This window comes from Sceloporus occidentalis, unplaced genomic scaffold (assembly GCF_023333645.1).
Source record: "Sceloporus occidentalis isolate IW3139 unplaced genomic scaffold, rSceOcc1.0.p SCAF_143, whole genome shotgun sequence".
NCBI lineage: Eukaryota > Metazoa > Chordata > Lepidosauria > Squamata > Phrynosomatidae > Sceloporus > Sceloporus occidentalis.
This window is the reverse complement of record NW_028317123.1, coordinates 2,337,404-2,408,393: the sequence shown is the minus strand read 5'-3', so window position 1 is coordinate 2,408,393 and position 70,990 is coordinate 2,337,404. Positions and strand designations below refer to the sequence as shown.

The 70,990-nt window shown below is 42.3% G+C and overlaps 5 protein-coding genes across 5 annotated transcripts in view; 2 read left to right on the top strand and 3 right to left on the bottom strand.

The window, feature by feature from the left end:
- The window catches only part of LOC149280977 (mitogen-activated protein kinase kinase kinase 3-like), a 6,489-nt gene extending 1,058 nt beyond the window's left edge, over nt 1–5,431 (bottom strand). The window contains exons 1-13 of the mRNA XM_089499931.1: nt 5,413–5,431; nt 5,031–5,152; nt 4,571–4,611; nt 3,252–3,351; nt 2,776–2,889; nt 2,570–2,687; nt 1,755–1,888; nt 1,419–1,492; nt 1,167–1,234; nt 978–1,070; nt 686–877; nt 269–417; nt 2–133 (exon numbers count right to left, since the gene is read on the bottom strand). Of these exons, the coding sequence (XP_089356057.1) occupies nt 2–133; nt 269–417; nt 686–877; nt 978–1,070; nt 1,167–1,234; nt 1,419–1,492; nt 1,755–1,888; nt 2,570–2,687; nt 2,776–2,889; nt 3,252–3,351; nt 4,571–4,611; nt 5,031–5,152; nt 5,413–5,431 (1,356 nt within the window). The remainder of the gene's footprint in view (nt 1; nt 134–268; nt 418–685; nt 878–977; nt 1,071–1,166; nt 1,235–1,418; nt 1,493–1,754; nt 1,889–2,569; nt 2,688–2,775; nt 2,890–3,251; nt 3,352–4,570; nt 4,612–5,030; nt 5,153–5,412) is intronic.
- An 11,386-nt stretch (nt 5,432–16,817) lies between these two features.
- LOC149280976 (translational activator of cytochrome c oxidase 1-like) lies at nt 16,818–19,469 on the bottom strand. Its single transcript, XM_089499930.1, has 5 exons — nt 19,220–19,469; nt 18,415–18,521; nt 18,093–18,226; nt 17,670–17,847; nt 16,818–17,018 (listed from the first exon to the last, which is right to left on the bottom strand). The coding sequence occupies exons 1-5, from the start codon at nt 19,467–19,469 to the stop codon at nt 16,818–16,820; spliced, it is 870 nt and encodes a 289-aa protein (XP_089356056.1).
- Nucleotides 19,470–29,264: 9,795 nt separating this feature from the next.
- On the bottom strand, nt 29,265–30,651 carry LOC149280975 (proline-rich protein 29-like). The gene is made up of 4 exons (XM_089499929.1): nt 30,463–30,651; nt 29,896–30,098; nt 29,665–29,735; nt 29,265–29,296 (listed from the first exon to the last, which is right to left on the bottom strand). The coding sequence occupies exons 1-4, from the start codon at nt 30,649–30,651 to the stop codon at nt 29,265–29,267; spliced, it is 495 nt and encodes a 164-aa protein (XP_089356055.1).
- Nucleotides 30,652–47,302: 16,651 nt separating this feature from the next.
- Nucleotides 47,303–50,346, top strand: LOC149280974 (protein Wnt-8). The gene is made up of 6 exons (XM_089499957.1): nt 47,303–47,373; nt 47,478–47,511; nt 47,621–47,759; nt 48,230–48,355; nt 48,933–49,075; nt 49,783–50,346. Exons 1-6 carry the CDS (start codon nt 47,303–47,305, stop codon nt 50,344–50,346), a joined length of 1,077 nt encoding a protein of 358 aa, XP_089356083.1.
- Nucleotides 50,347–58,385: 8,039 nt separating this feature from the next.
- LOC149280973 (Na(+)/dicarboxylate cotransporter 3-like) lies at nt 58,386–69,888 on the top strand. Its single transcript, XM_089499928.1, has 13 exons — nt 58,386–58,496; nt 62,244–62,509; nt 63,080–63,243; nt 64,465–64,531; nt 64,716–64,901; nt 65,269–65,394; nt 65,633–65,728; nt 66,377–66,481; nt 67,036–67,133; nt 67,993–68,105; nt 68,531–68,692; nt 69,052–69,189; nt 69,715–69,888. Exons 1-13 carry the CDS (start codon nt 58,386–58,388, stop codon nt 69,886–69,888), a joined length of 1,806 nt encoding a protein of 601 aa, XP_089356054.1.
- The last annotated feature ends 1,102 nt before the right edge of the window (nt 69,889–70,990 follow it).

Below are 70,990 nucleotides of genomic sequence, written 5' to 3'. Positions count from 1 at the left end.
CCCCTGGCATGTACTCCATGAAGATGGTCAGCGTCTTCTCCCCTTTGTCTCGTAGACATCCGTAGTATTGCACGATCCTTTCGTGATGCAAGTTCTTTAGGAGCTGGATCTCACACTCCAAAGCACTCACCTCCTGTAGGGGCAGACAAGCGGCATTGAGAATCTTGGTCCAAAATAGGACACCCCACGCAGAACCCAGAAATTCACATTACCCCCCCTTATCTCACATAGAGGGAAATAAGGGGTCATTCTGAGGAGTGCAAATAACCTTGCTCGTTTCCGGGCTGTCTGGATCATACTGGACCTGCTTCGCTGCCAGCTCCCGTCCCACATCCACGTCGTAACACAGATAAACGCGCCCGAACGCCCCCTGACCCAGCAGCTTTCCCCGACGCCAATTAATCGGGGCGCTGGGAGCTGAAGAGAAAGAAGGGAGAAGAGTCAGAGGCGAGACCGAGCTCATCAAAATCAAAATGATTTGTTTTAAATAAATGTCAGGTTTTTCCGTTTTCGAAAGCAGTATTTTTGCCACTTCGGTAAATCTGCTTCCTTAAAAAAACCTCATTTTATAGGGAGGGGGGAGTATAGGGAGGCATCCGCTAAGCACCTTTTTAGGAGACTCCCCCTTTAAACACAACACAGAGCAAAGGGGTCCCGTAACACGCCCTGCCCACCAATGTCTTACACTTTGTGGGTACGTTCCTCTCCTGGACGCTCAGCGTGTTCTCGCTGTCGGCGCTGCGCAGGCGGGTTCGGGTTTCCAGATACTGCACGGTTAACCCCATGTTCTCCCCGTTGCTACTCAGGGAACGGCTGGAGGGCACAAGAGTGAAGAGATTCCCTTGAGGGCGACGGATCCGCGGAAAGGTTCTGCGGCCTGCCATAGGGGACAGTTATATATTATTATTATATTAATTATACAGATCACGGTCAGTAGCACGGACTATTATGAGGCAATACCATCGGATAGAACATACCGTCGTTATAATCCTTGTGGTGAACAGACACGTGGTATCTTCGAGGGTAAGTACCCCCTTTCCCCGCTCTGTCGTAGAACTGATTCTCACAGTCTGGGTAGGAGAGAACAGGACGATTGTGAGAGGGGGTAGGTTCTGGATCAAGAACTACTAAGCACATAAACCAAAATGAATAGTGTTCCCACGTACCCAAGTAGTCCTGTCTATTGTCTGGATAACTCTGTGCTCTTGACATGCGCGACTTCCTGAAGCACGGGCTGATAGGAAATGTAAAAAGGATAGATTTACTACACATACCACGGAAAGAATAACGGTTTATATATACTTGAAAACCATAACCTCATATAACTTCATAATAGTAATATTAATAATACTACTTATTATACTATTGCTGTAACCATGGCAATACAGATCACAAAATTACCAAGGATACGTATTTACCTGTCTTCTGATCGGTCCAGTGATTGACAGCTGCCGGACACAGAATTCTCTGTACTACTCAGGGGGTCTAGCATCTGAGTGGAGAAGACACCAGAAAAAACAAACAAACAAACAAACAAAAAAAATAAAATGAACAGGAGAGAGAAACAGAAAAAACAATAAAAAAGTAGGAAAGAAAAAAAAAAAAGGAGCACTGTGGAAAAAACCACCATCCCCAGTACAGATTCTACTCAATATGGAACGGACTCTGTCAATGGACAAGTTTCCCATAATGCACCAGAGCCCCCAAGTAAGTTCTCCGCAGGGCGAGTACACCCTCGGCGTAGTGACACTCACGCACTGCTCGCTGGTTTCCGGTATGAACTCGCCCTCACTGTTGATGCTGGTGTAGGAGCCCTGCCGCGGCATCCTCTGCATCCTCTCAGGCACGTAGCCAGGGGGCGGCGAGCTGCGGCCGGTGTTCTGGCAACCTGCGAATTGAGCAACAAAGAGCATCCTTTATCAGCAGTCACGTAGGCGGCCATTGCAGGCAGTCGTGAGAAATACGGGTGACGTCTCCTCCCCAGACACCCCACCGAACCAATGATATTTCACTTGCAGCACAGCCAACAAAACGCTTACCCGATAAATAAATGATGTGGAAAGAGCAATTCTTTAGAAAAAGACAATATTCCTAAACGGACAATATATATGTATCCTTAATGATGGTGAGAATGCCCCTTGGAATCAAGAAATGATCTACAAATGTAATTAAACTGTACAAAACTATCCAAGGCAGTCGTTCTGAGCTGCAGGCAGACGAAGCTCATAGAGTCGCCTCTTCCTGCGAGAAGCGCCCCTCGCTCGCGGCACACACCCCGTCTACAAACCACAGAACACATCCTTTCCTTGGTAGCAGGTGAACCACCTTCCTCCGACACAACCTCCACTATGACCCAGGGTGCGCACAGGTCTGGAATGGAACTTAGGTGGAACCCAACAAAAAAAACGTCCTTTAAGCCGTAAGCCCAACTTGCCTCGTGCTGTCGTTTTGGGTGGACAAACAGCTCGTGGAGAAGGCAGTTACAGCACGTGGCGACGGTGTCTATGCACTCGGTCAATAGATTCGCGTTTCTGGTTTCTAGAGCAGAAGATGCGCCCTTATTACTTACTGACTGAGAGGTGGCGGCTGCGTGACTCGGCAGGGTGATACGCCGTGTTGACGTCTCCCACAGACTGCGAGGCCTTGATCCGCACTTGTTTCTGGATGCCCGAATGGGGCGCCGGAGTCTAAACGGGAGGAGAGACGTGACTGGAAAACTCCCTCGTGTGTCACAGATCCAGAAATCTACTCCAAGCATCCCTGGAATATACTCACGTGGTTGCGGTCGTGAGAAAGCAACAAGATGCGAAGGCTTTTCATGCTAGAACTCCGGTCCAAGAGGTCCACGGCTTTGTCAATGTCATCTTGACTTCGGAGAGGGATGGAGAGCTGCAAGAAAAAAACCAAGGGAGAAAAATGAAAATTTGCTGATTTGGAGGCATCATCCCTTCCTAAATTACCTTAAACTTTACCATCTGTGCTATACAAATAAAAGATAATAATAATAATAATAATAATAATAATATAAGATATCCGTAACATCTTCTCCAACGTAAACATCTTAAGATGGAGCTTTAAGCTTGACTTTTATTGACTGGGGTAGTTGTGGTCAATCTTTCCCACCCCAGCTATTGTAAACAGCTATCCTTTTGTTTGTTTGTTGGGGGGGGTGGCATTTATGTTTAAGACACAATTTGATTCCCACGATGGCACGGAGGATACGAGGCTGTGTGGCAAGACGTGTGACCCACCTCGTTGTTCATGTAATGGAGGTCAAGCGGCTGTCCAAACACGCTCTTCACTTTCTGCTCGACATCTTCATACTTCACAGGTCGGGTAAACTGGAGAATCCTGCGAGAAAATAAAAATATAAAAATTATAAATCCGAATAAAAAAAGCTAACACACTGCAACCACAAACGGACCTTTATAATCCAGATGATTAATGAGACCTTAATTAGCAGAAACCGGGTGGCCCCAACGAAAAACATCCACTCAACCCCGCGAGACATTAGGAGGTTTAATTTTCATGAGATCATAATTTTAGCAATAAAATATTTATGACAACCCCAAAAAACGTTACAATAGCAGCCAGTGTAAAGATGTGAAAAGTTGGCGTATCGTTCAAAATGCAAGATTTAATTTTAAAAAAACTGTGGATGAATGTGATGAATGCGAATGAATTCGTTTACTGTAACATTTGCCTGTGAATAGAGGGAACCTCTGATGAAACTCCTGGCACGTTCGGCACCATCCGAGGTGGACCAAGAGCTATCATCAACTTTTAGCTGCACCTTGTTGCCCACGGAAAGGAGAGCTCTGGAAGCGGAAACCGGGCCTGAAGGAATCCATGAAAGCTTCCCAATCTCTACAAATCCTCCCAGCTCGGTTGCCGGCCGAATGACATATTTGTGGCGAGAGCTGGCAGCCTCTGAGTAACCGCCAGGCCACTTCTCGGCTCCTGTCTGCAAGCCCAATATCCGTAAGAACAGGGGGGGAAACTCGGGTCATAGACGGGAGGGAGAGGTGGGGCAGTTCACAATCAGGCCATTCATTAGAAGGCGATATAGGTTCGCTCCTTCGATACTCCATAATAACGTAACATGCAGCAGCGAAGTATAAAATACAATCCATGCTGATAGCTCCATAACAGTATAGTAAGCAGGGAGGGCGGTAGCCCAAGTTCAAGGACCTGAAACATTAGGCAATATTACAAAGAACGGGAAGTTACAGGGCCTTTTTACTGAATATTTAGGTGTATGCGGACTCTCTCGTGGGTAATCACTTTAAACATGGCGGCAGCCGCATGGTAGAAATTGGCAGCGAAGCTCCCGCACATACATGCTGCCAAGGCCACCTTGGCCATTGGTGAATTCACAAAGAGTTCTATAGAGCTCCATGGCGGACAGTCATGTCGGTGGAGTTTGTTTCATCTCCGGGAATAGATAAAACTGCTGACCTGAAGCAGCAGCCAGGAAAGCCGACCCGGCAGCCAATGCAGCATTTAGAGAACAAGCCCCTAAATTGTGACGCCAACGAATGCTTAAGCGATCAGGTGCACCTCTACTCACCTCCTCTCCCCATTGTGTTCAAACTTTATCCTGACATCGTTCTGGGGAAACACGAGAAAAAAAAAACAACGATTAGTTATATGTTGAACCGGCGTTTTATTATAACGGTCCCGTAAAGTCTGGGTAGAACCTAGAAGTATAAGTCAGAGGGTTTAGGTTTCCGAATTCCTTTCCGTTCTTCCTACCAAATGATTGAAGCAGTGGAGAGAAGGAGTCATTGAAGGAGTCATCGTACATTTAACAACCTCCGACTCTTAAGGTCTAAAAGCTGCCAGAGGCTGTCTGCTTCCGGCTGCTCGAGGTCTATCGAGGACCGGCTTTTATCCAGCCAGATCTAGATGTTTTCAGCAGCTGTTCCATAAATACATGAACCAGGCAGCTGATGAAGAGACACGAAGGACCTTCTGACTCAGTAATGAGGATTGGATTAGGTACACGGACCAGGACAGGACCCCCCCACCTGTTTATTGGGCAGGTTGCTGGCCTTCGTCTTCACCCCGTCGATCCCCGGCGTCCGATGTCGTCTCCCCATCTGGAGGGCCACCAGGTCCTTCATAATGGACTTCAAGGCTTCCTGTTCATCTGAGGAGACCAAAGATCAGAGGATATCAGTTTAGGATAAGAAAAGTAAGAAAAGCACACAACTAACCCTTAACTAAGATCCTGGAACCCAGACAGCCTCCATATCCAGCAAACACTTCTGGAGCCGGTGGCTTGTGTTTCCATAACCATTCCAGACCTAGCCAGGAACAACAGAGGAGGCCTCTGAGCCAAGCAAAATATTTACTGGCCAAAAAGAAACGGACCACCAAAAAAAACCCAGAAAGTGCCCAAAACCAAACTTGCTCCTTTGCCTGCCATCCCGTAGTTGGTTCTGGAATACGCACCAGCGTCCGGATTACTTGCTATTTGAACTAAGTTGGTGAGATGGCTTCTGAGAAATCTTTGCACATTAACTATACATTAGGCAGGGCCAAGTCAAGCCTTCATACCACAGAAGCTCAACGGAGTTGGCCAGTCGTGACGAAGTCAACGGGTGAAAGTTTCCAAAATGTCCTTAAAACCCCAAGATTTAGCTCATACCCCTCATAACATCACACTTATGTCACGCTTTATTACTTTCAATATTGAATTATTATTATTATATTATGTTTTTATTTTATATAATATTACTATTTATATATTTTTACCACATGCACATACGCTACCGTTTGGAAGTTTGGTGTCACTTTCTGGCTGTAACATAATTACATACGGGTTTCTAACCATCAATTATCCTTTTAAACTTAAACTTGGATCAGCGAACACAACGTGCCACTGGAACACAGGAGTGATGGGAGTGATAAAGGGCCACTGGAACACAGGAGTGATGGGAGTGATAAAGGGCCATTGGAACACAGGAGTGATGGGAGTGATAAAGGGCCATTGGAACACAGGAGTGATGGGAGTGATAAAGATGAAGATACTCCACTAAAATCCTGCCTTTCCAGCTACAAAATGAACTTACATTAACCCCGTCTGTGCTGGATTTCTAATCCATTTCTTTTTTTGTAAATATAATTTTTATTAGTTTTCAAGGAACAACAGAAAAACAGGGAAAAAGGGAGAGGGCAAAAAGGACAATAGGGAGGAGGAGTACAGGTGGATAGGACGGACGGGAGGAGGGCACAAGGAGATAAAACTGGGCACAAATACCCGACGCAGCGGGCAAAAGCAATACAAAATCCAATGAAACACCGGCACCTGGACAGCCATGCAGACACAGCGGTCTGTACAGCGTGGGAATATCGGAACATGAGCAAACAAGAAACGGCGGCGCCCAGGTAAATAAAGGCGGTGTGATAAGGCAAATTACACAGGACAAGTAGACCTCCCCACCACCCACCCAGGAGGGAGAAAGGAATCAGGGTAAGAAACCAGAGGGAAGAGCAAGAGGGAAAAAAGGAGACAAACACACAGACAAGACACCAGGAAGAGAGAGAGAGAAAGGGAAAAAAAAAAAAAAAAAAAAAAATACACACACACACAGAGACGAGGTCCCACCCGGCACCCAGCAGCTCACAACACAAAAAGGCAGCATCACTCCCGCAGGAGAGATTTAGTAAGAGGGTCCGCCAAAAACGAGAGCCAGTGAAACCACGTCCGGAGATATTGTGCATGTCGGTCCTCGGATTGCAACACCAGCTCTTCAAACACCCTGATTGACTCGACCCGTTCGATCCATTCGCGAAAGGAGGGCGGAGAAGCGTCCTTCCAGTGGAGCGGTATAAGCGACCGTGCAGCAGCTAGTAAATGACGGATCACCGACTTCTTGAAGCCAGCCACGGACTGAGTGGTATGACTGAGCAAATAAAAACTAGGCAGGAACAGTGGAGGGTCGTCGGAAAGGCGTTGAACCGTCTCATGGACACTCGACCAGAACGGAGCAATCTTAGGACAGTCCCACCAGATATGGAGCAGAGTACCAGGAGCAACACCACAGCGCCAGCACTTGTCGGAGGAGTCGGGAAAAGCTTTATGGAGAGCCACAGGCGTCATGTACCAGTGGGTAAGGAGTTTGTAGGAAGTCTCCTGCGCCTTCGTTTGTCTGGAGCACTTGTGCGTCAGAAGAAAGATCTTGTCCCAATCAGACTGGTCCAGCGTAATGCGCAACATCCGTTCCCAGAGACTTTGAAAACGTAATGGCTCGGCTCTCGGGTGCTGAAGAATGAGTTGGTAAAGTAGGGAAACACCATGCGCCGGGAGCTCAGATGTGGTGCACAGTGATTTGAAACGAGTAGGAGCCCTAGCGGGCGAGCCGGATCCCAGGAGGGACGAGAAATAACTGGACAGCTGACAGTACTGAAAGCGTTCCAGGAGGGAAGGCCCCGAGTCGCCGCATATGTCTGCCAGGGAGCGCAGACGATGCCCATCAAGGAACTGAGAGAGCGGGACGTAATCCGACGAGGCCGTCCGCAAGTAAGGGCCCGGCGCCTGTCCCGGGGGAAAATCAGGGTTGTTCCGCAGCGGCAGCAGTGGCGATGGGTATGACGTCAGACTCAAATTAACATGGAGAGAGTGCAGGACTCGTAACGACGCGGATACCAAGGGGTGAGCCCGAGCCAGGTCCCGGGAGTGATGCCGCTGCAGCCACGGGAGGTGACCAACAGGGATGCCCAGGAGCGACGACTCCATAGCTATCCACAATTTGTGCAAGGGACCATGTGCCCACTCCAGGACCCTCAAAAGATGGCAGGCGTGATAGTAAGTACGGGGACACGGCAGGCCCATCCCCCCACAGGACCTGGGGAGGACTAACGTAGAGAAGCGATTCCTGGGCCTCCTGTTAGCCCACACAAAGCGAAGGAACATGGTCTTGAGAGAAGCAAAAAAGGACGGGGGTAGCTGAATGGGAATCGTCTGCAACAGGTAAAGAATCCTAGGCATCACATTCATCTTCAGGGCACCAATCCGCCCAAACCAGGACAAATACTGCAGGGACCAGCGGGACAGATCGCGTTGCAGGGCAACCAATAGTGGAGGAAAGTTGCTGGCGTACATACGAGACAAGTCACTTGTGAGCCAGATGCCCAGATACTTCAGTTGACCGGCAGCCCACTTGAAGGGAAAAGTAGACATCAACCAGCTGCCCTCAGACTGTGGCAGAGAAACATTGAGTATCTCCGACTTGGTAGAATTAATCTTAAAGTTCGAGAGCCTCCCATAGAGCCGAAACTCCTCAATGATGTTAGGAAGAGAAACCCTCGGAGCAGTCACGGCAAAAAGCAAGTCATCCGCATAACCAAGCACCTTATGATGCGTACCCCCCAGCAACAGACCCCTGATATCCGGATTCTGCCTAATGGCCTCCAAAAATGGTTCAAGGGACAAGATAAACAGGAGAGGGGAGAGGGGGCAACCCTGTCTAGTGCCATTAGTGATAGGGAAAGGATCCGTCAGGGCCCCATTAACCCTAATTCTAGCCGAGGGGGCAGTATACAGGGAGAGAACCCACCGAAGCATACGAGGACCAAAATTTAAGTGCTGCAAGACAGCGGACAGGAAAGACCAATCCAGCCTGTCGAACGCCTTCTCGGCATCCGTCGACAGGAGCAGGAGAGGGGACCGAAGGTGCCCAGCTGCATGTATGAGGGTCATATCACGCATCGTATTGTCCCGGGATTCCCGCCCCCTAACAAACCCGGATTGGTCAGGGTGTACCAGGCGTGGAACCAAGGGTTGCAACCTGGTGGCTAAGATCTTGGAAAATAACTTAATATCCGCATTAAGCAGAGAAATGGGCCTATAACTACTACAAAGTTCGGGATCTTTCCCGTCCTTTGGGATCAAAGAGATGTTGGCCATCAGGGTAGAGGGGTGGAAATCGAAGCCATCAACAAGGGCATTAAAGGACTTCACTAACTGAGGGCCCAGGATATCTATCAATTTTTTATAATAAAGTAGTGGGAGGCCATCTGGACCGGGGCATTTACCGGACTTGGAATGTTTCATAGCCGCCACGAGCTCCGGCAGGGAGATGGGGGCCTCCAGCTGGTCAGAAACGTCGGAGGTAAGACGCCGTCGCAGGAACTTTTGGAGGTAAGCCTTGATTTGCTCCATTTTGCGGAACTTGGCATCCGGGGAAAGGGCCGGAGACAAGTTGTAAAGTCCCGTGTAGTACGACACAAATTCTTTCATAATGTCCTGAGGGAGACGATGAGGCGTGCCCAGAGAGGACTTGATGCGAGGAATATAAGAGAGCGTGCGTCTCTGACGTAGTGCCCTTGCCAGGTACTTTCCAGGCTTATCACCATGTTCGTAAAACAGGGCTTTCATATGCAGAAACGATTTACGGGCACGAGCGTTGAGGATGGAAGAAAGTTCTCTCCGGCATTGCAACAATAACTGGTAGTCCTCAGCTGAAGCGTCGTCCATGTGGCGCCGCTCGAGTTCAGCAATCCTCTCATATAGGGAACGGAGCGCAAGCGAGTTGGCCTTTTTCCGTTCAGCACCCAGAGCAATGAAATGGCCACGAATCACGCACTTGTGCGTCTCCCAAACAGTCAATGGCGACATCCCAGGGGTCAAATTATCCTTAAAAAAGTCAGTTAAAGTCCCTTTAATTTTGGAGAAGTTCACAGCATCGGACAAAAGCGACTCATTGAGCCTCCACGTCGTAAAAGCAGGGCGAGTCAAGGAGGAAGAGACGGACACCACCGGAGGAGCATGATCCGACAATGTAATCGAGCCATAGCGAGCGCCAGTCAGGCGAGAAAGATGATAATAGGGCAAAAAAATATAATCAATTCGCGTGTATAACTGCCGGGGAGAGGAGTAGAAACTGTAATCCCTGTCAGACGGATGAAGGGCCCTCCAGCAGTCCACCAACTGAAAGTCCCTGAGCAGCAACTTTATCCTATTCAGAACAGACGGAGCAACACTGGAACGGCCCACGGAAACGTCCAACCTGGGGTCCACGGCAACGTTGAAGTCCCCACCCAGGATCAGGACCCCCTCCTGGAAAGGGCGCAAGGAGCGGAGAATCCTGGAAAGGCAGTTATGTTGCAGTCTGTTAGGTAAGTATATATTAGCGAATGTGTAGAGCGCCTCCCCAATAGTGCCTTTGACAAAGATGTAGCGCCCCTCCTGGTCGGAAAGCTGAGCCGTCGGCACAAAAGGTGTGAACTTGTCAAACAATATAGCAGTACCCTTGGCCTTCGCTACAGGGTTATGACTAAAAAAGCCCATCGGGTAGTCGGAAGTGAGCAGGTTAGGAGCCGAATTCGACCGGAAGTGGGTCTCTTGTACAAAGGCCACTGAGACCTTGTTGAACTTTAATTCACGCATAAGAGTAGACCGCTTTTCCGGAATATTAAGGCCCTTCACATTATATGACATAACTATAAGGTCCCGCCGTAGAAGTGAGCGGGAGGGAGCAGAGCGGGACATCACGAAAATAAATTAACAAACAAAAAAAAAATAAAATAAAATAAAATAAAAAAAAAAAAAAAGGGGGGGGGGAGAAGGAAAACAGAGAAGGAAACAAGGGGAAAAGAACACAGACAAAGATACACCAGACACAACACAAATAGGGTAAACCTGACCAGCCTCTAGGGCAACACTTGGACGTCCAGCCAGACAACCCGTAATAGGCGCCGTAGACCACGCCAAGGCAGAGATATGCCCAAGGCAAGGGGTCGGCGGTAGCCACCGAGAAGAACAAAACCACCCTACTAAAACGTAAGCAGGGTGAAACAATAAAAAGAAAACCAAAAACTCTGTGGGAGAGACCGTCGCCCCCCCCCGACAGATACGTGGAACAAGTAGCGTCTGTAGACAGACAGCAGTAGAACCCGAGACCGAAGCAAACGGAAACGCAGATTGTGCGGAAACTAGACCGAGCCCCCCCCAGAGAGAAGGCAGCGACCCCCCTCTGCAAAGAAATATGTGTGAGTTGGCGGGAACGCGGCGGGAGCGCGTGGTGTGAATGCGGTGCGAGTGCCGCAGGTGACAGCGGAAAAAGAAAAAGAAAAACGGACAATAAAGCAAAGCCCGAGGTAATGTGTGGTATATGGGCAACAAGGCCACAGTGGCGGGAGTGTGTGGTGGGAGTGTGGTGAGAGTACCCCAGGCGGCACCGGCAAAAAAAAAAAAAAAAAAAAAAGGGGAAAACAAAATAAAATGAGAAGTGTGGGCACCGGACCACAGAGCTCCAGCAGCATAGCCCGTGTCAACGTGTGGCACGGGAAGCGCGCAGCAGCGACAACGACCCTGCCAAAAAGGGCAACAGGGCCACAGCGGTGTGAACGTGTGGTGAGAATGTGGTGCGAGTGCCGCCGTCAGCAGCGGAAAAACAAAGAAGAGAAAGGAAAAGAAATTAAAACAATAAGTGTGTACCCCGAGCCATATAGCTCCAGTAGCATAGCCTACGGCAATGTGTGATACAGAAAGCGCGTAGCGGCGCAAACAACCGCGCAGATGTGTGTATATTAAAAAAAAAAAAAAAAAAAAAAAAAAGAAAAGGGGGGGGAGGGGGGATCAACAGCCCCCGAAGGAAGATGCGGTGCATGAGAGCATGTGAGAGGAGACGCACGAGACGGCAGGGCCACAGTGTATAGGGGACAAGGGCCCCAGCGGAGGAAGAGCCAAGGCCAGCCCAATCCGAAAAACATATACCCGAGATAGAATGGGGCGAGAGAGCATGTAACGTAATGCACCCATACATACACATGGCCATAAACAGAATCCCAAATATATAACCTGGGCCCGGCAAATCCGGCAGACGGAGCACCGCAGTCCGAGAGCGGAGCAAAAGTCAACCGAACAGCACGGAACCTGCCAGCGAAGGGAGGAGCAGGCGGAGGAGGTCCACTCGGGCCCAAATCCCCACCCAAACAACCGGAACCCCCCCAAGTCGCCAATGGCCGATAGATGAGACAGGCAGCCCGAACACCTCCAGCAGCGCGGGACGCAGGCCAAGTGATGACGACAGAGTCCCAGGCCCAGCCATCCAGCACCCCCACCCAAACAACAGGAGCCCTCCCTCAAAAAATAAATAAGTAAATAAACAAAACAAAAAAATAATAAAAAAAATAAAAAAAAATAAAAATATTAAGGCGAGCCACCGGGGACTCACAACAGACAGTAAACGGTGGCATGAGGGGAGGGCCAGCCAAGAACCGCGGAGGACACCGTGCAGCCGCTACTCCTCACTCTCCCTCACCCGAACAGCTGGACCGGCCCAGTCAGGATGCGCGGAAGCAGGATCAGGCCGTCGAAGACGAGAGGTGTGCGGGGGGCCTCGAGCCCTCTGGCGCAGGGGACCCCCGGTCGGGCCATCCCCAGCATGCAGAGCAGGTAAGGACCAATCGACGATGTCGAGCTCGGGTAGGCGCAATTCCTCCAGAAAGGCAGGCAATTCGTGCGGGAAACGAAGCACTTTGACGGCGTTATCAACCCGTACCTTGAGGCAAAAGGGGAAACCCCAACTGTAGCGGAGGCCTCGGCGTCGAAGTTCAGCCGTTAAAGGCCGCAGGCAACGGCGCGTCTGGAGTGTGATGTCCGAGAGGTCCGGAAAAAAGGAGATCTCACGGCCTCGGTAACTCCAGGTACCTACTTCCCTGGCCTTGCGCAGGATGTCCTCTTTAAGCTGGAAGGGCACTATCCGGCAAATGATATCCCTCGGAGGAGCAGAAGCGGGGCCCCGCGGTCGCAAAGCCCTATGAGCCCTATCCATCTCTATCGGAGATCCATCAGGCCGATTCAGCAGGCCATTGAAAATGCAGGTTGGCAAACACGTCTTCAGGCTCCGGTGAGGGGGACTCCGGGACACCTCTGATCCGCACGTTGTGCCTACGGCCCCGATTATCTAGGTCCTCTAGGCGTCGCCTGTAATCCGCCAAAAGTCCCGTGTGGTGCGCAGTGACCTGGGTCACCCGAGAAATACGCGTGGTCTGCTGGGCAAGGTCTCGTTCCTGCTGAGCAACCCGCTGGTCAAGGCCCGCCAAATCCGCGCGCAGCGTGGCAACCTCCTCCTTCACAGCCTGTCGCAGCTCCACAATCAGCTGGCCAAAGTCAGCCTTCCACGGAGCAGAGGAAAAAAGCTGCCGGACCGCTTCGCTCTCCACGGGAGTAGCAGGTGGGTCATGCGGGGAGGGCACATCGCGGGCCCGATCTCCTACCTCCACAGAACTCGAGGGAGAGGAGGCCCCAGAGGCCTCAGGATCTTGCGAAGCCAGGTCTCTCGGCGTCTGGAAATAGTCTCTCAGGGACGAGGATGTTCCCCTCCCTCGATCCCCCGGGGTCTTAGGGTCGCGTTCCGCCTTCTTATTCCTACCCATGGCGCAGGATGGTCTCGGATTGTGCAAATAATGTCGGAGGGAAGACGGAGCTCAGCTCTCACACAGCCATCTTCCCTGGCGGTCAGCCACGCCCCCTCTTCTAATCCATTTCATATTATTTTAATGGGGAAAATCTGCTTTTCTTTCAAAAACAATGAAATTTCTACATGACCCCAAACAGTGGTGTGTATATAAAGCACCAACAGTTCCCGCAACACTTCTTACAGTCCCTACACGCAAAGGATCTGACAAAACTATAACTGACAGACTAAGACCACCCAATACATAAAGTATAGAGGATATAATAAAAAAAATAGATTTTTAATGCCATGTTTTATACCAAAAAAAACCCAATATATAAATAAAAAAATATGATGCTCAGTAGCTCAAAGAATCAAAGAAGTTTCTAAAAGTATTATGGGGCCAAGGAGGCGGTTTTTGTGTATTTTTACTCCAGATAAAAGTGGGGTCTTCTTAAACGTAGACGCTGTAACTTCACGAGCTCGGGGTTAAAAGTTAGAAGGCACTTAAATCGCACAACTTCCCAGCAGCTGCGACATAATGTATTGTAAAAGTCACTGCGAACAGGGGAAGGAAATGACACCAGCAAATCACAGAGACAACGGCCCCAGCACGGACGGCCCGAATAATCCCGCCGTGGAATAATCACACGGACGGCCCGTATAATCACAAAATAATACAATTATTTTGATACACTTTTTTTTCTATTTAATTGGCTAGTGACCTATTAAATGGCCCAATCAGTAGGACCCTTCCATCAGTTGCTATGACAACAACACCACTTTCCAAACGTTCCAAGCCTCCAGACAATAACACATACATGACGTCACACACATGACGTCACACACATCCAACCACCTGTACAGCTCTGCCTAGTGTTAAGAGGCAGGTCGTCCCGCCAGTGGGACCGCAGCCCCGGAAAGATGGGACTCGGCACCAAGAAATCTCTAATGAGATGGTTGGGGGGCGAGCGGTGTGACTGCCGACCAGAAAGGGGTCTATTCACTAAAAGGAGCAGTGTGTTTCGGCTTGTTGAGTTCTCTATGCCTTACCGGGGGCCGACTCAAGTGAGATACCGCGGCAGGAAGCGCTTGGCTGGCCCTGTATGATGTATAGTTAAATCAAGGTGATGTCTCTAAAGTCTCCTCACCCATTGAATTATACATGGTACAGGGCCAGCTGAGCTGCCAGTGTTGGCCCTTCATAATGGATATTGAGTTCAGGGAGATGCTTCACTTACCAAGTCCCCCTTTGGTGAACAAACCCAAAAGACACGAAGGGTACAAGTGACAGCGCAGACGGTGCGACGAGCGCAGACGGTGCGACGAGCGCAGACGGTGCGACGAGCGCAGACGGTGCGACGAGCGCAGACAGCAGAGCATCACAAGAGACTTCAAAGGACAGCAGCTATAAGACCCATCAGTGGGATAACACACAGATGTCGGCTATACAGGGGACAGGAGACACACTGCAGAGCATCGCAGCAGGTCAAGAGGCCACTGCAACAGCCCCCCCCGGCAGAGGCACTGCCACAATAACAGCCCCCCGGTAGAGGTACTGCCACGCCACAGTCACACATTAGGGGCCTGAAATGCCAGCCCGCACCTACCACACTCACCCATCTCGATGCAGGGGTCTGCGCCTAGGGCTTTATCCATGAAGCGGCCCCTGAGGCCTCCTCTGGGAGGTCCCAGGGCTCCAGCTATACTGCCCCTTCCGGCAATGTCTCCAGCCAGCTGGCCCTTAATGTTTACTGCCGCCTTGTATTCACGGGATGTCCCCTCACAAGCCCGCGGGCGGCTCCGGGTCACCTCATATCCGGGTGTCCTCGGTCTCCGGGCTCCCAGGCCTCACGCAAGCGCAGGTCACTAAGTTTGACAAGACCACCGAACTGCCAATCACTGTGGGGAGGGATCAGCATTAACCAATTGGGCGAGGCGGAGCGTAGTGGAACGCATATAGAACGCTACCATGGCTGTGGGCGGGATTTCCGATGACAGCTGTCATTGACACTGGGCGGACACCGGCGGTTTCTATGGTGATCGTGAAGCTTTCCGGGGAAAACAAGGCACCGTATAGCGGCAAGGCAAGGCCACTTTCTGCCCGGTGCCAATCTTGGCGAAAACTTTTAAATGTGGCCTTATCACCATAGTAACCACAGGATAAGTCCAATTAACAAAATGCCCTAAGACCACCTTTTAAACTGGTCTGCCAAGAATTGTTATACCCTCAGCGGCCAGAAATAAAACAAACACAAAATCAATTCAAAATTCTATATCTTTATTTGGCATGAATTTGTTTCTAATTTTCATTAGTGTAATTAGAGAACACTGTTTATATGATGAGTCAGTGTTTAAAAATAATAAATAAATCCTGTGTATTTTTGCTTCTTGAATCTGGCTCATTGATTTAACACACTGTTACCACATTTTGTATCCAATAAAATAAAGTTTGGCTTTGAAACAAACAAAAATCTGTCCCCAAAACACGTATCCTTATAGAAAATGGGCTTATTGAGCTTTGGTTAAAGAGCTTTGGATGCATTAATCAGCCTCCCGCCGTACATGTACCGCCACACGCTTCTTTATTGTTAATGCAGGCATTTATGGCGTTCTCGGCTATGGCGATCAATGTAACAATGCAGGTGATAACTCCAGTGTCCCAGACACTTAAAATATTAATGCACGTTGGAGTATTTTAATATTCATTATTATTAATCTCAATGTGAGCAATTCCCTGTCATTGATTCGCTGCTTCAAGCAGCCAATCAGGAACTAGAACAGCCTGATCGTGGAGGATGAGGACAGCTGATGCAGCAGGGCAGCCTCTTGTGCGTCAGGTAATCGTAGTTTTTGTTAGAAGCATGTATATTATGTATATTAAAGTACTCATAAAGGGTTAGGGATACTCACAGAGTATTTAAACATGCCTTGTTCTTTAGAAGGGGCGTCAGGGACATTAGACGTCCGTTTAAGGAGAAACAGGATCCCCCACAAATCCACCCCAAGATTCCTGGAATTAAAAGATACACCAGTTGCAAGCGGCAGGAGAGGCGATTGTACAAACACGGCATGATAACAAGGAAACCAGCGGTAAGCTTTACCCACCAGTTTACGTTTACAGATGTTAGCGAATAAATACTGGGGCAGCGCAATCCTTTTACACACAAGAAAAATGTCTTCACAATGGACGCCGCCATTATGCTTTTAGAAATGGATTGAGCTGGTGTCTATGACTGGTGTATTCCTGTCCGCTTGGTGTCACTGATCGCTGTCAGATACCGCAAGGGCTCCAGTACTTCAGATGGCTCCATGTGTGAAGGTCCGCACACTCACTCCACCAGACGTTACAGTCCTTCCAGAAAGTGGCATCATGAAGGCATTCACATCACTCTGGGTTCTGCTGCTCTACTCAATGTTGTCATAGACCCTCATCACGTCTGTTTGATTGTGGATTAACTCTAGGAGTTGCGATGCCAGCTCCATGTCAGCGTCTGAGAGTCTCACAGTGAGGTTCGGGAGGAACTCTGGTCCCGAGGTGAGCGGCACCAGACCCAAAGAGACTAAACTGGAGCGAATGTCACGCAAAGACGACACATCACAGATATACTGGGGGGGGGGAAAGAGAATAGAAGAAGAAACGAAGGAATGAATGGTCCGATGAAAAACGTTAATCAGGAACTGCTCGTTTCATTAAACAGGAACTTCTCCTGCTTTCCCCTGTGTATGGAACACGTTTATACTGTTAGTTGGGTAACTAGAAATCTGCGATAAGTAGATTTTTGGTTGGTGAAGCAGAGCATCTCCTTTGGTCCCTGCTCCCCCAGTGTGACGTACAAGCAGTAAATCCTGTGTAACTTTTTCTGGCCTGACAGAACGCTGCCACAAACAAACGCGATGCCATTCGCAGCATAGATACTTACGCGATTCTGCTGCACAATGCACGGCACATGACAACATTGGTACCAATTTTCCTATCTCCAAGAGAGGATGACTATCCTCACAACTAGCAGAGGATTAGAGGGAGGTGACCACTCACGTCAAACAGGGGAATACATAATAAAGACTCAGACAGAATAGAGACTTTTGTGACAAGTATATTTTCCCATTAAAACCATAGGATATTAACCAAATGATGAACAAGGGGCGTTCCCCTTTAAAACAATCGGAGACGGCATTATAGGTCTGGGTTTGATGCAAATCCAACCTCGCTCGCTCCTTTCACACCAAGTACATTTCTCCCGTCCTAATATCTCTCACCTTGTACACGTCCCTCTCTTCTTCATCTTGTGTTTCCTGCACATCCTCAGCTCCTGCTTCTATAGCCAGTTCGAGCGCCCGTTCCAGCTGCACGGCGTTCCCCTCGCCGTCATTAGTTTGCACCGTCACAACCCCCTTCTTATCAAAACAGTGCCGGGCTCCGTCGCACATTGATCCCCTGAAATGGCAGAAAACAAACGTATAATTCTGTTAACCTGCTCCTCACCAGCGAACATGAATTAAAGCAAAAATAGAAACTTTCTGAACATGACCCTAGAAAGAAGGGACAGCGAAACATTACCCACCAGTGTATGGAGTCGACTTGTGATTTTGTTTTCAATCAGAGTCATATAAATAGTCCACAGCTTGGAGAGACTAATAATATATCCTAATAATAGTAGGAATAACCCTAAGGTCACTTACCCATTCCTTGCCATGATAAGTTTGAGTTCTGCGTATGACCGCTTGTTGTTGTCTGTAAGAGCCTCAATGAGCAGCGAGGAGCCACCAGGTCCTCTCCCCTCATACAGTGCGTACGACGTGGGCTTCGACTTATCCTAGAAGAGAAAACTCATAATCACACGACAAGCGCCATACATCAAACCCTAGCAGCTCTTCACCGAGAACACAGAACAAATCCAATGTATCTATTCCATTGGTGTCTCTTTTATAGTCCAACATCAAGCTTAACATGTTTACGGTGAATTGTAGAAGCAGAAGTGTAGGGTCGACGGCAAAAACTCACCGCCCCTTTGACGGCATTGTCGATGGAACTCTTTGGCATGTTTCGTTGCCGACATTGCTCGATCAGCTGCGCCAAATTGACATTCAGGTCCGGGCTCGGTCCTCCTTCTGCAAGAAAAGAACTATGTTAGCCATAAGTGAACTAAGCAAATACATTCAGAAGGTACATATACTATCTTGGTTTATAAAAAGCTGGACTCCTCAAGCATCGGTATAAGAAATCAGCTCAGTGCTAGAAGAGAGAGGGTCCTCAACTCACGCTGTATATGTGAACTACCCCATCTTTAGATTGTACAGCACCGTGTAGTATGTTAGCACTTCATAAAGGATAATAATAATAATTGTTAAAATCAATCATGTTTGTAACTAAAACATATCGCACTGTTCAATACCAAACCCCTCCTAGAAAGAATTTTCTCTTTAATAACGTCAAATTTTGTATTATTTATATACATATATTTGCAAGGCTCTATAATTGTCGCATGACAAACAGACTCTTATAGGTAGTTGTTGCCATGGATGCTTCTTATGATGCTTAAACCCTCAGATGAAACAAAAACAACTGTTAAGGTTTATTTGCTTGTAATATTTGATAGAGCGATTCATGTTTGTGGAACAGCACCTCAAAACGGTGGCCCTAGCTTGGCACTTGCCACCAGCTGGCTCGCCCACCTTCACTCAGGGGTCATCCTATGACTTGGACTAATATGACTATTATACTTGGAAACGTCATGTGTTTTACATGTATGTGTTTTACATGCATTTATGCAGCTGCTGGTTTAAGTCACGCAACCACCTGCTCTTACCTTTGACGGCCACTTTGATCATCACGGCCAGTTTGGCAAATAGCCGCCCCCGCGCCTCATCCTTGGGACCTTTTATATGCTTCACCTTGGACCACTTATTGTGCCCAGCAGAGGAAACCGGGGAACTGTGGAAATCTGAGCCTGGGGAGTATAAACCCAGGTGGGCCCAGATCTCCAGGGGTTCCTGACATCCAACTGAAGCCCTCCAGAGATGTTTTCTGGATAGGCAGAACATCCTGTTTAAAGCCATTGTCACCCTTTCAGCATGGCAGAATCCACACCTATGGGTAAAGGGTTAAAGGGTGTTAAAGGGCATAACGTGTGTGTCTCCCCCTGTAGGGTGTCAGTAAGACTATTCACTGAGTATTGGCTGCCACATACCCCTATAGGCTTCGTATAGTAAACTATACCGGCACTTTAACTCATGCACACGTACTTCCCTACATACCACACGAGCTTCCTCACCAAGGTGGCCCTTTACTTCCGGTACACGGGGCACGCCCACTTCACCATGAGCCCCTGTGTCGTTTCTAATAGAGGTGAAGGAGATAAAGGCGGAGCCTGTTTGCTCGCTCCTTTTTCCCCCAGCGCGCGCCAGGGATACACAGTAGTGATGTCCGGATCATGAACGAATCGTTCATTTGATCCGGTTCTTTTTAGTGATCCGGATGAGTCGGTTCACTAGACTGAACGATTCGTTTGTAGCGGTTCAGTCTGTGAATCATCATGCAGCTGTAACCTGATCCTAGAGCTGTGAGTCATCTGCAGAGCACTCTGGGGTCAGGTTACAGCTCATTAATTCTCACAGGAACGATGACTCATAGAGTCAGAGATTCGTTCAAAGAGTCGAATGATCCGAAGAGTCGAATGAACCGAAGAGTCGAATGAACCGAAGAGTCGAATGATTCGAATCTTACAGGGATCCGGATCTTACAAGGATCCGAATCTTACAGAGATTCGAATCATTCAGAGAAAATCACTGATACCATACTTTTATAAATAAATACATTAATAATGTTCACACTGCCCCCAGGATTTAGCTTCCCCTGAGTTTGCCCCCCTTTACCTATAACTGCACCTACAGTTAACTTTATTAAATTAATTAAATTAACCCTCAATCATCAGCATAAAATTAACCCTTATACCCCATCAACCATAACTGCCCCTGAAATTAACCGTAAAGATCCCATTAACCATAACGGCCCCTGAAATTAACCCTAAAGACCCCATTAACCACAACGGCCCCTGAAATTAACCCTAAATACTCCATTAACCATAACTGCCCCTAAATTAATTGCATGTACTCCAGATAAATTACCTAATAAATTGGTATGGTTGATGGGGTCTTTAGTGTTAATTTGGGGGCAGTTATGCTTAATGGGGTGTTTAAGGATAATTTAGGGGCAGTTATGCTTAATGGGGTCTTTAGTGTTAATTTAGGGGCATTTATGCTTAATGAGGTGTTTAGGGTTAATTTGGGGGCAGTTATGCTTAATGGGTCTTTAGTGTTAATTTAGGGGCAGTTATGCTTAATGAGGTGTTTAGGGTTAATTTGGGGGCAGTTATGCTTAATGGGGTTTTTAGTGTTAATTTAGGGGCATTTATGCTTAATGAGGTGTTTAGGGTTAATTTGGGGGCAGTTATGGTTAATGGGGTGTTAAGGGTTAATTTTAGGGGCAGTCATGGTTGATGGGGTGTTAAGGGTTAATTTTAGGGCAGTCATGGTTGATGGGGTGTTTAGGGTTAATTTAATGGTGAGGGTTAATTTAATTAATTTAATAAAGTTAGCTTAAGGTGCAGTTGCAGGTAAAGGGGAATGTAAATCCTGGGGGCAGTGATTATGAATGTATTATTTATAACAGTATGGTGACATTCTCTGAATGATTACAATGCCAATGAAGGCAGAGAGTCGTTCAAAGATCCGGATCTTACAATGATCCGGATCTTACAATGATCCGGATCTTACAGTGATCCGGATCACTGTAAGATTCGGATCCCTGTAAGATCCGAATCTTTGAACGACTCTCTGCCTTCATTGACATCACTGGAGGCAGGGGGGAGGATTCATAATGAAAGGGGCGGGGCCAATCGTTAGTGTGCCTGCACGGAGTTACTGGAAAACAGTAACTCCGTGCAGACACACTGAGTGATCCGAAGATCCGGATCATGAATCGGATCATTTCAGTGAACGAATCGAAATGATCCGATTCACTTTAATGATCCGAACTTCCCATCACTAATACACAGAAGGCACGCGGGAGGGGGCGTGTCCTGGCGGCGGCCAGACTGTTAAAGGGACAGCGCGATGTCCGTGCAACACAATTAACGGGCAGAGCGTATTAGAGTATGCCGGTAAGGAAACGGTTATTAAGCGCTTTATCTTAACCCTCTGTGGCTGGATTTTATTGGCAGCCTTAGCTGCTTGAAGCGGCAAATCATATGAAAGAAAGCACTTCCACCGCAATCAATGGATTGCACACCTCCAAACACACCCGTTTTTTTGCGGTAGTTCCCTAGTAGCTGCCTCATTGCACCAGGAGGTTGAGCCTGTTGAGGATATTATCTGATCTCTATAATTTGTATTATCCGTGTCATAGTTGTACTATTGACGCCGCAAATAACTGCCTGTACTGAAGAGAGGCCCCTGAGGTTGTGTCACTTTTATTGAATAAACTTAGAACATGATTGAAACTATCAACTTTGACTACAGACTCCGTTTTCTCTTGGGCTAATACGGCGACGTGTATTTGTTATTAATGGTAGGGGTATGAGAGGTAAATATTGTTAAAGACCCATTTTATAATTTTTACGTTAAAGTTCTGTTTTGGCATTATACTAATTGTTACATCACCGGCTGGAGAGACAGCATCTTTCGGTGGAGTCTGCGGAATGTCATGCATTATGATGTCACAATTAGAATGCATTGTGACATCATCAAGGCTGGACAGAATAAACTGAGGTGCAGAGCTCTTGGTCCCTCATTCTACTCAGAATCGAGTAGGCGCTTGGATCTCGGATAACTACTAGTTATTGCTCACATCCAAAACTCTTTATCATCTGGGAACATGATCCGTTCATGTCTCTCCATTGCTCTGCTGCTGCTCATTACATCTTGCGGCAGAGCAGTTGGTTTTTCTGTTGCCCCAACAGGCCCAGCTCCCCTTCCACCTGGTGGAGCTCCCTGTGGGTCACATTGCCGCTGCCATGAGCGCGTGCTGTCCTGTGTGGGAAGCTCTGAAGTTCTCTTGGAGAAGATCCCGGTGGTGAAGTCTGAGATTACCACCTTCAACATTCTGTGAGTATGGGAACATGGAGAAACGCTGATACGTTTGGGTAAAAGATGGTAGAAAAGCGCGGGGGGGGGGGGTAATGTTTTTTCTGCAGTGGGCCGCTTCATCAGAATTGTATACGTGCGAGGGCCGCACTCATTTTTCACTGTGAGAAAATATGGCCTTTAATAATTTATGCAGATTAAAATAAAGTAAATGACACAAAACCTTTACTTTTCCTCTCATTGAATTCTGGGCCTAGAAAGTTTTGTGACTACAAATTCAGAATTCTGGATAAGTAAAAATAAAATAGTTCTATTTATTCTAGGGATGCACTAAAATGAAAATTCTGGACCAAAATTCACTTAGCCGAAAACGACCCCCCACCTTTAAAAATAATAAAAAATCCCACACTTTTAATAAAAGTAAATTACACACCAAAATTGTAAAAAAAAATTTAATAATGTTGTTATTGTATTTTTTGTCCAATTTTGGTGTGTTAACCACACTTTTATTAAAAGTAACACACCACAATTGGACAAAAAAAATCAACAATATGACTAGGCATGATAGGAGTGTGATTGCTAACAGCAATCACACTGCTATAATACCCAGGCAACCCGTAAATGCTGGAACCTAGGCATGATGGGACTGTGATTGCGGTTAGCAATCACACTCCTATCATCCCAAGCCAGCCTGTACATGCTGGTACAGGGTGGCTGTAAGTGCAGACCCCATACTGCTGGCAGCATCAATACACAAGGGGGCAGCTAGCCAGGTTTCAGCATGTACTGGCTGACTTGGCATGATAGGAGTGTGATTGCTAACAGCAGTCCAATCATGCCTAGGTTCCAGCACTTACACATCCATGCTATCACACACACAAAAATTCATTCATTCACAGATTCATTCCCTCAATCACGCATACTCATTCAAACACCCTCCCCACCCCCTTACCTGCACTGCATCCCTCGATGCCGCTCACAGACTTCAGCAGGGGGTGTGGCCTCCCTCTGCCTTCTCTTGTACTGCACAGAGGAACCAGGACTGCAGCAGAGTCATGTGATTGGTTCCGTTTCCTCTGTGCAGTACAATAGACCCTCCCACAGGGCTCTTGTGATCCTGGCTGCCGATCTCACGCGGGCCGCACCCGGAGGTCCCGCGGGCCGCATTTGGCCCGCGGGCCGCATGTTGGACGCCCCTGACATAGAGGGACAGGTCGGTGAGACCTGGGGCAATTAATCTAGGACATCAACCTCAACTGGGACTGCTTGTGGGACTGCTGATGAATAACAGCAGACATTGTAGACCAAATACAGACCACGAGAAGTTGTCCTGAAGCTCAACCACGTAACACGAAGATACATCCGATCCGACAGAAAAGTGACTCTTTTATTTTCTCCTTTTAGTGACTTCAAAAACAACCGGATCGCTTCGATTGAGAAAGGATCTTGGTATTCCTACCCCTGGACTGACACCTTGTGAGTAATTTATGGGATTACCGTGTAAAAAAAGTTTATTCATGTTCAGAAAAAATAAAAAAAATGCAGAATATTGAACATTTTGGGATTCCATTGAGATGATTTCAAATATCCGCGTTGTGATTGGACGTCATTATATCGATGAAGAGATTAATTCCCCTCTTTGTTTTTTAAGAATTCTGAAGAACAACCTCTTGGAAGAAATCCACGTGGACGCCTTCGAAGGACTCCAGCTGCTGAAAGTCCTGTAAGTTTAGGTTTATGTTTAAAGGATAAGAACCCCTAGAATTGCTTCTTCCACTTTCCTTCATTTATATAAATCCCCCCCACGGCTCGTGTTAATTGTAATTTTGCTGCCGTTATTAACGCCGTTTTTTCCTCTGACAGGGACCTGTCCTGCAATAAGATCAACAGGATCGACCCGCGTGTGTTCCATCCGGTCTCGTTTCTTCGCCATCTGTAAGTCATGTTTAGTTAGATGTGTAAAATGTATGCGTCCCTCTGAGCACGCTGAAGATTATGTGCAATCTGCAGAGAGTGCTAACAGTGGAGGAGTTGCCTTAGCAACCAATGGAATGTTCCTTTCTGCAAGAACAATGCATCAGTTGCTATGGTGATAGCATCACTTTTAAAACCTGACAACCAAAATCTCTCCTTCTCTATACAGGGATCTCTCTGGAAATTCCATCACCAATATCCAGATTGGCACCTTCTGGACTTGGCACCATCTCCAGTTCTTGACTTATGTGTAAGCATCACGGCCCACTTGGGCTACGCTGACGTATTTAAGGCTTGTATTTTGGGGGAAGGGTTTGGGAATTCAGCAGAGCGAGGAATGATAGTTTTTAATGTTAAATTTAGATACAAAAGTGTAGATGGAGCGGCAGCTTTAAGACGGGGAGGGCATTGATGGTATTGATAGAATGTATCAGGTTCTCGCACGCAGTAGATAATGGCTTCTATTTGTTTGCTTTCAGGACGTTGGCCCAGAATCCACTGGAAGACTTCGCAGATAGATCTCTCTTCCACGTGAAGTCTTTGGAACATCTGTAAGTACGAGGAGTGATTTGTAAAAAACAAAAAACGATTTATAACTGTTTTAGAGATGGAGCCGACGCAGGTCTGGGATCCTCCAGGAACACTCAGCCGCACACAGCATTGTCTGCCACGACCACACTCACCGATCTCTGCCATATATCACTCTATATACCGCCCCATATCACCGACACCCAATAAACACCCCACATAGGGTTATTTATCTTATAGGAGGTAAAATGGGGGAATTGGGAAAACATCCACTTCACGCTTTCTGTGTATTTCTTTGCAGGGATTTGGGCTCCTCCAGGATTCCGTTCCCGGCTGTAGAGGCTCTAATGATGTTTCCACCTCAACTGAAAAAAGTGTAAGTACCGCCAACAAATTTACCGGCGATTCTTCAAATCAAAGGGCAGTTAGCAGTAACTATGGGGTATATTTAGTTACCCCTGCCGGGCCTCACACCCAATGTTAAAGTAAATATATAGTATTATTAGTATTAGAATTAGTATTATTATTTATTTAATATTAAAGTTAAAATATTTCAGGCTCTGGTGAAATGCGTCAGCCCTATAAGCTGCGTCAGGTCCGGGACCCGTCTCGGTTTGCGGTAAAATGGCCGCCGGGATCTAATAAAGATCTATTTGTAGGAAACGTCATTCCGTGGGTTCGAGTTCTGTGCGTTCTCATGTTTTCTGTGTGATCTTCTCTCTTTGTAGTGTGTTGCCTCTTCATGTCGTTTGCTGCCTGTGCTTGGCTGAGATGGACCTCGGAAAGCTTAGCGAATCTGTGGACCTCCACTGCGCCAACATCTGCTACGGGAACGCCTCACACTGTGGTGAGTGTCTGCGCCACGGACGTGGTGGGTTATTACGACCGGCGGCAGACAATCAGTCGGGGGATTTCACCCATTGCCCCATGAAAACTCGGCTGTCACATGTCCCCATTCATATATATGACATCATCTACGCCTCATGATTAGCAATCTTTTAAATAGCAAAATAAATACACAAAAGAACTTTCTTTTTTTCATAGATGTGAACTAGATGTTTCATAAAATAGAGAAAGATTTTATAAAGTTTATGGGAGGAACTTCTGGGGGAATATTAGAAAATGTTACAAAATATTGATAATGATAAACAAAGTTTACAGAAGGGGTGGTGGATGCATGGAAAACCTCTAGGTGGAACTCTCTCTAAATATACTGACGTCGTATGATTTTCTCATCTAGGACCTCATGGGAATCCATTTGAAGATAAGGCGTTCAGGCATTCCCTCGCCGAGCACAGAAGACACGCTACCGACACGCTGCGTGTAGAACCGGAGACATCTTCACCGGCCTGCGAGGAGGGGAACATCGAACCCGACGTCACCGCGGAAGAACATCGTCCGAAATCTGATCGGCGCTCCCGAACCCACCCACGCACCCGAGTACGAATAACCTATAGAGGGATATTTTTGTTTAAGGGGTGGGGCTATGGGGTGTGGTTGGGGTGGGGTAAGGGGTGTGGTTGGGGCGGTGCTTTGTCGGAAGTTTTATGTCACCTCGACATTGATGAGTGAAACGGAGAAAAGTGACATCTCTGCTTTAACCCTTTAGATTCATTTAACCTGAGTTTATTAGACAGTAATTACTAAGACTTCTGTCCAATCACATTAATATTTAATATTATTGAAACATTTTATATGTTATGGCTTTTTTCCCATGAAATAGCGCATGTTTAAAGGGAAGTCACATTATTACACTGGAGATTTTCCGGCATCTCGATAGAATTTTTAATTCCCCAACGATGTAAAGTGTTTTAGTTTTTATTAAAATGTTTTTTTATCTGTTTTTCTAGGATAATCCCGGTTTCTTTAGGCGGCACCTCGTTAAGGAGATTTCCATCTTGATTGTCACTTTGGTGATCGGTGGGTTCTCCCTGTTCGTAAGAAAGGTAATTGTGATTGTGTTTTATATATCGGGAAGGGGAGGTCATAACAAATTGACACAAGGGGTAGAAGAATCCCAAACAATTCTGGCGTATGTTCTGATGCCCCCCGGTTCCTCGTAGTAAAGTTTGCACATAATGCTGGAGGGGCAGTTTTTGAGTCTATTTCTGGTACAGATTAACAGATATACAACCCTCCCAATTTATACTCATCGGGGGGGAATAAAGGGGCCACAAGCACATACTGGATGCATCGCCTAAAACACCCGGTGCACATTTTATTTGATTGGATAATTTGTATATATTTATAACCCAATCCGTGGCCTCCCGCTGTGACGCTGCACAGTTTGTGTCCAAAGCCTGATGTTTGGTCAAAAGAAAAATAGCCATGAAGATGAATTAATCTAAATATGAATGATTTTTCACAGGTGTGCTACAAATCAGAGACCGAGGAGCCTCCAGATATCATCCGCATGGAGGAAGGGCGCAGGTAATCGCGGGAATCCATGCATTATATTTCTTTTTTATTCATAAATTTGCCGTTGAGTCGGGGGAGGGCGATGGAGTGAAGCCGAGTTGGGCAGCTCTATAGATGAATGGAGTTATTGGCCTCCTTGCCCCCTCGTGAGAAGTCGAGTTGAATCCCGACACAGAGTTGGTTTTCAGTGAATTAACGAGTCGCTGAGTTCTTCGTAGCGACTTCTCGTGGAGTTGACTTTAATGAAGAGAATTTGCGCATTATTAGCCAACTCAGCCGGCCCAACTCAGGCAGTTCTAGTTTCTACAGATTTATAGACGATGGGGATGCAGGAAGATTCCGAGCGCAAAGTATTAAACATTTCCCGTTTTATTTATTTTAGCGGAGAGGCCAAAGCAGATCAGTAAAGAAGATCAAGATCTGGACGGGGGAAGAAGGTTACATCTGTTCTCAAGTAACATCTCAGAAGAAACAGCTTCTTCATCCAAGGAGAAATCTGACCGCCATTCTGGGGTCAAGAAGGAATTTTTTCCCCCAGTTTGTTGCAAAATTGGAAAAAGGCACAAACTGGGGTTTTTTTGCCTTCTTTTGGATTAACAGCAGCGTAAGAACAACACTTCCCCTGAATAAAAATTGGACAACATCTCAGAACCCATTTCATGTATTTTTTTTTTTTTATGTTAAGTTATGTTATCTTATGTTCCAGAAAAGCTGGATGATCGCGGGTTTTAACTAATACGACGATACTGATATATTACTGATATGTTTTTTGTACCGGACCAACCAAAACATTAAGTGTCCTAACTCAGTCCAAAAGAAGACTTTTGTTTAATCTTCTGAGATGACCTCTTGGTGGTCATCAAGTTAAAAAAACTATCATTTGAGGAGAAGCAGAAGACCTTTCATTTTTGGTGACTACATGAAGACCAGTAGTGAGATATTCTGATCAATATCCTTGATGAGCACCGTATTACAGCATTTATACTCCAGAGAGTTTTACTGCAACGCAAAAAAAAGCTAAAACCGGGGGAAATTGAACATTTTATATAAATTACAGCAGCATTAATAACTAAAATAACAAAAACAGTACCACGACTACAAGCTTAGAAGAAAACATTCCCTGAGAAAATACGAAATCTGGCAAAAAAATATTATGATTATTTTATATATATGATATTTGGCACAGAGTGAACCATAACCTTAAACTGTCCTCTAGGAAACAAAACAGATGAGCTGAAGTAAAACGGATTCCAAAATAATATCTTAGTAGAGCTTAAAAAACTTAATTTTGGTGACAAAATATTTGACGTGTATAGATCGAGAGCCAGGGGAGGGTTGCGCCTTTTTGGCCTGGGGGGGCAGGTAAAGTCAAGAGTCCCCATCGTCCCCTTCTGTAACATATATACTGCACACATTTAACACATTCTCACACATGCTAAAAACATCTGTACACTAAAACGCTCTTGAACACACATTTACACATACACACTCATGCTAACACATGCATACTTACACATACATACTTCAGGGTTTCTCTTGAGCTATACATTTCTTGTAATTCTGGAAGCCTATGGTTATATTTTATCCACTTCAAGTAATCTTATACAGCTCTATCAACAAGTATACTTCTATGTAGACACTGAATATATCTAGGCAGCTTTATGGAGATTGGCATGTGAGTATAGATGTAACAAGGAAACAAATTCCTGAGACCTGTTGTTTTGAGTGAAATCTCCAGCTCCATCTGCGATTCCACTTAAAAGTTCTATGATTGGAATCAGAGGTTCCCCTACACATATGAGTATGGTTTTCTCTTAAGTTAAAACGTCTTTAAGCAGGTCCTTTTCTCCTTTACAATCTCGCATCTGCCAGGTCGTAGTATTCTGAAAGATAAGATAGTACAGAGAGTACAAAGACACGTAGTATGTATTCAGTCTCTCCCTACCTGTGTTCTGCCTCCTACTCCCTGCTCATGTTTCTCTGGTCCCTGCCCAGTTGCCACCCACTAGAGGCTCTCTGTCCCACCCTTATATGAAGCCGCTCCACCAGAAGCAGGAGAGCCCCGAGGAGCCTACTCTTGGAAGTTCCTTGGTATGTCTGCAGGTCTCATTTACACCGATCAATTAGTCCTGGGGTGTCAGTGCTGTCACAGATGGGAATGGCCTGGGCATCAGCAGGGGGGTTGTTGTAACCACTTTCTTTGTGATGCTTTAGCAGGATGGGAAAGGTACACCTACAAAACCATCTTTACCTGAAGCTGGAGGCACATCCGCACCCACTGTGCCAGTGGCACTCAAAGGAGGAGGCGGTGGCACAGCCCGTCTGTGGAGACACATAATAGTTCATTATAAAAGAGGACCTGACGGCCTTAAACTTGGAACCATTGGAACTCAGGAGTGATAAAGGACCTTCTAGTTGACCCCAGACTTGTAATGAACGAGAGAGAGAGAGAGAGAGTGAGAGAGTGAGAAAAAACCCTCACTGGTCTCCAGCATGTAATGGTGAGCTGGGCGGCATCTCGATGTGTCTCACTGTTGGCTCCCGGGCCTGGATGGGTCCCTGTGGTCGCCAGGCTGGATACACTGGGTACGATGGGTAGTTTGTGGGATACGTGTCATAATGATGATGATACACTACAGGCTCCTCTTCCTCCAGAGCTATTGGGATGATACTGGGCTGCTGGGGCTAGAGAACAAAAAATAAAAAGATATTATCCAACTTACGGCCACCTTGGATGCCTTGTCTATAGTCACCTCCCAGGTAAGAAATGGTTCTGGCAGCTGTTGGTGAACTAGGATGTCTTCTTATAATTATTTGTTGATTTATGAGTAAACAGGACATAAGAAGTAGTAACATATGAATTTAGAGGGTTCTCCTCAAACAAGCTTACGATCAGAAGCAGGACTCTAGAACCTTTTTGTGTGTTTATTCAGCATGTTCCAAGGATTGTATGTCTGTTGAGAGTAGTGGGAATACTCTAGAGCCTACTTGGCAAGGTGCTTCCTACTCTCACAGCTATTATCTCACGAGACCCGCTTCTTCTACATACCGCGGGTGAAGGTTGGGTTGGTCCGTATCCAAAACTCGACATCGCTGACATTGTCATATTGCTCATGATAACCTGGTGCATCTGTGCGTTCTGAATCATCATCAGCTCGATTAAGTCTACAGGAGTAAAAAGAATGGATGAGTCAGCAGCAGACATGGAGCAGTTATAGGTCGGGATCGGCACCACCATCGCTCATGGTGGACATTTACTGAGGTCTATGGTGGACAAATTAATGATGTTCTAGTGACCTCACAAACCTTGCCGCGGAAACTTGTGGGGTGGAGATTATTTTATAGGGTAAGCGTATGGGAAGACATTATAGGGAGGGGTTAAAGGGGGTAATAGGAGATGTTATAGGCATGGTGATATGGATTAATTTGAGGAGATGTTAGAAAACCTGGAACCATCAAGGCTCTAGTTTCCAAGAGCCCTCACTTTTCGGGATGGCAGTGGGAGGTGCTGTCAATTTCAGTGGGAGGTCCTGCTGGCATCAGTGGGCAGTCCTGTCAATGTCAGTGGGCAGTCCTGTTGATGTCAGTGGGCAGTCCTGTCAATGTCAGTGGGAGGTCCTGCCAATGTCAGTGGGCAGTCCTGTTGACGTTGCGTGGGGGCAAGCCCAACACGCAGGGAAACTGGCCGTGATTGGAGGGAGAAGTTTCTCCGTGGTGACCTGGAGGAGCGGCACTCCATCTGGAGAGTCCTCAGGTATGAATTTAGGGAGAAGTTATATGGAGTGATAGGAGGAACTCCATTTTAATATCTCCCCAATTGGCCTATGAGCCTCACTGGCCCTGGAAAATAACAGATTTGGGTGATTGTCATGGTTACATAAAGCAGTGCAGGCTGTAATTTTAAATAAAAAGATAATAAACCTGTACCTTCCTTAGCGCGACCGTGCCTGATTGGGTAAGACGGAGGATGAATGGCCTCTGCAGGAATCTGTTGTATTATCGTTGGCTGCTGAGGAACCTGAAAGCAGTTTCCAGTAACCGTATAATAATAAAGCCATATAGATCATAAGTACCTGCTTATGACAATTCACACACATACTATCAGCAGTGGATACCCCCTACTCTATACCCCAAGGTTTGGGCAGCCTCCATAGTTCCTCACCTGGCACCAGGTGTGCCTTAAAGAAAGTGCGGGGGGAACCAAGTCGCCCAACACTAGTACAGCGACACTAAAGACAGACCTACGTACAAGTGAAGTAAGAGAGAGGGAGTGTGTGTTTGGTATGTATGGTGTTAGTGTGTGTGTTAGTGTGAATGGATGTATGTGAATGTATATGTTAGTGGTGTGTTAGTGTATGTGTTAGTGAATGGATGTATGTGAATGTATATGTTAGTGTTGTGTTAGTGTATGTGTTAGAGGGAATGCATGTACGTGAATGTACCAGTATATGTTAGTGGTGTGTTAGTGTGTGTGTTAGAGTGAATGCATGTATGTGAATGTATATGTTAGTGGTGTGTTAGTGTGTGTGATAGAGTGAATGCGTGTATGTCAATGTATATGTTAGTGGTGTGTTAGTGTGTGTGTTAGAGTGAATGCATGTATGTGAATGTATATGTTATTGTTGTGTTAGTGTATGTGTTAGAGGGAATGCATGTACATGAATGTACCAGTATATGTTAGTGGTGTGTTAGTGTGTGTGTTAGAGTGAATGCGTGTATGTCAATGTATATGTTAGTGGTGTGTTAGTGTGTGTGTTAGAGTGAATGCGTGTATGTCAATGTATATGTTAGTGGTGTGTTAGTGTGTGTGTTAGAGTGAATGCGTGTATGTCAATGTATATGTTATTGTTGTGTTAGTGTATGTGTTAGAGGGAATGCATGTACGTGAATGTACCAGTATGTTAGTGGTGTGTTAGTGTGTGTGTTAGAGTGAATGCATGTATGTGAATGTATGTGTTAGTGGTGTGTTAGTGTATGTGTTAGAGGGAATGCATGTATGTCAATGTATGTTGTTAGCGTGTACGTGGGGTGTTATTGATGGTGTAAGGGTGACTGGGTGGGTATTATTTTATGGAGGCTTTTTATTTCCAATTTAGAAAGCCTCCATCTCAGCATGAGTTGAAATTCCCTTGGAATGGCCCTAAATTGTCAGGATTTCATTTTATTGCAAGTAAAAAATATGTTGAAATATATTTTAAAAATTGTCGAGTTAGGAAGAGGATGGCAGGTGAATTGTGGGAAATAGTATGTTCTAAACACATGAGACTGGTAGTTTCCACTGAAATCCTGGGACATCTTTAATGCTGTTTAGTAATACCAATTTCAGGTTTACTTCAATTTTAGTAAATTGACTGTTTAGCCATCAATTCAGCAAAGCCTACTAACTAACTGCCATGTGATATCGTGGTCTGGCTCAACACATGCTTAGCTATAACTAGTAAATAAATTAAATGCCTCTGGAGGAAAATTCCCAAATACAGTATTCAAATCATATACTTGCAGACGTCCCACCGGTTACCCCTCTGGTGGTATTTACTGTTAACCCTATACGCGTAACTGGAAACTTTTAAGATGAGCTGCCCTGGAGACTCCTGAAATATTAACCCTTTAGTAGCCTGTTGTGAAGACTCTATGTAATACCGGTCGTCATGGGAACCTTGACTTGTCATTATAAAAAGATTAAATGGGATACCTGTATTCAAGCAGGGATATCAACCATAACATACTGGGGGCGAAAAGCACCGTTTGAGACTGTGTGACCCGGAGAATCTGCCCCTTCACCCTGAGATTGGGGCAAACCCTCAGAGCTCCCAGATATGGCCGTACTCACCATGGATGGAATGATCTGAACCCCCGAGTAGTTATTCTGCCATGATGGGTCATTGTTCCAAGTGTTGTTTGCATGCCATCCCTGAGACATCATGCGAAAAAATTAAACCGTCTCCCTCGGAAAACAGGGCGAGGAGTTGTGGTGGCAACGTCAACAAGCTGTGAACAGCACTCTAATAGAGAGACACCTATTACAGAAGTCTAATGCAGAGAGGCTTGGCCGGTTCTAGGAGAGGTTGCTATGGCAACAGTTTGTACACAATCTATTGTCCAGCTAAAGTCTGGAACATATACTTTTAACACACAGACTGCGTTCCCGGGTCTTGTATAAAAGCAAAACATGTGAAATTATTAAATTTTACATTGTTTTCTTTAAAAAATCTAATTAATATGATTTGGATAAAAATTGTGTAGTAGAGTTTTATTATCTTCAAAAGTAAATATTTGATCATGTTTTTTAAAGAAATGTTATTAGATAAATGATACAATATGTTATTAGTAACAACACACTTTCAGGGATCTATTTCACCAATTTAACAATATTATGTATTTAGAATTATATTATTCTGGTTCTTTAATGAATTAAAAACAATTTTAAAAGTTCATTCAATTGATTGGTTTACAGAGCGGCCAGTCATTCGCCCTTCTCGTTTCAATCACTCAAAGCGGCAGCCAATAAGAGCAATGCCGTGCGTCCATCGGGTGGGCAGGGGCACAACAATCATGGCGGCCGCAACTGCGACGGCCCCTTTAAAAGCTACCAGCGGCGGGTGACGTAGGCAAGCATTTTTTGTGGACAAAGATGTCACATACAGGGTGTTTGTGGGGCTAAAGTGGGACAAATTACTCAGTGAAGCTGGGGGGCCCTGTGCAGGGCCGGCCTTACGGGTGTGCGACCTGTGGGGGGGGTAGTGAGAAGGGGCAGGGGGGGTAGTGAGAAGGGGGCGCCAGAGGAGTAGTCCGCACAGGGCGCTAGAACACTTAAGGTCGGCTCTGGCCCTGTGGTTCCTAGTTAGCCCCTGCAGGTGGGTTCCTTGACCAATTGGATTTTATTTCCTAGAGGGGTTGTTTATGGCTAACAAGCGTGTTGCTGTGTATATAACACAGCGATGGATCCCGCTAAGAGTTCTGCTGCTTAAATATTTACCCGCCGCTGGAAAGTGTATGCGTCGCACTTACAAGTAATTCACATTATTTACCTGCACCTGGAAACTTACACAACCTGCTGGGCAGGTTTATTTTGCTCGGTGCTCGGACATAAACACACCAGGGAACTCTTTGGCTCCGGAGCCCCCCGGAGTGACCCATGGTTTCCATGCAGTGACGCAAAGACCCCGAGAAGCGGTGCTTCACCCGGAGTCTCCGAGCAAAACCCAGAGAGTTTCCAGATATGGACATAAATAAACTAGAGATATATGTATATAGGTGGGGATGAGACCACCCAGTCGCTCTACCTGAGGTGGGACCCGCAATGGAGATCTGTGCTTCCCATGTCGGTCAGCGTAGATCAGAAGATTCCCCAACTAACTGGTCCATGATCCCCATTACTGGCAAAAGCGGGCCAGCTACGCTCCCCTGTTAATATTTTATATACATTATTACATTATTATATCATTAATGTAGTATATTAGAAGATGTAGATAAAAAACACTATTGTACACAAAAAAATAATAATCCTACTCTACTGAGCAAAAGAATAAGATGAATATTTTTTTTATTTAAAATTTTACATGTAACCCAACTTTTTACAGAGAAAAGCGTAAAAAATATGTGAAAAAAATATAGTATTATGAACTGTCAAATTATCCATTTTATATTTTTTGTAAAATAATAAAAGGTTAACTAAAAGCTAATTTAATTGGTAACTTAAAGCTGCTGACCCAACATCTTGCAAAGAATCAATGTAGTTCTCACAGGTGGACACTAGGTGGCGGTCTAGCACCTGTTCCATTTGTAATGATCTATATAACATTACATTTATTAAGCCTTCCAAAGCTATGATGTCATATCCAGCCGTTAGCTGCACTTACATCATCAAGCGGCCGCTGACCTTAAAGTACCAGGGCCACCCTGTCTTTGCCGGTCCTGCCCTGGCTAATATATTTATTTTCAGTTTACAATATAACAAAGCGGTCTTCAAATAATAAGCAACGTAGTCTACAGACAGAGGTGCGATAGGAATGAACACATTAGGAAATCAGGTCCCTGGCCTGTGGAGCTTACAATCTATTTGGTTTCAATGCTCTTTTATAAGGGCAACACATTTTGAATATCCAGCTGCTATTTTTTATATTTTGTGGACCTTCTATGATTCTGGTGTTAATGTTCGCTTTTTAAGCACCCTGTAGAGTTCATCACTGAGTCTCTCTCTCCCGCAGTGTGGGCTAATTTGTCCATCTTATGATGGACCGGTGTGCTGCTTCGTGGTGGAGAGACCTTGGATGTCTCTTCTTTAGATACTTCCATCTGCAGAACTGAACTTCAAGGTCCATTAAGATTATGCAACTCCATCTTCTCTTGGACCAACATGGAGGTATCCATAGTGGAAATTATCACTAGCTACTGGCCATCTCTCTATGCCTCGCTCTGCACAGAAATTACTCTTAAAATGAACTTATAAAGTGATGCAAGTATCCATACTGTCAACATATTTATACCCAATACCATTCAATTAGTTAGAGGTGTTGACGTAGCCTCCAGCTTCATCAGAGGTAGCCCAGGAGGGTACGTAAAACGGAGGTCGGACATATTTATGTGAAGTTGCCTTGCCTGATGGACAATTTTAGAAGACTGATAGTTTTAGGGACCTCAATTTTATATGAAATAACACAAAAAGTTAGGGTTCTAGCTCACTATGTTTGAAGTCCACAGGATATGGACCAAGTCTAGGAATGTGTCCAGACGTGTTCATTGAGAATCTTCTCTAGAACACTGTGCATTCCATTCATTATCTGGAAGAAACCTGGAGGGGACAGGAATGTGATGTCAGTGTATGGAATGTGACAGTTCTAGAGGAAACGTGTTATAATTCCAGTCGGTGTCCTGTTGTGTGAAGCAGGGTGCCCTGTTATCACCGTGATGGGGTAAAAACCTATTTCCTTCATTCTACTCAACCCTTTTCCCTTGTAATTAGGAATCATTCCAGAGATTAAGGACACCAGAACCGGCTTTAAACACAGATACAAACCTGAATTCGTACAAATATGTGTCACGCCAGCGTGACGTATAGGTGCAATAAACTGGGTTCAGAGATACTTAAAAGCAGTTGTTGCATGTTCTGGTATCTTCAAAGAGTTGGGACGCCAGACCACACAGGCATACCAACCCAGGTTCAGCTGTGGTTCATCACAGGGCGAAGCCTGGTGCCGTGCATTTGGGAGATAAGGGTCCCATGGTATGGATGTGATTAGATCTCTCAATTTCCAAGGAACGAGACCCACCTAACACCATATATGTCTCCAGCTTTAAAGAGACAGGTCAGCCTCGTGAACAAATAATGCATAATAAAAGTACTTTCATAGCATTCATTAAACGGGCGAAAATCATAAATAAATAACCTTCAGAAGAAGTCTCTTCCGTGGCCTGGTGTTTTGCACCACTGATTGGCTGTTTACTTTTTGTCCTGTCCACCCATTGTACAGCGCTATGGAATTTGATGGCGCTATGTAAAGCAATAAATAATAATTATAATAATTTAGCTCTCCTCATGGTTGAATGACTTCATAATCTCATCTCATCTCAAATCGCAGTGCCATGCTGAAGGTTTACCACCACGTGTTCTCCGTAGTTTAATGTCCATCAAACCGATGGGCACGTAATGCATGCCGTGCTCGCGCATGGTGGCCGATGCTCTGTAAATAGTTAATCCGCAGGACACACCCACTCTACAAACCAGTAGTATATTTGAGTTAAGTTATCCGCGAGTTTAGCCGATAAGCAAAAATCTAGAAAAAAACTTTTTGGTCCTTTGTGATTTTTTTATATTTTTTTTATATATTCTATAAAATTCTATATTAATTATTCTATAATTGGTCACATTTTTAAACTGCGGAATTCTTTATTTGGTAGGATTTAAATGTCCAGTTTAATGGCGTTATCTCAGCTGGAATGTACTAACCGTGACCCTGATCTCTTCACATTAAGACGTTATTTTATATTCATTATTTTTGGACAAACCAACAATTTGACTCTTTTGCCGCAAGGCGTTAGAATTTACAGCTCTTCCAGGCCGGCCTCGAATTTCTCTTTAACGGGCTCTTTCCAGATTCAAATCTCCTATTACCTGCTAACAAATTTGAAGCCGGCGGATAACTTGGCGTTCTGTATTCACAAATGTTACATTTTATAACTTTTCTCGCCTAGGCGGAACCAATTTGGGATACTTCAGAGCCCGTAAAAAAAGTTTACGCCCGAAATAATAAAACAATTTGCAGTTATTGCAGGGTTAGGGAGATTAACAGGAGGACAGCGGAAGTAGCGACGCCGCTTTACATATCATCACAGTAAGATATATTTTATTTTTTGGGTTCGACCGTGGAGACTCGGATGAGAACGAGGAAAAATGTCAGTTTAGGGCTAATTATTTAAAAATACTCCAATAAAAAAAAAAAAGCCAGGGGAGGGTGGTATATAAGCGGAATTATAGTAGAAGCTAATGCAGGCAGATATGAGGTAGACATGTGGCTCCTGAATCTAAGACAAGACCAACGACTCATTAAGGTTTGAGTCTAGATGGGCCGAATGGGGCCGATCTGCCGGTAAATTCTGTTTCACGGCTTTTTAAATTATATTATTATTTATTCTTCTTGAGATGAGGAAGATGGGTATACTTTGCCTTCAGCTGATAGAATTAAACACGTACTTCCCTGGTTCTAGCAGAAGTACCTCGTGGAGCTCCTGTAATTAAGCAGACCCCAGGAACAAGAAGTCCGTTCTAAAGCTGAATCACTATTTTGAAGAGATTTTTGGATCTCCCGATCTCATAACCTTACATTTTTTGTAGCCGCGTCCAAAAAAAAACAAAAAACCAACCCAAAACCCATTGAAAAATTGACTTCTTCATGCCCTGGGCTTATCTGCACCATCAATGGTCATTTCCTCTGGATTGTAGTATCTTTCCAGCAGCCCCCTATTTCCTTTGTGTCGGCGTGTTTACATTTGTTTTGCCGTTCCTTTGTCACATCTTTTGAATGCATTGTTTCCGATCGGACTGTCCCTAAAGAATGCGTAGCTCCTTTGTATATATAAAGGCCACTAATAATATCATTACCGCGGCCTCCTTTCTCCAGGCTGTCTCCTCCGCAGTGTCATCTACTCCGCCTTCGACACATTTCGCTTCCCTATACCAAACCCCTACCGTTCACATCAAGGTCTTCCCAACAAAGAACGAGCTCCATAAAGGATTATTAGGGCCCCCAGCACACTTTTCCGCCTATTCAGGAAGGTGGATCCGTCTTAAGAGGTCCTTGGCTGATACGGCTTCGGATAATATCAGCGATTCCATAAGTCGACAGTGTTAAGTAATAATTACCCCGGAATTGGGCATTACCTGGCCATTAATAGGTCATCGGAAGCATTAAATTAAGATAGACTGTTGCTGATCTACCCGCGATCCTCCACTGGGAAGCGCTGTGACCTTATCATGCCCATCCACCAGAAACATTGAATTTTCCGGTGGATCTGCCCCTTCCGGCCCTCTCTGGTCCGCCCGTTTCACCTGCTGTAAAGACTTAAACCTTAATCAGTCGTTGGTCTCGTCTTAGATTCAGGAGCCGTATGTCTATCCCATGCATCTTTAATACCCTCACTGTATTAACCTCTACCACTTCTGCTGGGAGGCTGTTCTGCTTATCTACCACCTTTCTAGTAAAGAAGTCGTTGGAAAATAATTATAACAGAATATCTTGTATTGTGGTTACTCGGTCCAATATTTCTTTCCTCTCTTCTTATAATAAGAATAAAGGTGGATACTGTACATGAACCATAAAATAATACAAAGACAAGTAGTGTAAGCCTAATAACAGAAGCTGTTCGTAGAGAGGGTAGTAGATTAGTGGAGCAGCTTTCCAGGAGAAGTGTTAGAAGTTAATACAGTGCATGGGATAGACATATGGCTCCTGAATCTGAGACGGGACCAACGACTGATTAAGGTTTGAGTCTTTACAGCAGGAGAAGCAGGCGACTAGACGAGGGCCGACGGGGGCCGATCTGCTGGCAGATTCTGTGCTTATGAGGACTGGAGTCTAATGCTTGAGTTACAATGAGACGGATTCAATGCAGGAGATAAATCTTTCGCAAATAATTGAATAGAGATCCTATCCATAGACTGCAATGGGAATAAATAAGATTAAAAAAAAGAAAGATTATTGACTTGGAGATAAAATGTATCACGTTGTTTTATCTCTTTTTCTTATTGTAGTGTATAGGAGGATTGCTATTCAAATAAATGTGATGGTTTTATCTCTGGCATTGGATCTGGTATAATATAACTATTGGTTATTATCTGAAATAAAAATGTGCAAATTGGTACTAAAATACCATATATATATATAAATAAATATATATATATTATATAAAATATATATATTATATATATATATATTATATATATATTATATATATATATATATATATAAATAAATATTTTTTTTCCAATATATATATATATATATATATATATATATATATATATATATATATGTAAAATATATATATCATATAAAAATTCAAAGGAATTTCAGCTTTTCAGATCGGTGATACCCCTTTTAACCATCACGTTAAACCCAAGAGGGTGAACGGCTCCCTGCCACCCCCCCCCGGACATGGCACTAGGCCTACGCCGGAATACATCACTGCTTTATATGTTGGTGCTACTGCAGCTAAAACAGAAACCACCAGAAAAAAAAGACGCTATAAAACATCGCTATAGTCACCTGACCACTCCTGGCTTTCTTCATGTTATAAATTTACCCTCACGTTATAGTTAATTGAAATCTTTGAAACATTATTGTTAGTAAATTCAGCAAAATAACCATCAAAGTACTTTTAAATAAATAAAAATCTATATATTTTTTGTAAAACAATAAATATTGATATTTCAGTTATTGACTGGTCACATGTTGTAAATTCAGAGGGAAAAATACGGGTTTAGTGAAGTTTCCTTTATTATTATTATTATTATTCTTTATTTTTTAGGGATTTGGTAAAAAAAAAAAAAAAAAAAAGGTAGCCGCACCTGTCACCCCTTTGAATGCTTCTTAATTTATTCCAAATTATATTACTTAACATATCCCAACACGAATTGTGTTAGTGTTACATTTACATTTGTAATAACTATTTTTGTGTTATTTTGTTACCGTCCATTGACCTGAGATTCAAGTTGAGGGAAATGTCTCCGAGGTGTGATGCTTGGGCCAGCTCTTACCCCTTCACTGGTTTTAATGTTATTGTATGGAGTTCATGTACCAAGGTGTGTAAAATCTCTCCTTTCATGAAATGGAAGCTGCCCCGACTAACCTAGGAGGCAGGGTGATTCATTTCACCGGAGTGAAAGTTCTCCAACATACGACACATTGATACATCTCCTCATTGTGTTACTCCTTTCCGAGGTGTTTGGGGATTAAGGGCTCTTTCAAACGCTCTTTAGGACTCGCTGTGAGGTGAAAGACACTCTCTCACTTCCAAGGTGCCGGCAAGGTGGCAAAAGTTTGACCAAAAATTAATAGAACCCACCGAATATTTTCCTGGAAGCTCCCGATGAAGACAGTTGGCCATGTTTATCTTGAAACTAGGCCGCATGGAGACCTGGAGACCCGGGTTATCTACCTTGGAGGACATGAGTAAGAATTCTGAGTACAACTAATATAAATATAGAATCTGCCGGCCTTTCCGCCCCCATCTAGTCTGCCCGTTTGTCCTGCTGTAAAGACTCAATATATAGGGTATTTAATGCACCAACACATGTTACTCAATGTATAATAAATTGTATGAAGGCTACGGGCCTCTGACCCAGAAGAACAATCATCAATGTGCGTTGGGCAACATTCTAGGGTGGAATTAAGTATGAATACAGTTGTGGAAATCACATCTTTCCTGCCCTCACCGTGAGAAAGAAGACATGTTAATATGAACATAAATTAGGGGCCAGAAGTTCGGACGGTTTCTCTATAACATGAGAGGGGTTCGTGTAGGTCGTGAACCCGATTCCGTGATCACTAAAAATAATTAAGCAGGAACTTCCCTTATCTCAGCATGAATGTACTAACAGTGGGTCTGATCTGCCTTCATTAAGGTGTATTTTATATTCATTGCTTTCCCACAAACCAACAACTTTAATCCTTTGGGGAAAGGTGTGAGAACTGACAGCTCTTTTCCAGACTGGCCCCGGATTACTGTTTCACAAGTCCTTCCCAGATTAGTATCTCCCTATTACTTGCTAACAAATTTGGAGCCAGCAGATAAAATAGCTGCGTTCGCATTGTATCTGTATTCACAAACGTCGCATTTTATAACCTTTGTCACCTAGGTGGAAACAATTTGGGATGTTTGAGAGCAGTAAAAGGGTTAGGTCCGAAATAGTAAAACAATTTGCAATTATTGCCAACAATGATTGTAGAGTTTAGGGGGTATTATGAGCAGAGGAATGGCGGTGGTGGTGGTGATGTGGGTGGTGATGGTGGGGGGTACTGATGCCACTTTACATATCATTGGGAAGACCTCCTGTGTTTCAATGTTTCCAATCTCGAAAACGGAGGCGGGATAAGGGGAAATGAAGCAAACGCAAGATTCTATCTACCATTTGCGCCACTCGGCCTCATTAAACAACCTCACAGCAGTATCTGGAATCTTCCTTACAAGTTACTTACATAAAGACGCAGGGGACTGTTTGCTAGAGAGGGACATGCATCTCGCTTTGTTGATGTTATTGGTTTGCCGGAGTAAATCTCATGTACGGTTGTGTGTTTTCAACTTCCCGTGAATAGGCTTGTTGAAATCTTCTGTTCCTGAATGGAGAACCCATGTGCCGGAATTCTACAGTGACTCGACAATATGGCGGCCTGTTGGCCTTGCCCTCAAAAGGAAATCCACATCTTAGAACTTGAGAGATGTTTCCAAATGAGAAACTGGAGTCCATTCAGAGATACTTGAGGTTTGAGAACATAAGCTCTGCGTAAATTTTTGGTACTATATAAAAAAAAGATTATAATAATAATTCTAGACACAAGTGGACAAATCCTTCGAAATGTTCCGTGAAAGCACATCATCGTCACATAAAGCCTGGCTCCCACTTGTCCAGGAAGGCTACAAATTAAAATCATATTTTAAACATCGTCATTGTATCTCGTGGTTTTGTGTGGATCTGGGGTAATAAACTAAAGTATCCCCCAAACAACAAAAAAAACCCCCACCAAAGCTTAGAATAACCATGGAATTACAAAAAATGTGAATGTTGTGTTAACTTCAATCTCAATCTTTGGGGGAATGCTTTCAAGAGTGTTGGGCCTAAACCATTTACACAACCATGGCATGCAGGCCCGGAACTGGCCAGTTAGGACACAAGGCGAATGTGGCTGCTGCCCGGCATCGCTCCTCTCCAGCAGATCGGGTGCTCCGGTGTGCGGCCATCTGCTGGACATCTCCGTCCTCACACCACGTCAGCATAAAAATGCCCTGTCGTAATATAGACCAGTCTGGTGGCTAAAGGGTGCTAGTATCTTATACCACAGAGACGCGTAGCTTTTTTCCCCTATAAATTATATTTATTGAGCATCACCGGATGTAAACAAACAGATATAATACGTGACCCCATTTAAGACCATAAGCTTGTCCAACCTGGGTTCTCCCCATCGTTTCTTCTCCTGCCCCCCAACTACTACTTGCTTGCGCGTTGCACCTGTCCAACGTAGAATGATACCGTTACTCCCTTATTACACACATTCTTTTATTATTAATATTTTTTTATTACTCTAGAGCTGTTTTCAGGTAAAACAGAATATTCAGAACATCCAGAATGTTGGGTTCCACTACAGCTACATTTCTACAACTAATATCAAGAGACTATAACTTGCCCCATCGATGGTCATGCACTTTGGTATGATTATAACGTAAGCATGGGACAGGCATATGGCTGTAAGACGAGACCAAGGACGGGCAGTCTAGATGGGGCCGAATGGGGCCGATCTGCCGGCAGATTGTATGTTTCTACATTCCGCTTCTTCGCCCTATATATAGGGTTCTGTAAGCCCTACTGCTGGCAGAGCTTCCTAATTGTCCCTGGAAATATTATTTAAATGTTAGCTTTAGGGTAAGTCACAGGGGAGGTCCATTCAGGGAAATACTTTTCCCTTTAAAAGTCATCAATAATCTTTTTTTCCCCCCAAGTCTGACATTTACTCCTCCTTCTTATTCACAGCTGTCAGCCATAGAGTCTCTCCTTAGCTTTGTATGACAAAAGGAACCCCACCGTTCAAAACCGAGCGTGCATTTTCACCTTCGACGTGATGCTTCTAAGTCAGATGTTCACGGCAAGGGGGTGATTATATGCCACATTTGGACCCGGAAAGGCACTATATCACAATTATTCATGGATAATCTTACATTTATTTGTACATGCAGGATGGCAAATTGTTAGATATACGCAAAGCGTTTCAAATGTTATAAATAATATTTATTTTTCTTTTTTTTCTTTTTCATTTTTTTTTGTGATTTATTTTGCAGGAAAGAGATTTATACCATCAAGCGAGTCTTACTTCTCAATAATGTTTTTTTATAAAAAAAATTACAAAAAAAATTGCGATCTTTTGTTTTTTTTATTTTCCCATAGCTCACATTGAGCAAATAGTCATTTGCCTTCCCCATGTAACTTATTTTAATAATTTTTACACAAGTTAGTTGGGATTAAATGTCCTCATATAAATAAATGAAAACTAAAAAATAATATATTAAAATGAATTACATGTTGTCTTTATATTTATTAAACTATATTTTTCATAATAATTTTGTATTTTCTCTAAAAATATAAAAAAAAAATCTATATATATATATATATTGATAAATTTTAACTTTATGATATATTAAATACACTGCAATTTAGAATTTTGCATTTAGATTTTTATGTATGATAGGTGATTCTTTTAGATTTATAAAGAGACATACTCTATGTACGTACCAACTCAAATGACTTTGTTTAATTCTGGTGGTTCTCCTATAGCACAGAATTTATAATCTTTTCTAATTTTTAAAACAGAATTTCAATCAATGAGTGGCAAATAAAGCAATAAAATAATAATAATAATTTTTCCTTCTGGGAAAATATCAATTTTAAGTATAAGAAAGCAAATGTTCTAAATAATACCTAAAAAAGAACCCTTTAAGGGAGATGACCCTGTTACATATAGATACATAGGTTGCGATGTAAAAAAACAAACCAATCAGATCTTCTTTTCTGCCTTTTTTAAAGTTTTTCATGTCCGTAGCTATTTTTAAATCTCTTTACTGTGTTAAAGTCTTCATATCTGATGGTTTTGCCTAATTATGGCGCAAAATTAGGAAGCTTTGCCAGTGCTGATGAAAGTATTCTATAGAACGTTACCGTTGGATTAGCGTTGACCTGGCCTGTTTCTCCCTTTACCACTTTTACACCCAATTTTCCTTAATACTAAAGAAAAATAGTTATACCTGGTAATATTTTTTTCCAAACTCAGGGCTTGGAATTTATAATTAAGAATTGCAAATATTAGGTTTTAATATGATTTTGATGAGCTCGAAATCCCCAATGCGTTCAGCAATTAGGGCAGTAATTTGTATACTGTCACGGTGTATAAATCCAGGGCTTATACACCCCTTCTGGTTCTCAAAGGGTTAAGAAGAGAGAGAGAGCATTCACAGACCCTATTCACTAAAATCTGTAGTATAAGGAATACACCATGGCTGGAATTTCCTTTTTTTTATCTAACTTTTCCATTTCATTTGTCACTGGGAATTGGTATTTTTACTCCTTAGGCACAATTTTATTACGTCTAATAAAATTCATAATTTACGTGGCCTGAGAATTTTATTTTTTTTTATTCCAATTTTGTGAATCTTCTCCCATTTCTACACGTTACCAAGCTTCCTTATCATATTAAAAATATTGACATTTTTCAGTTTAGTTTTGAAATTCACATAAATTCCGTAAATTTTGTGTTCTTTTTCAGACACAGAGAAATGGAATCTTAAAACGGATTTGGTTATCTGTACGGCCGTTATCGGTGACCATTATAGGGATCCTAGTCATGAAAAAAAGTTAATTTCCGTGTTTTGTCTTCCTTTAAGTGACTATATTTCAATGAAAATATTGGAAGTATATTTTACTCATTTTTATTTTCATTAAAATAAATAGTTACCTTTGTCTCTTATTCCTGTTCTTTACTCTAATTTCCTCAGACGTGACTGTAATTATCACTAAATTACAAAATAAAAAGGTTTTTCCTGGGTGGCTTTTTGTTACATTAGTGAGAAAAATGTCATTACATTGAATGTCAAGGCAAGAATTATAAAAAATAAAAAAAATAGTCACACAGCGACAGAAAGACATGTTTTTTTCCCCACAGAAATGAAACTTTTCACTATTCTTTGTAAATAGGAGAATGTTGTTGCCAGCCAGGCCTGAACTGGCCATCTAGGACGCAGAGCGGACGCCTCGTAGGCCATTCCAGCGGCAGGTCGGGCCCTGTGCTTATCCAGCCAGTGGCAGCTGGCCTTAAAGTGCCAGTGCCTCTTAGTCCGGTCCTCCTGCCAGCTCTTCTTATTCCTCCACATGGCTTTCCGCAAGATAGTAAATGAGGGTCCCATAATTGCACACATACTCACTTCACATTTAGAAGGATCTGGGGTGATCTGTAACTCATGAAAGACCCCTAACCGATGACTATGTCTAAAAATAGGGGGATCTTCTAAGAAATTCTCCTTTGCCTCAACTTAAATTACCAATGGATTTCCATCCACCATACCCGGGGCGCTTGAGCTCTGGCGCCCATCACCTGTGCTTACACCCCCAAAGCAAAGTACAATAATCTTAGTGACGTCTTTAATTCGGATAATCAAACATGTGAATTTTCTTTAGGAAGGTCGTTGGAAATAATGATGTTATATGAGTTTACGTAAATTTGCACTACATTTCTGGTGGTATAAAGATATTGGGCCAATATAAGGAAAATTATCTTTTTACACAAAGACACATTAATTATTTTAATTAAAAAAAATAAAACAGTAATAATGCAAGAGCGTTTTGTATTTTAATTAAGTAGTACAATATATATTGTGCCTTACAATTCTCCTGGTAAATGGTGACATCTGTTTTATCCTACATTATTGATAAATTAAAGGTGTGTCATTTCAATTGTAAACGTATTGTAAACTTCTAATTGTTCATTAATTAGATTATTAAATATTTTTGACAAGTCAAATTTTAAAAATAAAACATGAAAAATAGTTGTTTTTTTTATACCCATACTATTCGGAATATTTTTTTAACTTCTAACGATGGTGCGGAAAATTATATTTAGATGTTATATTTGTAAAGGTAAATTTAATTAAGGTTTATTAACAATTGTTAACTACTGTTACTATTTATTCCTAAAGTTTTCCCAATCTTTTTTCTAAAGTTTTTTTTATTTTATTTTAAAAAATAGGAATGTTGGCGCAGAATAAAATATTTGGATATTATATTTGTAAAAGTAAATTGAATTAAGTGATTTTAAATATCCCATTATTGTTTAATAACAATTGTTAACTATTGTTAACTATTGTAAGTTGCCTCCACTGGAACTCATTACCAAAACTCTAGGTAACTTCCATTGTGTACTGAAGTGTAATAGTGGGCGTCACCCTTTTTACACATTGGCCAATAAACTTCTGATTTCAGAGCTGTCATTGGTTAACAAAAGAATGCTCCCTGCCAATCTCCCCTACGCCATATAAGCACCAGGGAATTTATTTCTCATCAGTGTTGCTAACTTGCTGAGGAATACATCTGTACAAGCATCAAATTGGGATAGTACAACTGGAAAGCACTCATCGCCATGTCTGGAAACACATTAATTGTCCTCACAGCAATCCTATCTTTTTACCCTTTCTGTACTTCGTCCGCTTGGTAAGTTTTGGTGCACCCAAATTACTAGAATCAAGTATTTATTCCAAATATACAAGTAAAAAAAATTATAATATATATTTTTTTCTGTGTTCTTCTTGTTCTAGGTCCGTGAACAACTTTTTGATGACAGGCCCTAAGGTAATTTATTTATTTATTTATTTTGGCGATAAAAAAACATTTCTAATTTCCTTGTGTACATGTTAATAGTACAGATATAAAGATATATCTTTTTTTTTTTACCCAATAGGCATATTTAACTTATTCCACGAGTGTGGCGGTCGGCGCTCAAAGTGGCATTGAAGAATGTAAGTACCAATTTGCGTGGGAGAGATGGAATTGCCCCGAACATACCCTTCAACTTGCTACACAAAAAGGACTTAGGAGTGGTAAGGCTCATTTTTCTGTATTTATTTTAAAATCTTTTTTAAACATACCTTCTGTAGAGTTTTTTCTACAAAAATGTCTAAATCTTACAAAAATCCTACAAAATATTTTTGTCAAACTTTGTAATTTTACCATTGAAACATAAAACTGTAGTCGATCAGCAATACAGTCAAAAATTACTTCAGAGATATTAAAACCTTTCAGAAGTCATTTTTTCCCCCAAAAAACAACTATTTTAGATTTTTAACTATTCTTATTCTTCCCCGTAACTGATAGTAAGTTAAAAAAATTACATTTTCGATCCATGCCTGTAGAAGGATACCTTTTTGGAAAGTATAAATACCTTTGGAAGTGTTTGATTTAACTTTATTGACTTTTTTTTTGTGTTTTTTAATAAAAACATATAAGATTAAATTGTAAAAAAAACATTATTTCTTTATCTTAGGGTCACATGTTGTCTCTTGGCTTTCAGCAACCAGAGAAACATCTTTCGTACATGCGATCAGTTCAGCTGGCGTTATGTATACGCTGACCAGAAATTGCAGTATGGGAGACTTCGATAATTGCGGATGTGACGAATCAAGAAATGGGAGAATCGGTAAGTTTATGGGTTTTTTTTAGCTGACATTTACTGTTTTATTTAGTATTTTGATGAGAATATATTTATACAGTGATATATTTTCTGAAAGTCTTTGCTGCTGGTGTAAATAATAGTGGATATTAACCGGCAGCTCCGGCTTGGCACATTTAATGATAGGCGACCTCGTTCGGTAGAGCTAAAAAGTCGAGCTAAAATGTCTTAAAAAATTAAATAAAAAAAGCAAATAACAGCACATTCTTAGTATTGTGAATTCATAATTTTTTTTTGGATTATTTAATCTGTTTGAATTATTTCTGATGCTTTATACATGGAAGCAAGTGAATTTTAAAAATGTATTTGATTAAAAAAAAAAATTAAAATACATATATATATATATATATATTTTTTTTTAAATATAGCACTATTTATCTATTTATCTATCTATTAGGAGATCTGAAAATGTTTAATCTTTAGTAAGAAAAAAGTTATTTTAAAAAAATCCATGTTTCCTATTTGCGTGATCGGTTGTACTGGCGTAAATTATATTTTTAGAATTAATTTTTTTCTGTTTTCTCTCTTTACTGTTTTTTCCTAGGTGGAAGAGGCTGGGTATGGGGAGGTTGCAGCGATAATGTCGAATTCGGGGAGCGGATTTCCAAACTCTTTGTTGACGGATTAGAGACGGGACAAGATGCCAGAGCTTTAATGAACTTGCATAACAATGAGGCAGGCAGACTGGTAAGTTCATTAAATTTTTTTGTACAATTGTTTTTATTGATTTTTTTTTTTATTTCAATTAGCTGCAAATTAACTTTAATTGTTTAACAGTTTGTGGAATGGTTTCAAATTGAAATATCCAATTACTGATCTTTCTTTGGATTGTTCTTTTTTAATCATAAGCACAAGATTTGTATCAAATCTTGATAAATGTAATAGATTATTACAATGTATGAGAATTTTTCATTCTTCCGCTGAATGCACATTCTTAGTTCTGCATAAGAATGGTTTAAGTGTTGAATTAGCCATGTGGGTGCTTAACACCTAAACACTGTTTTGTTTTTAAGGATTAAGTAGGGTTTAGACAATAACTTTCTCTAGCACTTGAGGTATCAATTTACGCTTTGACACCTATTTTTAAGCCTTACCGAATAGGTAAGAAACAATTTTATATTTGGTGACACAAGACTTGTTAGAGTTTATGGCTCCTCATTAACGGATTAAAATTTTACTATGTAGTCTTACCCATTTGCAAACAATTACCGTAAACAACGACTCGACGTTTAGTGAGATGTGCGGTATTTGAATATGAATAATTTGATATTTTATGTCGGCAAGGAATGTTTTGGAGTATAGGTTTGGTAAGGGTAGCAAGAAGTATTCTAGTTATATTTTGTCCTGGTTTACTAAGGATTGTTGTTAAATTGTATAATTTAAATTTCTTAAAGGCCGTCAAGTCAACAATGAAAAGGACTTGCAAATGCCACGGGGTATCGGGAAGCTGCAGTGTTCAGACCTGCTGGTTGCAGCTGGCAGAATTTCGAGATATCGGGAATCACTTGAAGGTGAAGCATGACCAGGCTCTAAAACTGGACATGGACAAGAGAAGGATGAGATCCGGCAACAGCGCGGACAACAGAGGAGCCATAGTGGATGCCCTCGGATCGGTGGCGGGGACCGAACTTGTTTTTCTGGAAGATTCTCCGGATTATTGCTTAAAAAACGTCAGCTTGGGTCTACAAGGAACCGAAGGTCGAGAATGTCTCCAGAGCGGAAAGAACTTGTCTCAGTGGGAAAGACGGAGCTGTAGAAGACTCTGTCTGGAATGTGGTCTCAAAGTCGAAGAGAAGAAGATTGAGATTATTAGTAGCTGCAACTGCAAGTTTCACTGGTGTTGCACCGTCAAATGCGACCAATGCAAGCAAGTTGTGACGAAACACTATTGCTCCAAAAGAGAAAAGCATCCGACTAATGTGCACCCCAAAAGGAAGATCAGAGGCCATCGGAGATGATGGCGTTGGGTCGGATTTTACGGACGCTGCCATTCTATGTTTACACTGTAGATATTTTGTTTGTCGGATGAACTTTTCTTTGTGCCTACTTCTAATTTATAATTACAAATTAGTATTAATTATTCAGGGGTTTAAATGTTGATTGTAAATGCGGTTTAAAATAAAACCTATGCACTTTTCTAATAACCGACTGCGTTTTTCCCGGCCTACCTCGGCAAATAACTTATTTTTCCTGTGAGTTTGATTGAGGTTTCTATCGAGGAAAAATATATATATATATATTTTTTTGTTCTCTCTTTCTGAATTATTGTCTTCATTTGTAAAGATTTTCACAAATATTCTACAAGCTCAATGTATACCTTAGGGTCGTTCAACTCTGTATTAAAAGACACTATTATTAAATCTTCTAAATTTACGTTCATTTGTTGATATTTTGCTGATGTCATACGATGATGCGTCCAATCGTCCCCGTGACCACAAAACTTTGGTTTGTCTACCCATGTAAGACTATTTCCAAATTTCAGAAAAGCGTCATCCACCTTTTTAATGGATATCCATGTGTATTATGTAGAAGCCTATGGCTGTAGGAGAAGAATATTAGGAAGAACCTATGGATTGTTGACGATAGCTGTGGCCTCAAGTCTCAAAATGTGTTGAAATCTGAATTATTGATGGTTTTTTTTAGCTCCAACTCTTAGAACTTCATTAATTCTTCAAACACAGGCGTTTGATATATTTACATAGAACAACATTAGTTTTTTTACATTCTAGTAGCTTGACAAACAGAATTTACCATTATCTTTGACTTTCGAGGAGTTTGGGTAACTTTAACACCTGCGGCACCTTATTGCGTTCAACAACGTTCTTCTGAGCCCAATACAGGTCACCACCAATGTTTCCCCGATGCTCCCAATGACCTGTCAACAAATAAAAATAATCACGTGGGAATCCATCAACCCTAAAGTCACTTTGATAGATCCAACGGCTCCATGGAGGGCCAATCCAACTATAGGCAGCCTGCTGGCCGTATGAGCCTGGAGCTGTAGTTAATTGAGTCCCTCTTACTCCATGAAGCCCTGGTGTTAGGTAGAATAAACCGTCCACCCATCTGAAGGTCATTCAGAGGGAGGAATGATGCTTATTTCTGTGCAGGAACCAAATTTCGTTAAACAATGACTGTAAACCCTTAAAGAGAGCAAACCTTTGATGTGTTAAACGTCCTTTCCATGTAATGAGAGTCATTATTCCGCCGCACCACCATTGTCCTTTGAACCTGTACACAGACATCAAACTTGTAAAATAAAAAGACAGTGAATGTTAGCTGCGTTAGGCTCGCCTCCTGCTGCTTCTTATCTGTAATCTGGTGTCATCCGTGGTAATCAACTTCCTTTAAGTGTAGATTTGTAGGGAGGAATATTCTCACAGCGGGTTTTTAAGGTCTATGTCCTCTCCTGTCATCATTAATGATGAACGCCCAGAGGACATACATTTCAATCTTTATATATATATATATATATATATATATATATATATATAAAATTGTTTGTTGTTTGAGATGTATAGAACTTCTTTAGCTACATCATTCCACGCAAACTCATTACGAAGAGTAGTGGACCTAGTTCGCTTGTACGTGATAATGTGATTTCCGAGACCAAATGGTTTCATTTAAGGAATCCGTTTTACTGCACTTCACCAAAGGGTTACGGAGTCTACGCTGTTATCTCTAAAGTTAACGTAATGGAACAAAAGGTGTTTAGCTGAAAAAACACAGCCTGATTAATAAAGTTTATGTGGTTTAAAATAATCAGTGGCGTAAAAAAAATTAGCCGATGGTAATGACTGCTTAGAATAATACGCGGGTAATTAGTTTTTAATTAAATGGCTGGGGATAGAATTATCTTTACGTTGAGTGCATCAGTGGTTGATTTTCGTTACTGGCCAAGCCCTCCTTGACTATCGCACCAGTACATCTAGAATGACTGGGGACTCTAGGTTTTTAGGACTCTAGGTTTTAAGGACTTTAGGACTCTAGGTTTTTTAGGATTCAAGGTCCTTAGGACTCTAGGACTCTAGGTTTTTAGGCCTCTAGGTTTTTAGGTGCCAAAAGTATTTATTGGGCTTAGAGAGTTCTTCGATGCTTCTTATAATACGTTTAGTCTACAGACATTATAAATGGGGTACAGTAGGTATGAATGCATTAGGATACCCCACACATTTCACTTTCTTTGGTTAGAAAGCACTCTCTTCCGTAGTTACATGGTTGAGGATAGCGGAGCCAACAGTAACTATAAATACAAAAAATAGTACTGCGGTTTGTGGCCATACCTATTTTATTGGACAAGCATTGGAGATTATCAACCTCAAGATATTCAAACTTGTGGTATATACTTCCAAGAAATAATCCTATAAAACTATAAAAAAAATTAGATATTACTACAAATATTAATTTTGTTTTAGCATTTATAATTCTAGACTAGCATACCTATCGTCAAACTGCCTTCTCTGAATTTCCATAACTGTGACGAAAAGGTTTTGTGCTTTTCTAGAGATGGCAGGCATTCCAGGTTATACCGATTTACATTTTTAGAGTGATTTTAAAGCTTCTCTGTGTAATAATACAAGACAGTTTTCGCCACTCCTGAGATCCTAAGAGTCCAAGATCACTGTGAAATGGTCAACCTACCACCACCGATGATATAGAAATGATCAATAACCTTAAGAATCGGTTCATTACTAAATTACTCAAGAGTTTCTTTCTTCATGGTGGGTTTGAATGACTAAATACTTGCCAATTCCCGAAAACCACCCAAACCGTTCACTATAGCCCTGCAGTCATTGTTGGGCTTTGGTGACACCTTGTGGAGACGGTCTAGCTTGCATTTTTCCCTTTTCAGTTCACAGTCCATATTTTCAGTTCCTTACATTTTAATGGACATTATCGTCACTTTTTGGGCTGTAGAACCCTCTGATACCCTCATGCCCAGCAAACATTCTGATCTTCTAGAAAAGGATTGTGGATTGTAAATAAACGACTAACCTCTCCAACCATCACATAGACTTAGTGAAAGCGACTCACTAATGGTGGCTACCAAATTTTTCTAATAACGTTCCTTATGATAAAATCAGATATGACTAAATCAGAGTAGTATATGAAGAACGTGCGACCCTAAGATTCCGTGCATTTATTACCCCTGAAAACCAAATTTCCAGACCACATTTTTAAAAGCACAATCCTGACATATTGGCTTGACCTGTGAGGCCAACACTGGCCAGGGACAAATGGTCCCTTCTCGTAGGTTCACATTACATTCTCATTTCTCTTTCTACTGATTGACGTTCTCTCTACTGACCCAACTTCTACATCCTCAGCCTTCTAAGTTTGGAAATCGTTACTTCGCGTTATCTAATGATGACTAAACGGTTCTAGTAACCTTAGACATGAATATAAGAAGTTTTACAGAGAGATATTTCACTTTTTTTAAATAAAGTACTGTAATCTGGTGGAATTTTCCATCAATTACCATCTGAGATGTCTGAATTTAATCTTTAACCGCTGTCCCTGCTAATGAAATACCTATCGGTGGGAAAGGTGCCTTTGTGAACTCATTGAATTGTTAACAAAAATCAAGTGATTAGTAGAACAGTAGAGAAAAGTGATGCGTCACTCAATACACCCCACCTTTTTGAAGGATGTTTTAGCCAATCAGATTCTTCCAAAAGTAACGTAACAAAAAGAGGAAAGATAAATAATGGGGGGAGGGGGTCCTAAATCGTAACCTTTATTATAAATTGCATTAAAAACTGTATTTCTATACATCAGTGAACAGGGCCGGACTGGCGATGGGAAAATGGCCCTGGCCCTTTAAGGCTGTTGGCTGCCTGTTGACGTGAGTGTGGCTGATGGTTGGATATTTGTAAACTCACGTAAAATGGGGCTGGGTTTACCTAGCCGGAGACCACAAGTAGACACGACGAGTATCGGGCGCTGTTGGCCAATGTCACACCAGGCATTTGATCTATGTGCCAGATGTCTGGTCCAGGCCTGTCTGTAAAAGTAGTGATGGGTGAAGGTGATGGGTGAAGCCACAACACTACAGCATCATGTTTAAAACATGTGAGAGAACCTAGACTAAAGCGCGTACCGTCTGCCTCGTACTACAACAACACACTATTACACTTGCACATCTCTCTACGCGGCCTTGTGTTCTGGCACCGGGATTTGGAGACAGTTTCCTTTCTGGATTTAATTACATAAAGTCCGATCAAACGTAACATATAAACGATTCTTGTTAAGCAAAGGTCACCTGTGTTTGTCACACGGCAATCACAGAGTAAAACATCAGAAAAAGGGTAGTTTATGGTTTACGATTAACTGCTGGTCTTGTGATGGTAACCTGTGGTAACATATTAATCGTTACAGGTGTATCATGGTAATTATAAACCCGTGCCGCATAAAATTGTTTGTATTAATCAGTATAGGGAATCTTGGACATATCGCTGTAAGGAAGAGCCAGACCAAAGTGTCACTAAAGTTCTCGGAGATCGTTCTACATTAAAAAAATACATTTGTTGTTTCTCAAGTCAAGCACTTAAAACAACAAGACACGGACCAGCCATTGGACCGGATAAGGCCTTTTGGTCGATGATCTAAACCCGTTATTTTGATTATAGCACTTGCGCTTGTGGACCATGGGTGGCACAAAACCCTCATGGTCTCTTCATGGTTGGCCAGCTGCCTGAAAACCAGACCCTCATGTTGAAGAGTGAATTGCCCTTACAATGGGCAAATTAGATAGGCTAATCTGCTGTCAAATTCTATGTTTCTACCCATGTCACATCCGTAGATAAAACACAGTAACACCGTGAGTTGACCCCGTAGGTGACCTTCTGCGCTTCGGCCAACAGACTGTATGGTACAACAGCCTCATGTTTATTGAAAGAATGAATTTGTGGGTTTGGATTTGAACGCTGGCAATTTATCCTTGTTTGTTTTAAGATACAATATGGCATCACCAAATCCATTCTGTTTTAGAATTTTTGATGTCCACTTCTTTGGATATGTCCAGATGGTCAAAAATTAATGTGAAAATAAACTGTGATAATTATAATGGGGAGGTTATATCTGGTCATGGATTATGGCGGGTGTTAGATGTCACAGATTGGTTTTATAAACTAATCTTGCTCTGTCTTATGATCTTCGTGAAGCGCCAAATATGAAGCAGAGTTAATATTAGAAAAACTTCCGGCTAATGGCCAAAAATGGGGACAATTATTCATGTTTGTTAGTTAATGTAACCGTAAAACTAAACTTTGCCAACCATGTTCAATGTCATTATAATTACATCATTTTTACCTTGTTCTCCTAAAACCTGGAGACAAGAACCACTAGGCCTACCTTGTCTGCCCGTTTCTCCTGCTGTAAAGACTCAAACCTTAATCAGTCGTTGGTCTCGTCTTAGATTCAGGAGCCATATGTCTACCCCATGGATGTTTAAGTTCCCTTAATATTACCACACAAACCAGTTAAGTCAATAGTAAACTGGACTGACTGGTTAGAACCTCAGCGTGCGTTGGTAGTGTGTCGATTCAAGTCAACTTGAAGGTTGGTGGCTGGAGAACTTGACTTGAATATCAGCTCAAACCCTTGAATATCCCTTGTATGGTTGATATCCCTGCTTGAAAGCAGGTGACTCAACTAAGTGCACCTTTTAATGAAAGTCAAAATTTCCATGACGACCGGTAGTAGAGCCGTTTCGCGTGTCACTACATAGAATCTTCTCGATGGACCATTAAAGGGTTAATATTTCAAGAATCTCGGGGGCCGCTCACGGAGAAAGTTCCCCGAGAAAGTTCCCCGGTCTGTGTATAAATGCCCTTAGAGGGGAGAAGAAGACTGGGGGCACGAATTCCCTGTGGCCCCAAACTCACTTGTAGAATTTCCCAGCGACGGGACAGTTAACCCCCGGGCTTCAGGAAAGAAAAGAATAAATAAAGAATAGCCGCAGTTGTATCTTAATAAACACAACCCCCTCCCTGCCTCGTAGGGCGTCACAACCAGGCGGTGTCCGTTCATCCAGACTCCTAAATCACGCTACTGTTCCCAAAAACATAAAAAAAACCCAAAACATTCAAAACAAATCCTAAAAAGGGTGAGTTGGGATTGGACCAAAGTTTTACAACTTCTTAAAAATGTAAAAATCTGACTTCAAGAAGAGAAATCGGCCCCAAAAACGTAGAATACGCCTGATTTCCACCCATCGTACTCCCTATATTTATACTAACATTGCAATTATTATTTATATAGCGCCAGAAGATTCCATAGCGCTGTATAAAATGACAATAACTCCTCAAAATATACTTTTACAGAAGGAGAACAGGGACCTGCTCTTAAGAGCTTACAATCTACTCAGTTAAAGCTGCTGTCCCACTGACTCTGCTGACTTTAATACTTGTACCAGAATGCTTCCCGGAAATAATTCCTTAATCGCGTCAAGTTTGAACTGTTCATTCATTTTTCAGGGAATGCTTAATTGTCATGTGACACAAAGGCAGACGCTGATTGGTTGCTGCCAATGAAGCTGAAAAAGCTTTTTTTTAAAAATGCTTCTGTGTTGCTTTTCTCTGATAAAACATTTAGAAGAAAGAATAAAATAATGGCACTGCTCGTCTGCACGAGCCATATGCCTTTCCCATGCATGTTTAAATTTCCTCTACCAATTCTGCTGGGAGGCTGTTCCACCCATCCACCACCTTCTCAGTAAAATAAATGAATCACATTTATTTTCACTTAAATATTTCTTGTTCATATGTTTGTTTGCAAACATACTGATTTTTCAAAGTCCTAATTATTATTTTGGGGAATATTAGCCTCTTTTTCTGCTGCTATTAGAGTTATCAATAGAGGCTGGCGATTCTGGAGACCCAGATAGAGACATTTCAATAATTAAAGGGATTTAACAAAGTACAGAAGCTGAAGTTTAATTCAAAGGAGGAGAAATGTTAGAACAAGAGGTCAGAATTGAACACTTGAGGGTCAGAGGCTGAGATGGAATGTTAGGAAGTTTTACTTTACTGAGAGGGTGGTGGATCAGTGGGACAGCCTCCCAGCAGAAGTGGTAGAGGGTAATACAGCGAGGGGATTTAACATGCATGGGATAGACATACGGCTCCTGAATCTAAGACGAGACCAACGACTGATTAAGTTTTGAGTCTTTACAGCGGGAAAAACGGGCGACTAGCCGGGGGTCGAATGGGGGCTGATCTGCCGGCAGATTCTGTGTTTCTATGTAAGATTTTTTTTAAATCTCCTAAATACTGTAAAATCTATATTTAGTTATTCTATCGTAAAACACAAACCTTCGCCAACATACTAAGTTTTTTGTTTCCTGCCCTAAAACGCTGGCATCTGCTTCTTGCCAATTTTTTGGGTCTTTCGAAAAAGTTAGCGGTCGCACCGAACGCCATAATGTGTCTTTCCTTCACCATGAAAAGTATTAAAAACACAGAAATTACCAGGAATCTCACTGATTATTTTTAGAAGAATTTAAATGGGGAGTCATGATCATTTTTCTCACTGATTGTCAGCTCTTTTGATCAGTAAATTCCTTTACTTTATTGCAGTGTGTCTTGCCCATTGTACAAAATTGTTTAAAATAATAATAATAATAGTTATAATAATAATAATTATAATAATAGTTATAATAATAATAATTATAATAATAGTTATAATAATAATAATAATAATAATAATAATAATAATGTCTTATTTGTAACAAATACAAAAAAAATAACTAAAATACTAATTTTAACTTCGGTTTATTCTTAGTCGCCCTGAAGTGACCGGACGAAGCTAAGGAAGGTCATGGGATGACTCCAAAGCCCAAATCTATATGACTAAATATTAATCAGAATTATTTTTGACAAGAACAAAGTGGGAGGGCCTTACCATGTGGGCGGGACCTCAGTAGCCCCTCCCTCTTTCACTCATATAAAAACAAACTGCTGTTCAGAGCTTGACCCTATTCCATCCACACAACACTATGTCTGTAGTCGGAGCTGTGATCAAGAAAGTCTGGTGCATAAAGAAATATATTATTCTGGTCGCAACGCCACTGATTCTTTCACCGATACTCTTCACGCTACCACCACAGGTAAAGGCTGCCTTTTAACCCTTTTCGTTACAGAAGGAGTTAACGCTCAAAGACTCTTTGCAAGTTCATGAAATGAAGTCGAGGACGAGCTGATAAGTTGCACTTCCCCCTGGTCCTCAGAGGGTTAAAGGGGGGGGGGGGGGAAGCCAAAATGTTGCAATTGTGAATTATCAACTTAGTAATTCTAGTTTTTTTATTTAAAAAAAATATATATCTTGTGTCAAATATTTAGTTGATTTTTTGGCAATTTTTTTTTTCTGCCGTTTAACAAGATTTTTTTAAAATGTATTTTTAGATATTTTAAAATTAAAAAAAAAAAAAAAAAAGAGATAATGGGGGAATATTCAAAATGTGAAACAAATGTCGTAGCAATACATAGGACCTGCATCTTCTTAACTGTTCTGTATTTTATTTAATTCATTGATTTTGTGTGAACGTTATTTTTTTGGGTTGGTTTCCTGACGTATGTCAACCTCTTGCCTCATAAAACTATAAACCCCCCACCCCCCCCCCAAAAAAACAAAAAAAACCCTCAATGGTGTCTCCATATTGGCCCAAGGCTGTCCCTGGCAGTCTATTGTTTGCTGCCGCGAGATAAGATGTTAAAGGATATTTCAGGTTTTATCAGAATCAGAAGTTTTATCTCTTTAAAGATACTTGCGGAAAATAAATAGAATAGAATTTTATGGAAGTTGCCGTCTGCGGCGGTGATATTGGTGGGACTTTAATCCCGTTAGTTTCATTATATTTAATTAATAGATAAAATTCCAGTTGTTAGCTTTGTTGTGTTGCATTCTTACATAATTCCCTCCATATTAAAGTGACAGAAGCTCTCCTTCCCCCCACCGTGGAAATTTCCCATCGATAAACATTGCGGAATTCTTGCTGGGTTGCTCAAGGTGAGACCTTTAACCTGGGCTGTCTTCCGACTTATGGAGCGCCTACGGGAGACCATTCTTTACGGAATCTTTCATAACGGTTGAGTCACTAACATGTGGGTTTTTGAGAAGCTGAGGTTAAATCTAGCATCTCATGGACTTCACTTAGCATTGTGAAGGGCCTTCAAGATGCCCCTACATGATGGACCTTGTTCGGAAATGTATTGACATTTTCCCCTGACTTTGACTCCTGGTTTAGTCCTGCTTTAGTGAATAAACCCTTGAGATATAGGTCTAAATGGTTGGTGATACCTCTTATTGGGTCACCGTAGAAAAAAGAATGTAGACTTACCGAAGGTTTTTGGGTTCTCCGAATTCTCTTCATCTGATGGAACGATTCTAAAGGAAAGTCCTCTGAGGTCCTGATCTAATGTGATTCCACATGTGATTCCATGTGATTCCATGGTGGCGCCCCAAAAAAGTGTTTTTCCCCTCGGCTATAGACAGCATTTTTTCGGTCCTATTCTTCTGTATCCATTTTCCTTATGAACCACACTATGATTTCGCTGGAGCTTCGTCACTCTACCAAATTAGTCGCCCCATATCAACCTTACAATCCAAAATATAGGGTAGCCATATAAAGACCGATGTGGCACATGATATAAGACTTTGCCAGACACCCAACGCAGAAACCCAGCTTTACCTCTAGCTAACAGACCAATACTCCGCCTCGTACGCCACAATCTTCTTCTCACTGATCCCTCCTTGAGTGTAGACTCCACACACACTCACGCTATCACAGTAGTGAAAGAGAGAGAATTCTCAGCAGATTGGACTTACACTAATATCCAGTTCATTCACACTGACCTGAGGACGTACATATCTCTACACAATTGCTTAAACATAGATGACAGATCGGCCCCATTCGGCCCCCGTCGAGTCGCCCGTTTCTCCTGCTGTAAAGACTCAAACCTTAATCGGTCGTTGGTCTCGTCTTAGATTCAGGAGCCGTATGCCTATCCCATGCATGTATAAATCCCCTCGCTGTATTACCCTCTACCACATCTGCTGGGAGGCTGTTCCACTTATCTACCACCCTCTCAGTAAAGTAAAAATAGCCTAAAACAAAGTATGCACGTGAGCAGAATACCCTAAAACATCAAAACAAACTAAAAAAAAAAGAAAAAAAATCAATTCCATTCATTCATGGGACTTACTGCTTGTTTTTCCTCGTTAACCTCTGCTACTTACGGTGCATCGGTTGTGATTGCTCTACTTTCTACAAGCGTGGAATTGGGAACTGAACAATGACTCATTTATACAGGAAAGCGATTACATCAGCAAAAATATCTGGCAATGATCCTGTCCAGAGGGGCCAGGCAAAATCCTGCCTCTGGTTCCTGGACCGAGACCAGAGGCTACTCTTTTGGCTGTGAAGGGTAAATGTGAGGCTGATTCTAGTATTAATACTCCTTTAATGCCCCATAATCCACTTTCCTTAATCGGATTTAAAGTATCCTTTTGCAGAAAGAAATATAATTTCATATTTTCATGTTTTGGGTAAAAATAGACAAAAAAAGGCAATTGTGGTCAAAACCGCAGAACTTTTTGAATGGTATTTTTCTTTGATCTTGGCTCGAAATAATATCAATAAGGAAACCATCAGATCCAGTCTTCGGCTTTCACAAACTGTATTAATTTCATGTTCAACTAATGAAACTAATTTTGTTTAAATGTGTCCCTTTTTCCCCCTAAAATCGGCATTGTTCAGCCTCCCTGCGCCCTGAAATGTGGAAAATGGGCAGGACTTGGTGCATATGTGTGCATGCGCAGATGATGCCCGACTGGAAGTCCTCACCACCCTAAAACTGTTTAATCTATCGTGATTTTAGAAAAAAAATCTTGAACAGAAATCTTCTACAAGGTTACAGCTGAGAGGGTAGTAGATAGGTGGAAGAGCATCCCAGCAGAAGTCAAGGTTGGGGGGAGTTTAAACATGCATGGGATAGACATAAGGCTCCTGAACCTAAGACGAGACCGACGACTGATTAAGGTCTGAGTCTTTACAGCAGACTAGATGGGGCCGATCTGCCTGAAGAAGGTTCAGAAGGTTCCATGCATGGTGCAGAAGACCCCCTGTGGTCCACCTCTGGCCGTGGCTCCTCCAGATGTGCAGCCCTCGTTAGGTGCAGGTTTTGGATTAACCTGGCTTTGATTATTCAATTAAATATAGAAACATCCAGTTTGCCTTTGAGTTTCTGGATCTGTGTGTTTGGGCAGAAGATCACAGAGAACATTCTGTCCTCAGCCTGGGCTGCGTTTCCCGCTGATACGCAACCCCCGCAGACGGGTCCATCGTACATCTCGGATTCCCGCAGAATTGGTTGTTTTTTCTTATTTTCAAAAGCATTTTGGGGGGGGGGTTATTAAAAAAAACCCCAAAACTTTACCCCTCCAGCCCTCATCAACAGCCATGGCTAAAAACTGCTCAATTCCTTTAATAGAACTGAACAGATTCTTCTTTTTTCCCATTTAACTTCCCCTTCCAGTTGTGCTCCTGGATTCGTAGAAATGTATTTTTAAGCTGTTTACGTTATAATGACTTCCTATTGTCTATGTTGTGTTCGTCACATCTCTTATTTGTTGATATGTTTTTTTTTTTTATTGTGAAATCCCAGGTATTTAGGTTATCAATTATGTTAAAAAAAAATGTAAAGATATCTGCCGAGCCAACTGGGATTATTTTTTTTTAAAAAGAACCATTTTCAGTAAAAAATGTTCCTTTGTAAAAAGATAACGTGAATTATTATTACCGTAATTTCTATAAGAATAGATCCTTTTGATATATATTACTGTCTTTTATTTACAGGAAGGAAAATGCCTTTACGTGGTCTTATTGATGGCCCTTTACTGGTGTACGGAGGCCTTACCGCTGGCCGTGACTGCCTTGCTCCCAATAATCCTTTTTCCCTTCATGGGAATCCTTCCGTCCAGCAAAGTTTGCCCGCAGTACTTTTTAGACACAAACTTTCTGTTCCTTAGTGGGCTCATCATGGCAGCCGCAATCGAAGAGTGGAATCTTCATCGAAGAATCGCCCTGAAAGTCCTCATGTTAGTGGGTGTCCAGCCGTCAAGGTACAAAAATGGTGTCTCTTCTTGAGTTCATAGATTTTTCTTAGTTAATACATTTGTGTTTGGTACTTTTTTTGGTGTTTTAAACTATATTTATGTTTGAGATGCCGATGATTGAAAAATCTAATCAATGCTTGGAATCCAATGAAGTAGTAAAATTAAGTACCGTAATAACTCTTGTTAGCTTTCAGGAGCCCGGCACCCAACTTTTCTACCAAGGTAGTTGGAATCTCAGTTCATGCCAGAACTCACCGTCATGTTTGGGGGGTAGCTCACCCAAGTTCTATCTACAGAGTCTTGAGGGAGTACAATGTATCAGAACATCAACTTGACTGATGGACTTCATGACCAACTAGGCAGTAGTTGACAGTCAAGGTGAACGTAATGGCAGTTAAGAGGCTAATATCCAACTCAACAGCGCTCTACTCAACTGAGCTGTTTGTGAATGGATGAGTTGCTGTCCCTGTTGGATTAGTCCATGGGTTTGAGTTTGAGTCTATATGAAATCTTGAAGTGAAAGGGTAATTGTAGTTAGAGAACGTTGATAAAAAAAACTTCTGTTCCTTGGTCCAGGCTTATTCTAGGGATGATGATAACGACGGCTTTCCTTTCCATGTGGCTGAGTAACACCGCATCCACTGCTATGATGCTTCCCATTGCAAATGCCATCCTCAAAAGTCTGTTTGGTGAAAAATTCTGTGAAGATAAAGGAATGAAGAGTAATGAGGCTAGCTCAGGTAATAAGTTATGGAGAGTAATAGAAAACAGGTACAGTTGACACCAGGTTATGGTCCATGGCATGTGCCAAGATGATGACCTTAGAGCTCTAGAGCTTATGAACTTTGTTGAAGGGGAACTCACCCCCAAGTTTATACCCCACTAGAATCTCTTATGAAGATCCCATATCCACACTCGTAGACTTAGCACTCAGTAATGTGCCGTTAGTTATATAACAGATAAACACACCAAGCCAACACGAAAACATGCCTGTGATATGTTTACAAATACCTTGTGCATGTCTGGTAATAAGTAACCAATGATCCTAACATCCTAAGGTTGCTTTATGGTCGTGAAGACCTTATGGTCTGTGACATTCCCAGGATATACACCGATGATCCTAAAGGAGGAAATTCTAGACTTTGTGACCTGAGTTATTATCCATATTTTATTCCACATTCTTTCCAATTGATAATTAACAGAGAAGGAAAATGATGAGGCAGGGTATTGGTCTTGAATGATATAAGTGAATTCTCTGTAAAATCTCTAAACATCGCATTTTAATAAGTAACCCAGGAGGAAGACTTTGGTCCGTACATCCTGCACCTTCTTTTAGAATTTAAAGTACTTTATTTCAACTTGTTACTTATAAAATATAACAGGATTGATAAGTTCATGACTCGACTGTTTCTTCAGCGTATGTTCTGATGGAAGTTGCGCGTATGCCCGTTTTGATGAGTTGTTTTCATCTCGGCGAAGGTGGCAGGTCACACACGAACTCTTAGTAATACCAGAGACAGCCTATAACATAATTGTTTGGCATGCTTTCTAATACAGCAACTCTGTCTGTAGCTAAACCCGAGGGTACCTGCTTAAAGGAGCAGTCATGGTTGTCCCAGTTTCCAACTTCCTGATATCTCCGAGAGTCACTGTGCCCTGTAAGGTGTTTTTATGTCCTTCAGAGCTGCTTGGTCTATTCTCTGATCTATACCACTAGCCAATGGCATGGCTATATCATGTAGGGTTCACTCATGAACCCAGCATCTACATAATTCTGCATTAGAACCTCTAGAACGTGTGTAGAAGACCCAACTGTACTACCTGCCGCGTTGGCCCGTAAAATAACCTCAAGCCATCCCTGAACAGAAAAAGTCCCACCAAAATCAAGACAGCTGGGGTATATTAAAATATTACAGTGAGAATACCGCAAATACTTTAACAAGCAATTATTTCACTTTTAGTTAACTTGGAAAATGGTCTACATCCCGTGCCCACGGAAGTCCAATTCCTAACAGTCAATGAAGAAGAGTAAGTTCAACAAAATATCGGATATTCTAACGGTTCCTATGAAGAAGTATATTTATTTTTGGAATGATTATGTAGATGAGTCACCAGCTTCTTCCTACATAGGAATACATTTTTATATTATGGGGGGGGGTGGACTTTGTGCCCATGTGTACTTAACCATTTATCTCGTGGGTTATCTTTAAAGCAAAGATCTGCCGGAGAAGACAGATGTTAACATTGAGGTTCATCCCGACTTGATAAAGGAACGACAGTATCAGAATAACATCTGGAAGGCGTTTCTCATTTCAATCCCATACTCCGCCAGTATTGGAGGAACCGCGACTCTGACTGGGACCGCTCCTAACCTCATCCTCCTTGGGCAACTAAAGAGGTAACTAAAGAAGACGATGTAAAGTGTAACGCGTGAAAGGTAGTCTTTATATAACTTAATATCACCCAAAAAAGACCTTGTACTTGATCTTAAACAATTGAATATGTTGGGTTTTAACCCTTTATAGGTCTTAGGAAGGTTTTTTTTATTAAGACTTTTATTTTATTTTATTTATTTAGACTTCCTTTATGTTCAGCTGAGAAGGCGATGCATAGTCCCATCTGGCGTAAACTGATAATAACGGACTATTCTGGTCCAAAATGTTGAATACAAAGCAATCAATAATAGAATGTTGATCCAAATTTTAGTTAGCTATCGAAACAATGACTGTGATTTCCGACATTTGACGTCCGTCTGTCCTGTAAAGTTTTTTCCCAGGTTGTGACGTGGTAAACTTCGGTTCTTGGTTCATCTTTGCCTTTCCGCTAATGATTTTATTCCTTATTCTTGGATGGCTGTGGATCTCTCTTCTACATGGAGCAATAAGTCTGAGGTACCGTACCGCACAAGTCAAGTCCATTTTGACACCTACGTTAGGAAATTCCTACAAACCTGATTATTTTAAGGGCCTTCAGAATGTTCACATCTTTTCAGGGCTTGATACATTTCAACCAATTAGAGGCAAGAAAGCCCTTCTTCTAAATATACAGAATGAAGAAGAATGAAGTGCTTTGGTGGAATGATATTATTGTTACAGAGGTTAATGTAATGTGCTTTCAAATTCGTATCAGTTGTAAAAGACGGAAGAAGTCGGATATACGGTCAGATGCTGAGGCCAAAGCAAGAGACATCATACAGGAAGATTATCGCAAGCTTGGGCCAACAAAGTGAGTTCTTAACACAAAATTCATCATGCTGTCTTGGGTAATGGGCACGGAACCTCAGTGTCGGAATTCGGTTGGTTCTCTACATAGCAGTGTTCCATTGAGAATGTTCTTGACCATAAGCAGTCCAACTGCCAATGAAATAGCTTTAAAACAATGTTTTTTTTTATAATCATTATCTAGATTCTAAACTTTTAGTAGGATGTAGTTGCTCCTTTCATTCACTGACGGGATGGGTTGACACGATGAGAACCTTCACTTTATTTTACACGTCAAAGGAATAGAATCTGATGGCAGATTAGACCCCGTCGGCCCCCATCTAGTCGCCCGTTTCTCCTGCTGTAAAGACTCAAACCTTAATCAGTCGTTGGTCTCGTCTTAGATTCAGGAGCCGTGTGCCTATCCCATGCATGTTTAACCCCTTAAGGACAATGTGCGGTCCCTAAACCCATTGAAAACAATGCATTTTGAGCCCGTACATGTACAGGCTTTGTCATTAAGGGGTTAATATCCTCACTGTATTTTTATAGTAGGAGATACGCCAGATCTGCATCGTAGATTTTCACTTTACATGTGAATATTCAGAATCTAAAATTCTCTTATGTTCTCAGAAGTATCATTTTTTTTCCTGATTTTGCTTCCCTTTTTCAGTTTTGCAGAAAAAGCCGTCTTCTTCTTCTTCTGCCTATTTGCTCTCCTTCTGTTTACCAGAGATCCAAAATTCATTCCTGGATGGGCATCTGCGTTTACCCCTGGGTAAGTCAGACCCTAATATACATAGGCACGGATCATACTGCATAAACGTAGCACAGAAAGTAGGCAAAAATGGGGCGCGGGTACTAAAAATGGTTACAAAAATATACAAAATGACCAGCCAATCAGGAAGAGTATACTCTGTGGGTGCAGGAAAAAGATGTAAAAAAACCCACAACTTATTGACAGTTTTTGAAACTGTGGGAAATGTTGTAAATTTTGATGTTTATAAGTTCTTTAACGGTAGCGCCAAGCACACAATTTACACACCCGAGAGGAAGACCAAAGAGAGGTCTTTCCTTGTGCAAAGGTGGCAAAATCTGACTTGGCTTGCAAACGGTTTGGCCGGCCACCTTGCTTGGCACTTGCTCAGCTTGTTTCATGGGACCGGCCGGCTGCCCTGCTTCCATACCACCTAGACAGCCATTTTAGTAGTTGCGATTTTGGACGACAAAGTGTTAAACACACATTCAGGGCGTTGAAAAAATGTTAATCAGCTTTTCTTAATGCGGCGTAATACCGTAATCTAATTATTAACAATTCCTCTCGTTTCTTAGGTTTACCTCTGACGCTGTCACAGGTATCACAATAGTCATCATTCTGTTCTTTTTCCCGTCGAAGAAACCGTCATTAAAGTGGTGGTTTGATCTAAAAGGTACAGTAAGTGACGCCTGTGATATTATACAAAACCTACATTGTTTCGGGGTTTTTATCTTAATTTTAAAATTGTTACAAATAAAGTGTTGTTAGTGTTAAAACACATTTGTATATTTAACAGTAAATATAGTTCTAGTTTTTGCCCCCGATCTACTAGACAAAAACCCAGACTCCTTATCATACTGCCCTGTGGGAAATAATAGAATGGATCAGTCTAAACTACCCAGCCGGGAACTCTGACTAATGAAGTCTATGGAGGAACGGACCTCATTAGCATTGCCATAAAGCATCAGCTCAGTGCGGTGTTTGAGCCGGGAAAGTCAACCATAATATCACACGACTGACAGCAATGGTGGCTCCTCTGCAGATAAAGGGAGTTAATTTGGACAAAAGGAGATAAAACCAGGTTTTTGTCAATAATGACCAAAATTACTGCATACAGCGCTGGGGGGTTATTACAGTATACAACGCTGGGGGGTTATATTACTGTATACAGCTCTGGGGGTTATATTACTGTATGCAGCGCTGGGGGGTATATTACTGCATACAGTGCTGGGTTTATTACTGTATACAGCTCTGAGGGGTTATATTACTGTATACAGCTCTGGGGGGTTATATTACTGTATACAGTGCTGGGGTTATTACTGTATACAGCACTGGGGGGTTATATTACTGTATACAGCTCTGGGGGGTATATTACTGTATACAGCGCTGGGGGTTGTTACTGTATACAGCACTGGGGGTTATTGTATACAGCGCTAGGGGTTATTACTGTATAAAGCGCTGGGTCTATATTACTTTTGAGTTTTACTAAAGAAAAAATATTTTTCAATAGGACTCAATTCTTCTTTTTCTAGCTCCAAATATTGAAAATAAACCACTTTTATCCTGGAAGAAAGCCCAGGAAACAGTGCCTTGGAATATCATTTTGCTCCTCGGGGGAGGGTTTGCTATGGCAAAAGGCTGCGAGGTAAGCAGTTTGCATAGTTAAAATAACATCAATTTCACAAAAATAACATTTACAACAATATGCAGAACAGGGTAGACTAGTTCAATGAAATGTAAAAGAAGTTTTACTTTGCTGAGAGGGTAGTAGATAAGTAGAGTAGTCTTCAGGTAGAAGGCATTGATTACACATATATATATATAATATTTTTGTTAAAAATCACTGTGATAATCACCATGGTAGATCCGTAATAGGGCCCTGAACAGATCCCTTCCAATGGACCTCCATATATATTTATATATATAAAGTATATGTGTGTATGTATATATATATATATATATATATATATATATATATATATATATGTATTACTACAGGTACCACTAGTTATACTAATATGGTAGAAGAAAGCACAGCTCTTGTTTTTATTTCTGAGTGCTTATTTTCAGGTGTCTGGTCTGTCCACCTGGATAGGAGGCCGTCTGCAACCCCTTGAGGGTCTTCCTCCAGCCCTTGCTGTGCTCCTTGTCACCATACTAATTGCCTCCTTCACGGAATTCGCCAGTAACACTGCCACCATCATAGTCTTCCTCCCCGTCCTCTCAGAGCTGGTAAGTTTGCAGTTGCAACCATACAATGAAGTGTCTTCATCACAAGTAATGGTTGACCAAGATTTGCTCTCGAGCTATTTTTGTCCACCACAAACTCAGCCTTTCGATTCTTGCGTTGGTGGTCATTGTAGTCTAACTAGCCAGTTGTTTTTGAGAAGGGAAGAATAACGGTGAGACAGCTGACAAGCTACAGACTGGTCACTGATGATGTTAGGAATAATAGTTAAAAGATTCCTCCGAACGGGGGAACAATATGTGGAGCTGTTGAGAAGATGTCCAAGTCCCAAAGGACCTATTAAATCTTCTCAGAATCGGTTGATTGGAATCCTCTTACAAAACCTATTGTTCTGTTCCCTTAGGCTATTCGACTTAAAGTTAATCCACTTTATTTAATGATCCCTGGCACGGTCGGCTGCTCTTATGCATTCATGTTGCCGGTCTCCACTCCACCGAATTCGATTGCGTTTGCTACTGGACACTTGCTGGTCAAAGATATGGTGAGCTTCTTAATTAATTATTGCGGTTTTATGGTTCAAGAAGAAATTACTAGATTTTTTTACCCTTCATCATCTTTTAGAATGTGTCTAAATGGTCATCACTAGGAACCTATCCTCTGCCAACACTATTACTGTTCTCATGCCTGGTGTCAGGCCCAGATCGGCATGCTGGGCAAATGCCTGGTGGGCCCCTGCTTGACAGCGCTCCATACTCACCGCTGGGTTGGACGATTGAGTTCTGCTATGTGCTGCTGCCCTCTGCGTATCCAGTGAGATAGACATACGGCTCCTGAATCTAAAACGAGACCAAAGACTGACTAAGATTCGAGTCTTTACAGCAGGAAAAACTGGCAACTAGACGGGGTCCAAAGGGGCCGATTTGCCACAAATTCTAAACGTAGGCAAAAACCAATGGGGATTCACTTTAATTTTATTTTTTTAATAAATGCCTTGAACAGTTTTTATATTCCATATAAAAACAGATACTATTCTTCAATTGACGTTGGTTGTTTTTATTTGTTGTAGGCAAAAACGGGATTCATGATGAATTTGATGGGGGTGTTTCTTCTCAGCCTGGCCATGAACACATGGGCATCTAGTATTTTTCAGCTCGGAACGTTTCCCGACTGGGTTCCGATCCATTATCACAACGTAACAGCGCTGGCATCGAATATACAGAACCTTACTACGGGCGGGTGAGTGCCGAGATCGCCAGAGGAACTTCCTGCGAGCATTCGGGAAAATGGCGGCCTTTCTGAGGGAACTTCCTGCAGGTCAGCTCAACGAGAAAAGAAGACGCTAACACGGGACTGGAAACCTATTGGAGCAAAAAAAAATGATTTTTTTCCGCATCAAAACCTTCACTTCATCGAAAAAACAATATTTATTAAAAAAATTATTATTGCCACATAGCTTTTCCAAAGCTGGAAATTGATTCTCCCTGAAATAATTGTTTCATCTCCAAATTTCCCATTTTTATTGAACGTCTCCACAAACTAATACAAAAATGTTTTGTTTTTTTTTACCCGCAGGGCATAAAAATATTCATAAATTTATACTATTGGAATATTTTAATAATGCGCATCAGCTTAGTTGCTTTAGAGCTCTTTGTGCTGCTGTGCTTAGTGCTGTAATCGTCCTACAATATTTCCCAGAATGCACCCCTTTTCCATGACTTTAATGTCTCAATATATAGAGTTTCCAAGCAAATGAGTTGCCATTTTGTATTGAAATGTCCTCCGAGAGACACCGTAGTGAACTAGCTGCTAAACCCTTATTTAAGGATAAATATGTAGTCTCCATTTTTTTACTTTGGCAAAACCCAGTTTTTTTGTTTTCGTAACGCACATTTTTAATAAGACTACAGAAACGTTTATTTCACATTTTTTAAAGCGACGTTAATGATGCAAGTAGGGGAGAGCTGACTCAGGAAAAAAAAACACTAAGTTAAATGTAGGATTAAAAATATTAATTGCTGTCATTCGTCATTCGCAACACTCAAAGCTGCTTTTAGGTCTATTTTGCACGTTATGAGTAAGTCCGTGACACGTAGACGCTCATAGGCATTATCCACAATGACCTCTCAGGTCTGTTCACTAATGTTTAAGTTGCCGGTCATCTAAGTCAAGTCAGAGGACGACTAACCTAAGTTGTCGTTGAGTGCTGTTGACTTGGACTGAGTCACTTAACTAACTTTACTCAAACACCTCATCCACTCACAAGAGGTCCAGCCATTCTGGAGTTGAGTGCCATCAACTTGGGCATTGTGGGTCTCCCATCTTTCTTTCCCAACATGTCTGCT

Bases quoted from the DNA above. Each gene is read 5' to 3' on its own strand.
- LOC149280976 (XM_089499930.1), bottom strand. From the start codon at position 19,469: ATGGCTTTAAACAGGATGTTCTGCCTATCCAGAAAACATCTCTGGAGG. The intron at 18,227-18,414 runs GTGAGTTTTTGC...TTTCTCTTCTAG, and splicing joins ACAATGCCGTCAAAGGGGCG to GATAAGTCGAAGCCCACGTC. The intron at 17,848-18,092 runs GTAAGTGACCTT...CTGCCATTTCAG, and splicing joins CTTATCATGGCAAGGAATGG to GGGATCAATGTGCGACGGAG.
- LOC149280975 (XM_089499929.1), bottom strand. From the start codon at position 30,651: ATGGTGGTGCCGATCCCGACCTATAACTGCTCCATGTCTGCTGCTGAC. The intron at 30,099-30,462 runs GTATGTAGAAGA...TTTGTTCTCTAG, and splicing joins CAACCCAACCTTCACCCGCG to CCCCAGCAGCCCAGTATCAT. The intron at 29,297-29,664 runs GTAAAGATGGTT...CTTATCTTTCAG, and splicing joins GGATGTGCCTCCAGCTTCAG to AATACTACGACCTGGCAGAT.
- LOC149280974 (XM_089499957.1), top strand. From the start codon at position 47,303: ATGTCTGGAAACACATTAATTGTCCTCACAGCAATCCTATCTTTTTAC. The intron at 47,374-47,477 runs GTAAGTTTTGGT...TTCTTGTTCTAG, and splicing joins TTCTGTACTTCGTCCGCTTG to GTCCGTGAACAACTTTTTGA. The intron at 49,076-49,782 runs GTAAGTTCATTA...AATTTCTTAAAG, and splicing joins ACAATGAGGCAGGCAGACTG to GCCGTCAAGTCAACAATGAA.
- LOC149280973 (XM_089499928.1), top strand. From the start codon at position 58,386: ATGTCTGTAGTCGGAGCTGTGATCAAGAAAGTCTGGTGCATAAAGAAA. The intron at 64,532-64,715 runs GTAAGTTCAACA...TTATCTTTAAAG, and splicing joins CTAACAGTCAATGAAGAAGA to CAAAGATCTGCCGGAGAAGA. The intron at 69,190-69,714 runs GTGAGCTTCTTA...TATTTGTTGTAG, and splicing joins ACTTGCTGGTCAAAGATATG to GCAAAAACGGGATTCATGAT.